This window comes from Anabrus simplex, chromosome 14, assembly GCF_040414725.1.
Source record: "Anabrus simplex isolate iqAnaSimp1 chromosome 14, ASM4041472v1, whole genome shotgun sequence".
Taxonomy (NCBI): Eukaryota; Metazoa; Arthropoda; class Insecta; order Orthoptera; family Tettigoniidae; genus Anabrus; species Anabrus simplex.
Window position 1 is genome coordinate 51,597,933 of NC_090278.1, and position 72,089 is coordinate 51,670,021.

Genomic DNA, 72,089 nt, shown 5'->3' on the forward strand with positions numbered 1-72,089 from the left:
TGAAGGCAGTGCTCTGTTTACCACATTTTTCTGCTGTTACTATAGCGTAAATAAGACCAAATTTAGAAACAAAACTCGTATCCTGTATGTTGACTGGGCACCTTTTAACATAGGATAAACTAAAACATTCATCTGCCCAAAATGATCACATTTCAAAACAGTTTATTGCTTTGGCAATGTTTTTCAAGGTTTAAGAGAAGAGCAAAATGTGAAATGCATGTGAATATATTCTAAAAGACAGCCAACTTTTGGGTATGTATGAAGACAAAATGCACTGTGTGTGTGGTGTGAATGTTGAACAGAAATACGTGAGAATATTCATGGTGTTCATAATTTAAACACAAATAAATGACTATAAACTCGAACTCAGCTTGGAACTGGAAGTGTTACTATGGTGGTGATTGAAACTGCAACATTGCTGCTTCCCATAATAGATATCAATACAAATTTCTCAGTTAAATGTGTATTTTCAATAAGTATACTTCGTTTTCTATACTGCCTTTATGAATAATCCTACTCCATTGCAAAAAAAAAAAAAAAAAAAAAAAAAAAAAAAGATTTAGTACTTTTTCCCCATAATCTAGTACCTTTTTAGAGGGAAATTTAGTACGAAACTTTTTGCCCAGTGGCAACCTTGTGCTTGGTGGGTGGCTGCAAGGTGAAGGGAAAGTAGTTCTTGCAAACATTTGCAGCTAGATGGCAAGAGTTGACTGGTCGGACTAGAATGGTACAGTTTTTCAGTACATAATCTACTTATTCTCTTTGTACATAATCAAATACAGTAGAGGCAGTACGCGACGCTTACGGATTTAGTCTTGTTAAAATGGGACTTGACCTTAAAAGTAGCACTAAATTCAAATCAATGGAAATGCATTTACGAAAATGGGTAAGTAAATTACGTCTAGAAAGAAAGTGTTATTAAGATATTAACTTAGAAGTTGCTACAGCAATTCTAGATGAATGAATTCATGAATGAATGAAGAATTAGACATATAAACAAGATGTGAAATGGACTTCTCTGAAATGGGTTGACCTTTCAGTTATGCATTACTTTTTTTTTTTGCTTTTGCTTTCCTGCCCGAACTTTTACGGTTAGATGTGTCTTTTCTCATTTAAAAAACATTGTATCATCACATTAAGACACTTGTCAATAAAAATATCGGCACATTCCTTACACACATGATGCAATGAATTAACATTTAAAAGCTGGACAGTTTTCTTCTAACATGAAGCCTACTAACAGAAAGAAAATCTATAAAATCCCGGCTTTAATCTGAAAAGAGGGATAAAAGAAAGCAAAGTATGGAAATGTTGTCGATAGTGATGCTTTGAGGAATATTTACGTACAATTGGAGTAAAAATGTAACATACCCTTGGCTGTATAGTCGAGGATGTTAAAAGTCGCTGGCTTGAAATGATCTGAACAGATCTTATAATTCTCATATAAGCGTAACGTCCCTTCTTTCATTTACACCTTATCCAAATCACTTCTGTGACATTTCAAAACCCATAGATCACACCGACAACACCACATCGGTATTGAAGGTTAACTGCTGCACTATACAATAAAATATGCGTGTTATATTTTAAGCCAGTTAAAATATGGGTCGAGCAGGTCAGAAGATTATGATTAGGGCAAGGCATTTGATGATTTTGCATTTTTTTTTATGAACGCCAAAATATAGCTTGAGTATATGTACATGTGTTTCATGAATTGACTGATTAAATAAGGGCAATTTGTTAGGGCTTTTTATTTTTTGCCGTTTACAAGAGATAGGTCATTTTTGGAGCAATTTATGGTAATTTTTAGCATTTTTAATTGTTTTCTGGGAAGTGTTATATTTTGTTATATTTGGATATTTAATTAATATTATTTATGTTTACAACACTTGTCTATTAACTTAGACAAATAACTTGTTCAAGAAAGAACGTAGACTTGCAACATACCCTGCTGCCACTAGTTTTCAAGGAAAGAGTATTTTCAACTCGTTTGCACTTCCAAGAAAACATACTATAAGCAGTACCTGCTTCCCCTATATGTAAGACGCATAATGGACTCGGCCAAGCTGGGCATTGCTCCTTATCTTCAGCTAGATAAGAAGGAAGTCAGGTGCCCGCGTGCTGAGAGTCGAGTGAATTCTTTGTTGACAAGTACTGTAAGATGCCCAAAGTTAAAGGATGTACAATTGTTAAATTAAAACAGTTTGTTACACAATATGGAGAAAATATATTTTCCACTGATGGGAAAATATTATTTTGCAAAGTGTGTGATGTGCGAGTTTCAGCAGAAAAGAAGTTTACAGTTGAACAACATGTGTCGTGAGAAAAACATAAATGTGGTGTGCAGCGACTTGAAGATAAAAGAAACCGTGGCTTACACCAGACACTACTGGGTGAATCTTCAATATTTTCTCTATTTTGTGAGAAACTGTGTACAGCATTTTTATGCGCCGATATTCCACTGAACAAATTGAACCATCCAAAGCTGCGTACATTCTTAGAAGAGGAGACTGAAAAATCTGTACCAGATCCCAGAACATTAAGAAGAACCTACGTTGGAAGATGCTATGACAAAACGTTACAAGAAATAAGGATAAGGGTAGGAGACGGACACATATGGGTATGCATAGATGAAACAACAGACAGTATGGGACGATATATAGCCAACATTATTGTAGGCGTCCTGGAAGCAGGGAATGCTGGAGAACCATTTCTACTACATTGTGAGCAATTGGACAAAGCTAACTGGTCAACAATTAGCAAACTGTTTGACCAGTCTTTGAGGCTATTGTGGCCCGATGGCATTCGGAATGACAATGTGCTGCTTTTAATAACAGCTGCAGCACCCTACATGGTAAAGGCTGCAAATTCGTTACAAGCGCTCTTCTGGAAAATGGTGCATGTCACATGCCTAGCCCATGCGTTACATTGGACCGCGGAAGTGGTACGACATAATTTCCCTGAAGTTGACAAGTTAATTGGGTGCATAAGGAAAGTGTTTTTAAAAGCCCCATCTAGAGTTCTAGCATTCAAAACAGAAGCTCTTGAAATTCCCTTGCCCTTTTCACCTGTTTTGACTAAATGGGGAACGTGGATTGAGGCTTTTTGTTATTACTGCGAGAACTTTGAAGTTGTAAAGAAAGTGGTCGATTCCTTCGACAAAACTGAGGCTGGATCAATAAAAACAGCCCAGGAACTCTTGGCTGACAAAGAAATTGCAGGTAAACTTTCCTACATAAAAACAAATTTCGGATCCCTTCCTAATGCAATAAGTGCTCTAGAAAAATCCCAAGTGCCACTAGTGGAGCAGCTGAAAAATGTGTATAAAGTTGTGAGTGATCTGAATCGTGTGTGTGGTAAAGTGGGTGAAGATGTATCCATGAAATTGAATAAGGTTTTGCAAAAGAACAATGGGTATACAACTTTGTGTTCTATTTGACAAAGCATTGTCGGATGAAAATTTTTCTCTTACCGACTGTGAATTGAATCCGGGAGATATTGCTTGTTTTCAGTATGCACCAATTGTTTCAATTGAGGTAGAGAGAAGCTTTTCCGTCTACAAATTGTTATTTGCAGACAGTAGGCAATCGTTTTCATTTGAGAACCTACGCAAAGTTTTTATTGTGCATTTCAATTCAAATTTATTGTAAACAGCCACTGAAGTTTGTTTTCTTAAATATTCTTTGTTAATTAAATGACACCTATTTGCTAGGAGAGTATTTGAAGAATATGCCAATTCTAAAATATTTCATTTTTATCGCCAGGGGTGCAAAGTGGTATTTACTTTGTTAGTAACAAAAATAATTTAAACTTAATGCATTGTCATCCATTAAAATTCTCTCTCAAATCAGCTAATTGTTTCTTAAAGGATTAATAAATAAGTGACGATTAATTTTTTGGTCATTATTTTCAAATTGTCATTTTTTAACCACTTTAGGTCATAAATGCATTTTTTATTTTGCATTTTCTTGCTATTTTTTGGTCACTAAATACCTTGCCCTAATTATGAAGTACTATAAAAATCTTGCTATCACTGGAAGAATATATATGCAAACACAATATTACTTAAATTTTCTTGTCACTAGTTAAACGGAAGAAAGACCGCGCATTCTTCTCTACTTCATAGTTACTGCAGCCAAACAGCACATACCTTTCCCCTCATGTTGAGAGGAGATATCAAGGAATGGCACACGCTACTATTCAATTATGTCAACTCACTGTAAACGCATTAATAACACCAAAAACTTCACAGCCGGGCTGAGTGGCTCAGACAGTTAAGGCGCTGGCGTTCTAACCCCAACTTGGCAGGTTCGATCCTGACTCAGTCTGGTGGTATTCGAAGGTGCTCAAATACGACAGCCCCGTGTCGGTAGATTTACTCGCACTTAAAAGAACTCCTGCGGGACTAAATTCCGACACCTCGGCGTCTCCGAAGACCTTAAAAAGTAGTTAGTAGGACGTAAAACAAATATTATTATTAATATTGTATAAAAACTTCACACACAAGTACACATGTTCTTATGACAGAATCAGTAGTTCTCAGATCAGTCCACTAGAGAGAGCTCTAATAGCTGTCCCTCAATATCTCGCTGAGTGCCGCGTATTGTCTCTGGTGTATTTGATATAATAGTACTAGAGATGGGGACTATCGACTGAAAATTTTCCCTTGCCTTGCTTTCTTCTTTTCTTCCACAACTTCCTTCACTGCCTCTTTCCACAATGGTTCTTTGCATCTTGCAGACATTCTCTGCACAACTTTTTATACTTGGACCCTTCTACACTTCCAAATTCCATTGCTGGAATCAGTTGTTTCAGCATCACCTGTATATTTTTATCTTTTAATTTCCATACTTTTTTTTCCCTTCCGTTCAATTTTTCTCACTCCTTGTTGCTACCACTACTGGACGGTGTCTGCCAAGTGCTGCTCCCAGTAGAGTCATCCATCATTTGTGACTTGCACTTTTGACAATCATCCTTCTGTTACTTCAACTATTTTGTGTACAGTGTCCTCTCCACAAATTTTTGTCAGCCAGAGGGCAGGAATGAGTAGCTGGATGGGGAATACTAAGTAAAACTTCAGTATGAAAAAATTTCAATTCATTCCCCTCAGGGCATTAACAATAATATCAGACAAGTAAACATTAACTGCAAAATTGAATTATTTTAGTGTTATCATGAGCAAGACATAAGAGTATTTTGAACTTCTGGTGTTTTATTGCTAGTTCCAAATCCATGTAACAGCGGACTTTGGTCTACCACTCAGTTGCTGTGGACATGTGGACTGTCATACAGGTTCGTGATGTCATGCCGAGTAGAGGGCTCATATGCGATTTGAAGCTAACCCAGACCCCACTCGCTAAACTTTTGATCTCCAATGTAATTGATGCAATCGTGCTGACAATAATGATTTATCATTTAAATTAACTGTTTTACAGTATTTACAAGTTAATTTGGAACACACAAAGACTCAAATAGGTATTAATATTGAGTAACTAGCACATATCTAGGTTATGTTAACTAGGTGGTCAGAGAATACAGCAGGGCAGTGTGCCCATTAAAAAGGTCCTAGGGATAACACTTGTGTACTGGATTTGCTATTCTTTTTCCTAAAACACATATTTTGTCATATGGTTGAAAGTATGACTTTTCAATAATAATGAACATGTTTTTGAGTATAAGACTTCTGGATACTGTAATTAACATAGTGACACCCCTACTTTGAAAAGAATTACTAAATAACTAGGCCTATAGGTAGGTAATTTTTTGTGTATCATTGGAAGTGCAATATTTTTGTGTAATTACGCTGCTAAAGTATTATTTAAATACATAAATAAAACTAATTAGAAATAAATAATGCAATGGGGACACTTGTTGAAGTGCAAACAATCAAGTTGAGGGCATTCTTTCTTTCTAATTCATTATTGGCTGTTTAAATTGAACCATGGAATATTATAGGAAATAGTTATGGAAGTCATGGGAAATGATTTGCTCAAATCTGTAGACACCCTGCTGGTCTGTGCCGTCCTTCAACTGACAAAACACAAAGAGGATAATAACTTTTATAAGGTATTCAAGGTATGTATTATGTAAATAATTGAATAAGTAAAAATTGTGTATTTGCTGCGTTCTGATTAATTCGCACGGGATTGCATTATAATCAGCAAATGTCAAGTTTGAAATCTTAAAACCATTCTCTGCATTCGTCAGCTGCAGCTCTCATTAGATTTCCCCATATATCTTAAACAGAACAAAATAAAATTAATATCTTGTAATGTGGCCTGTTCCAGGATATTTGGAGTAAATGAAGCTGGCGAGATCTTCATTACAGACATGGCTTCTCTCAACACAAGTACGGCCCATCTGGTGGCTGTGGCTACAGACAGTGGAGTTCCCCCACGAGTCGTAAGTATTCACCCATCTTTCTGAAATACTGCAAGGGCATCGAATAATATGGAGACCGTAGTTCTAGGATAGGGAAATTCTAAAAAGAAAAAATGTTGAGTCTTGTTTTATTTACAAGAAGATTATAAACAAATCTTCATTATAAACTAATTTTGTGTCGAGGACCAATAATTAAAAAGAAAATACTAGAAATATAACCCTAATTTAATCATGTACAATAGGATTCAAACTGTTAGGATAATAAATAAATAAATAAATAAAAAAATAAGTAAATAAAGGTAAATAAATATTTAAGTAAGTAAATAAATACTGTATACACTTTCTTGCCTCTTCACAATTAAATCTGCAAGACCATGAATTAGCTACACTTGCTCTGTGGTCTCCTTATCACTGAATCATTAAAAACAGTCTAGTACCAAGGAAAACTGAGACAGAGTGAGTTAGCTGTGCTGTGCTTTGAGCTTGCATTCGTGAGATAATGGGTTTGAAGCCCGCTGTCGGCAGCCCCAAAAATGGTTTTCTATGCTTTCCCATTTTTACACCAGGGCTGTACCTTAATTAAGGCCACGACAGTTTCCTTCCCACTCCTAGGTCTTTCCTACCCCATTGTCGCCATAAGACCTATCTGTGTTGGTGCGACGTAAAGCAACTTAAGAAACCTGAGATTTGTAGATTGAGGATACCATCCAAAAACCAAAGGCTTAGTCTTCTCGGTGCCAAACATGGAGTCTCTAGTCACCAGGCCTGAAAAAGGAAAACATTTAACGTAAATATTTTTAAGCCAGGGTATTGGCTTTAAGGTTAAATTCTTCCAACAGAAATATGAATACAATCTATTTTATTATTTATTTTGATCTGGATAGGATGTTGTAGTCTGTAATTACCGCTTCTTGTAAACTCTTTTCCACCTCAGTGAACCAGATTTGTTTGGTCTTGTTACATAGAAAATAAGCAAAGATCCAACAGGACAGAGCTCATTCGTGTCAGATGACCGTAGAACACAATCCTCCTGTTTTAAATGGTGTCTTTTACATTCTCCACATGTGAATATACAGTAAACTATATATCACCACCCTCAGTTATCGCCTGCAACAGGGAACAGCCGGATATTGTTGATAAAAAATAGCATAGTAACTACCCCGATATAATGCCCGTACCAACATCCGCCATTGGTAGCACAGGTAAAGAAGTGTCATATAGTGTTAAGATTACTCAATATATCACCAATTGATGATCTACAGGAACCCGGAAACTTTATCTTCAAATGGAAACATGGCTCTTACTTAATCCTTGTGGAATATGAACAGGCTACTGATGCTTATTAGTAGTGACGTAGTGCAATGGCTTTACTGCACCTGACCTGGATGAATGATAAAGGCAAACAATGGGAATTTCCTCATGGCACATCACTAGGGATTGTAGTTTTGTGTCCGACTCGTTGGCTGAACGGTCAGCGTACTGGCCTTCGGTTCAGAGGGTCCCGGGTTCGATTCTTGGCCGGGTCGGGGATTTTAATCTTAATTGGTTAATTCCAATGGCATGGGGACTGGGTATATGGGTTGTCTTCTTCATCATCACGACGCGCAGGTTGCCTACGGCGTCAAATAGAAAGACCTGCACCTGGCGAGCCGAACCCGTCCTGGGATCTCCCAGCACTAAAAGCCATATGCCATTTCATTTCATTTTTAATGGGGATTGTTTCTGAGAACAGCTTTGGAACCCTGGACAAAGCAATTTGAGGGTAAAGCGCTTGGCAGTAGCTTAACTTGACCTGTTATGAACTTCAGTCGTGTGTGTGTTTATCTGAATGCTCCATTGAAATAATTTTTCAGGGCTGAATAAATGTACGATAACTGTATAAAATTTACATGCAACATCTGTCATGGTATGATATGAATACAGAATACCTACATAAATTAAATGTTGAATTAATACTATTTCAGAAAATCCCTGTACATAGCAGCATCATCATCATCATTGGCACGACAGCCCTTTGTGGGCCTTGGCCTCCATTCTTTCCTGTTAAGTGCAGAGCTCCTCCAGTTATCTTTCCACCTTAACTCAGGTCTGCCAACTTTCCTGATTCCTTCTGGCACTGCATTAAATATCTTCTTTATCATTCTGTTATTAGCATGCAGTACATGTCCTGCCCACTCCAACCTTCTGATCTTTATACAGTTCTAGGCTGGAAATCCTTACAACTTTTATAGAAAGCTCTCGCATCATTCATCAAGCTGATCAAGCAACTTTCTTAGGTTTCCAGCTTGGTAACGAGTTAAAACATTCCACGAACCAATTCTCAAGTCCTTTACACGTTTGTGAGGTCATCATATAAAAGTCAGGCTGGCTATTTCTTCTTCAGATTTCGTAACGAGAGTCTTTTACAGATTGGGTTGTCAGCCTAACGCCAACACCCAGCAGTCCTTGAAGGCCGATATTTTCTTTCGGGGTTGTCTCCCTTAGCTGATGGATCCCCATTTTGAAGTATCGGGAACTCGCATTTTTTTGCCCTTACGTGACTTAGCCGTGTACACGCAGTGTATCCGTTGCCCAGGAGCCACGGCGTGGACGTGCAGGTATCGGACTTGGTAGGAATAAATGGCATTTCCTGTGCATTATTAGCAGTGAACCCACGGGATCACATACTACCTCTTCGGCCCTGTACATAAATCATTCGATCTAATATTTTAAAATGTGACCTCAATTTAACACCGCCCTCTTTATTGCAGCAGCTACACTCTAAACAAGTGATGGCTTTATAATGAGGAATAATTGTAGCTTATGGATGTGCCCTTTCTTGCATCCACAATTTCCTTTGACTGGGACCAATCTTCCTTTCCTTGGCTTCCAATTTCTCTACCAAACCTTTCTTATTCATCACAAGGCATTCTGCTGCATTCAGAGCCTCTGGTTGAATAAGTGTACTATAGAATCTGAGCCTGGCATTGAAGCTTCCTGCTGATGGTAGTGTTTGGTGCTCTTCTGGGGATTCTGGCCCTCGTCATCATCTTACTCATCCTCTACATATATAAACAGTAAGATATATTATTTACTTGAATGAGAAAGAATACCAAGCTAATTCAGTTTGTTCAAACGGTCCCATGAATATCTTCATTTCATGGAAATTAATCAATAATACTGCGGAGGATTGTGTAGCTTATCGCCAAGACAGCCAAACTTTTCTTCTGAAAATGCTGAAAGTAGTGATCCTCAAAACCACTGTTATGTTTGTTGTTTAAAGGGTCCTAACAGCTAGGTCATCGGATTGTGAACTGTTAGTTCAGGATATAATTTTCATAATGCCTACACGAGTGTACACGGTAGAGGAAAGGATATTTATGTGTAATAATTATGTGAAAACAGAGTCTTGCAGGAAAGTAATTAGGCAATTTGTAACACAATTTCCAGGTGTAGAGAGACCATGCAGAAATTCGTAAATAATTTCAGAGGAATTCGTTCTATACTCGATAAGAAGCAAAGTGTCAAAAAACGTGTACTTAATGAGGGAAAGTAAATGAAATCACAGAAAGATAGGGCATATGCTTACAAGATCCCTAAGACAACTTTGACAAGAAACCTGAGTTTTGAAGAGCTCAGCATGGCAGGCTACAAAACTGTAAAAATGTAAGACGATGCCAGAAATTTCCTATCATTGGGTACAAGCTTATTTTCTTAATTCATAATTACTAATTTTCTTAATTCTTATTTTCTTAATTTTAATTGTTATCTCATGTCATGCCACACTCAGAATCAGCACAATCCCTTGCAACACTTGGTCAAATCACTTTCAAAATTTTTGGTCACAGAATGTCTCGCCTATTGAGACACTTCACTCAGACAATCCACGCATCAAACACATTACAATGACAGAACTAGTTGCAGTTCTGAAAACACTAAAGTGCAATAAAGCACCTGGGAAAGATGGCTTAAATTTGGAGTTGTTCAAATATTCATGTGAATCTTTCCAAGAAAGACTCGCCCAGTTCCTAAATAGAATTTGGAAAGGAGAAGACCCACCTGAAAACTGGAATAAAGCAATAGTTATACACATTTTCAAGAAAGATGACAAGAATGACTGTGAAAACTACAGAGGCATATGTTGATTAAATTCTGGTTATAAAATGTATGCCAACATCATTAAAAATAAACTATACAGACACTGAGAACATTCTGGGAGAGGAACAATTCGGCTTCAGAAAGGGAAGGTCTTGCTGCGATGGCTACTTCACAATGAAAATCCATCTAGAAAAACATAGGGAATTTAATGTAGAAACATATATTGCCTTTGCCGACTTCAAAAAAGCTTTTGACAAAGTAAACCCTATACCTTACTTAATATTTTAACCCTTTCGCACTCAGCGCGCCGATCTATCGGCGTGAGAGGTTATGGTGAGAAAGCTCACGGCGTCGATACATCGGCTCTGCCTTATTTACGGATTTTGGTCATTTGCGTAGCTGTTAAATCGTAACAGTTGATCGTGACGGTACCTTAAAGGGTTGAATTTGCGTTTAAGTCAACAGATATATCCACCAGCCCTACAAAATATTTTTATTTTCGACAAATGAAATCTGCTGACCGTGAATGTTTATGTTGTGGTTATTTGAAGTTGTTATTGCGTGGATCTGTTTTGATTGGCTTATGAATACAAGAAGTTGATCTTGCTATGAGTTTTGTTTATAGTTTATTTTGTTCCTTTGGTATATCGTGTGTTCGATGTACTTCGTAAACTACAATTTTACTCCTTTTCATAACTCCGTTCTTGCACGTGCTTGCGTCATCTTTTTATCGTTATGGCTAGGCCATATTCAAGGCCGAATGAAGCCAATATCCTTGAATTTTCAGATGATTTAGACAGTAATAATGACCTTCGTTTGCCGAAAGTGATTCCCGTTATGTGGGAAGTGACACGGTCGTAACGGCTCACTGTGCATTGGACCGCGAGGACCTGACAGCAATGACCATTACATGTACACTGAATAACTTTGTGCAATGCTTCATGAGTGAATTGCAGCACACACATCATATTGATATCAAATTATTCAGAATTAAATGTTCTTTCTTTCATCTAAGAGTAAAGAAGGAAGATGCAATAATGTCTGATTTTTCTGTCATTGAAAATGATAACTTAAAAAAAAAAAAATTATTTTCAAAATTTAATAATTTTTTAGGGCTTAACCAATAACAATACGTCCTAGGTATATTCATTTCTGAAATGCTCATAGTTTCTTGTATTAGTGTGATTTATTTTATTTTAATGTGTGTTAAACTGTTTACGTGTTGAATTTTTGTAACTTGCTTTGGAAAATCATAAAAATTAGTCTGAGTGTCTTCGAGCAAACCCCTGCATATTGGCTGAGTTCCAAAGGGTTAATATCTGATTACACCCCACAACAGATGCTACAGAACATAAGTAACCTTTACAAACATAACATGATTTCTGTATAGTTCAACCATAAATTATCAGAGTGGAAAACAATAAACACTGGAGTAAGACAGGGTTGCAGTCATTCTCCTCTCCTGTTCATAATCTATATAAATGATCTCATATGAGAATTTAGAGAAACGAGACATGGTTCCATCTGGATTAACAGAAATCTACAGCTGGACACAATATTTTTTTGCAAACGACTTAGGCTGGTCGCCACCTCAAAAGATAATTTACAGCGTTCAATGTATAATCTAAACCTAGTCTCAGAAAAATACTCAATGGAAATATCCCCTGAGAAAACTAAGATAATAGCTTTCTGTGGCAAGGAACTAGTAAGAAGCTAGATCTGCTTAAATAACATTTTGGAAAGAGTAAATGATTTTAATACCTCGGCTACAAACTGTATTTCTTTGAAGAACTGGACATGCCTGAAAAAATCTCATAATTCAACGGATCATCAGTAAAGATTTTAGACCATCATTAGTTCAAAACCACACCTGTACAAGAATCTAAAACCTTGACAAGACCTGTACTTTGCTGTGGAAGTGAAGCTTGGACCCTGAGGAAATGCGATGAGAGAAGAATAACTACAGCTGAAATGAAATACATGCAGTGAACAGCAGGAGTCACTAAGTGGGAACACAAAAAAGAAATACAGAAGTGTTGAATGAGGTTAAAAGCAGATCTATATTACAATACATCTATGAATACCAGAGAAATTGTCTAGAACACCTAAACAGGATGGACAGAAGCAGGATCCCCAAAGCAGTCATAAACTACTGCCCTGGTGAGAAGAGATCTCTGGGACGCCCCAGGAAGACAAGGTGTGAAAATGCAAATCTTTTGTACAGAACGTAACATATCTTCTATAGGACTAATACTGTACATGAAAGGATGTGCTGGTGATCTCATGTCATGCACGGATAAAGTGAGTGAGTACTGTGCTGTCATTGTTGCTATGCCAAGGAGTGGGCAGTGATGAGTCAATGGGAGGCAGATAAGCTGGGTGTGCCTGCCAACCAACCGATGAAACTCGGTGTAGATGCTGTGTAGATGAGAGGAGAGGGGTAAACACTCAAGAGAATGGAGGAAAAATCAGAGCGGTTATCTAATGTTAAGGCCGGGTGTTTCCCTGAACCTGAGCACCAGTTGATATCCCACTTCGGAATCTGTAAAGGCGAGAAGGTGGGAAGTAAGGGGTAAATGTTTAAGGACTTTAAGTGTGAAATATTCATGGAACGTGGTTTGATGGTGCATGGTGTGAATGGGGACAGGAAGATCGATGTTGGAGGTTTTTTAGGTACTGCGATGGCCACATATACGTGGGTGCTCAGCTCCAGGGAAGCACCTGGATGCAAATGAACAGTCGAGAGCTTTGACATTCAATTGAACAATCGCCATCGCAGGCTATAGACTACCTATCAAACACAGAACAGATGCTATCGCACGCCTACTAAATAAGGAAAACGGTGGTTATTGGTCAAGAGTTTAAAATAAAGCCCTATATTTTAACTCCTTCTATTCTTATTACAGACTATCCTTGGTAGGCTTAGATATGTAAGATGGACAAAAAATGTCTTCTTTTTCTGGTGCCGTCTCCTCTCAAAAAGATGGCAGCCAATATGGACTAATTTTCCCTAATTTGTGTCATTTCTCTTGTCACAGTCGCTGTATTATGAATTTTGAACCATTAAAACATGTAATGAATTTCATAGTAAAAATCCATATTGACAACTATTTAATAATTCAGTTTTTAAGTGATTTATTTGGTCCACCTTTTCAATACTGGTTCGATATTCACTTGATTTAAATTATTATTATTATTATTATTATTATTATTATTATTATTATTATTATTATTATTACCGTGTTTTGGTGGGTTGGCAGAGGTGAAAGAAGGTGCGGGCTAGAATGGGTCTAACTACAAGTCCGAAAGATGAATTTTAAAATTTAAATAAAGGTTATATTTTCAACTGATAACAAGATTTAACAATTTCCACTAGGTTAAATAACAAAGAAAAATCAGGTACAATGCAACTTTACAAACAAAAGCACAAGTTAAAGGGTTTTTACAATACTGGGCTACGAGCCCCCAAGTTTAACAATTTCTCAGCTCTCGGCTCACAACCACAAATTACCAAAGGGCAGAAAACCCCTAATTACATGGAGCATTTGCTCCCATCTCGTAATGTCAAGCCTCCTAGAGGCACTTTTCAAAATACCAGAAAGAGCTGACCGCTTTCAATCTTTCAGGCCATAAACGGACTTTACTACAAACTGCCCTCAATGCACACTTACAAAGAAGCAGGGGTATCTTGTACCCATTCTACCAGGCCTTAGTGGACAAATACTAGGTTAATAAAAACGGCCCAAAACGCAAAAGGAATGGAGGCGTGAATTAGCACTCCTAAATACACATTTTAAAACATAAGTGGCGCTAGGCCGATACACAGGGGCTATTCCCACACTATATAGGAAAGATTAGAAAATCAGTTACGAAAACATAGTCACTTCAAGTCGAAATGAAGGGGAGCTCGAGAGGGTAAAGCACTCTCTATCCCCGATTTACATTTAAAGTAATAAAAAAATGTTTACATAAGCCGGCACTAAGTTACATTTTAAACAGGTAGGATACTTGAAAAGGTTTTGAACCTTCCCCGGGGGTTAAACTGCTGACCAAGAAAGAAATAAAGATTTTAAGAGGCCATTACCTTTGCTGAAGAGCTGCTGCTCGAAGGAAGAGGCACAACCCGCCCCCAGCTATACTTCCATACACTAAGCTAGATGTTGTTGAAGTGGCGAAGAGCCGAGAAAATCAGCAGTTTTTAAACCCTCGTGGAAGATTCGAGACCTTTCATGAATAATAAAGACACACCCGCTCAACTTTATTGGGTAGCTAAGAGTTACACAATGAAATTCAAAGAAGAAACCTCTGATAGGTGGAAAATTAATTACAGAAATTACTGATTGGCTAAGTTCAAAACAGGCGGAAAGAAAGCTTAATATTGCCAACCCACAAATGAAAGAACAAAATTTAGTAAAGACCAAAACTTATAAATACCAAATTTCTTCAACAAAAGTTCCTTCACTTCGCACCTGGGTGCATAATCAGAGTTTTTGGGTAGAGACATCTGTTAGCGAATGTCCACACTTCTTGATCCATAGAAAACAAAACACGTTGAAATCCACACAGTATAGACAACTTTGTAATCCCGAAATTTATAGTAGAGACCTCTTCTGAGAAAACTCATGAATTAATACAGTTCTAAAAGTTCAGTTTCTCCGGTAGAGGAGGATTTATTGGCAGAAGATTTAACTTTGCAGCGTAGAGGTGTACCGCCCGGTACAGAATTAATTCACTTTTAAAGTTCAGAGTTTCAGCTGTAAAGGAGTAATTTAAGGCGGAAAATTCAAATGTGCGGCGTATAGGTGTACCGACTGGTACAATTGTTGTTATTGTTATTATTATTTGCAGTGCTTCTATGATTTGCCTTTCTGGTCTTCCATACGGCTTTCTTTTTTTTTTTTCTCCGTGGGCGCTCCTCTTTACTTCAGTGCACTTGGTTCCTGGTCTCCTTGGAACTTCATTCTCTGGCTGTACTAGCCATCTGTTAACTATTTTATGGAACAGATAAACCTCAGATGGAACCTCAACAGACGGTTGAGGTGCTGGCCTTTTGACTTCAACTTGGCAGGTTCGATCCTGGCTCATTCCAGTGGTATTTGAAGGTGCTCAAATACGTGAGCCTCATGTCGGTAGACGTACTGGCACGTTAAAGAACTCCTGCGGGACAAAATTCATACGCTCCGGTACTTGTCAAGAACTAGAAATTATAATTTTTGGTGCAATACAGGTGCAGAGTTAAGTGGTGCAATTACTCTGTAACAAACCACTGGAGACCACAGGTTCATTATACCAATTTCCTGGGACGGTATCCCTGAACAAACTCCGAAAGTTTGTCTGAGTTTAGCTTGACCCCTGTATATTTAAAAAAACCAGTCTGGCTGGCTGCTTTTCAGTTTCGATATTCCGTTTCACTCTAGATCTACTAGATGGCAGATGTGAGGCTATTTATGGATTGTAATAAGAATGTAAAGGAGAGGGAATATGTTTCTAGTAAGACCCCAAATAGAGTATGGTTAAAGTTTAAAGCACCCTCTCTAGGAATACCTGAAAAAAAAAAAAAAAAAAAAACACAAAAGAAAGCAGCACGATTTGTTCTGGGTGATTCCTGACAAAAGAGTAGTGTTACGAAAATGTTGCAAACTTTTCCTGGGAAGACTCTGTAATAAGGAGATGAAGTTACTCAACTAAGGCCTGGTTCAACCATCTGCTCATAAACTAGATTCCAGCTACGTGGGAGGTAACCTACCCGGGAGTTTAAATCACCTGGTACTTTGGCTTGCATGCAACCACCTCCCCGTAAGTGATAGGTAGCTACCCGGAGCTAGACACCGATATGTGGGGTTGGCTAGACTGATTTTCAGAGACTTCTCACTTTTGACTGAGGTGCTATCTATCATTACATATGAAGCTAATTTCAATTGTCTTATTTTCCTGTATTTGCATCTGCTGATTGTCACCAACGAGCCTATTTAAAAATATCAAAATAATAAGGGAAGTCTGTAGAGTAATTTATGTCAAGCTTTTGTGAGGTTAATCCATGAGGTTCAAAATCAATACCTAATTGGGCTTTAAATTTAGATTCTAATGTTTCCTTACGCCAGTTATAAGCTGTCATGTAAGGCAGCATTTCGGAATCTATTCCTGTAATAGAGCGGTCAATTTCTACGAAACGCTTTTCCGTCTTCTCGGTACTCGATACAGATGTTGATTCCCATGGGGAATCTAAAATGTTTGTTCCGAATGAGTAAATTTAATACCAATATAAATGGTCCGTTATTGGACATTATACATTTTCCAGCCAACTCATTCCTGGTTGCCAGCGTTTCGCCCCCGTGTACTAGGCTGGGCTCATCAGTTGGTACCTAGCACACCTACCAAGACGCATCGCTAGTGCATACCATGGAGGCCACTGCGTAGGCAACCAGGAATGAGGTAGCAGGAAAATTTATAATGTCCAATAACGGACCATTTATATTTGTATTGTCAGTACTTTGCATTTTATTTAAATGTACATGTTTCGAGAGCTACTGCTCTCTTCTTCAGTTGTGCAAAATCATCAGACAAAATCCTTGGACTCGATACAGTTGTAGAATACAGTCATCAACAAAACTTTTTTTTAAAATGTACTTTTACCCCGATTTGTTGAACTTACTGGACCTATTAACCTTAAGTGAATTGAATAAAATTCTCTTACTATTGTTGTTTGTCTTCAATGCAGTGTCAGTGCCCTTTTTGTTAAAAATCTTTTTTATTCCCTACAAGTTTCTGTTGTGGAATATTATTACTGCCACATTCTTCCTTTCTTTTCATTTCCCAAACTTGATTTGCTCTTTATTTTGTCTACATATTTCTTTGAATATCCATTTGTATTCACGATCTTGTATATTTTATTCATTTCGTTTTTGAAAGCTTGTCTTTTTAAGGATAATTTAAGGGCCCTACTGATCATACTGTAAAGTGTTGCCTTCTTCTGCTGCCCTGGATGATTGGAGTCCTTCCAAATAATAGTACTAGTAGTTGTTTCTTTTCTAAAAAACCTCGCACTCTAATTCCCTACTATTTCTAGTCATCTTGACGTCTAAATAGTTCAGCGATCCTCCTTCCTCTGACTCCATTGTAAATTTCGTTCACCCTTCTCAACACTCCTACTGAACCTATTTCTTGTTCATCTATAATAATGAAACCGTTGTTCACATATCTCACTCATTTGATTAATCTTTTAATTTTCTCGATTATTTTATTTGATTCCAAATAGTCCATGTAAATATTCGCCAAAATACCATACACTGGGGAACCCATAGACAACCTCTTTTCCTGTTTGTATGTTTTGTTATTAAATCCGAGATAGGTGGTCTCTAATATGTATGCTAACAACTTGATAAATTCTTCAATCTCTAGTTTACTTAACCTGCCATGTTCTGATTAATTCCTTCTAACAATATTTATTGTTTTAGAGATGGGGATGTTGGAGTACATGTCTTTAATATCGAAACTATGAATTGTGTAATTTTCCTTCATTTCACTATTTCTTGTTCTGTTACCGAAATTTCTTGTATTACTGACTGTTGCCTCCGTTGTGAAATTAAAATGCTTCCTTAAGAATACCTGTATAAATTTGGCCAAACCATATGTCAGATTGTTTCTATAGTTTATTATCGGCCCTATGGGAATTTCTTGCTTATGGATTTTGTGCAATGCCCTCATAGTGGGCATTCCTGGGTTCATGTTTATTAGACTATTTGCGTCCTTGGAGTCTAAAACAAATCCTACTTCTTTCAACATTTTTAAAAAAATTCTTTTGTACTACATTCATTGGATCTTTCTTAATTAAAGTGAATTTGCCATTCCTTCAAAACTTCTCCTTTTTATCAATCTATTCTTTTTTATTCATTAAAATGACCCTATTATCCTTATCTGCTTTGTTTTCTATAATGTTGTTGCTTTCAATTTTCCATTTCAGTTCATAATTTTCCTTATTATGATTGCCTCTTTAGCTTTTATCTTAATACTTTTCCCACTTCATACCTTGTTGCTTCTTGCTCCTCAAATTCCACCCCCCTGTGGGTGGGGGCGGTAGAATAACACCCACAGTATCCCCTGCCTGTTGTAAGAGGCGACTAATAGGGGCGCCAGGGGCTCTGAACTTTGGAGCATGGGTTGGCGACCACGGTGCCCTTAGCTGAGTCCTGGCATTGCTTCCACTTACTTGTGCCAGGCTCCTAACTTTCATCTATCCTATCCGACCTCCCTTGGTCAACTCTTGTTCTTTTCTGACCCGCCGCTATTAGGTTTGCGAGGGCTATGGAGTCTTTCATTTTCACGCCCTTTGTGGCCCTTGTCTTTCTTTGGCTGATACCTTCATTTCTTGAAGTGTCGGTCGCCTTCTATTTTTTCTCTCTGATTAGTGTTGTATAGAGGACGGTTGCCCAGTTGTACTTCCTCTTAAAACAATCACCACCACCACCACCACCACCACCACCACAACCACCACCTCATATTCCACTTAGGATATGACCCGTTCTACTTCTATTATTTCCACTACTTCCCTTTTTTTTTTTTTTTAGTCATTTTTATCCAATTATGCTTAGGCCCTTTTTCTGATATTGCCATTTCTTCCCTGCTAAATTCTGTATCTGTTAAATTCTTAACTGGAGGATAGAATTTAATTTCCTTCCTCTTTGACCTCTTATTGTCTTCTTTGTCGTTTCTTTTCTCATCTTTCGGCCCCTTCAGTAATTCAAGTTTCCTATCTAATGCATCCTGCTTCATTATTGAGAATAAAATACACTGAATCCTCTAAACTATCTTCTATCTTGTCCTGTAGCAATACCCGGAAAATCTCTCGTGTCTTTGCAAAATGCCCCTCTTCTTTATCAACTTCAAATGTTTTGGAATTAATTTATTTGCTAGAAAGTCCTTAAGTTTAAGTCCCTAGATATTTTGACTATTTTGAATTTTAAATTTTAGTTAATTTTCTAACCTGGCTTGCTTAGAGTGTTCAAGTATTTAGGTTGTGTGTTTTCCCAGGATGGTAATATAGTAAGTGAGATTGAATCAAGGTGTAGTAAAGCTAATGCAGTGAGCTCGCAGTTGCGATCAGCAGTATTCTGTAAGAAGGAAGTTAGCTCCCAGACGAAACTATCTTTACATCGGTCTGTTTTCAGACCAACTTTGCTTTATGGGAGCGAAAGCTGGGTGGACTCAGGATATCTTATTCATAAGTTAGAAGTAACAGACATGAAAGTAGCAAGAATGATTGCTGGTACAAACAAGTGGGAACAATGGCAGGAGGGAACTCGGAATGAGGAGATAAAGGCTAATTTAGGAATGAACTCGATGGATGAAGCTGTACGCATAAACCGGCTTCGGTGGTGGGGTCATGTGAGGCGAATGGAGGAGTATAGGTTACCTAGGAGAATAATGGATTCTGTTATGGAGGGTAAGAGAAGTAGAGGGAGACCAAGACGACGATGGTTAGACTCTGTTTCTAACGATTTAAAGATAAGAGGTATAGAACTAAATGAGGCCACAACACTAGTTGCAAATCGACGTTCGTAAATTCTCAGAGGCTTGCAGACTGAACGCTGAAAGGCATAACAGTCTATAATAATAAATGTATGTATGTTCTAACCTGGCTAGCATGCTCAGAATTGATTATTTTAACCATGTTGATTCAATCTTGTCCGTATTGACTTCAGCTGAAGAAGTCAGCAGTAGCTCTCAAAACGTACAGTAGATAATTATAATAAAATGTAAGGTATTGACAAGGCGGAAAAGTGTTTCATAGGAACTGATCTAAGTCAATACGGACAAGACTGAACCAACTTGGTTAAAATAATCAGTAGAGTGGTCAAGGCTCTCTCTTCGAAATACAAGGTATGCAGATTCTCTTTGTCCTTTTAATTTAAATTCAAATTATTTTTGTTCCCTGGCGTTGTTCTTAACTCTTTTATGTGCTTCTACACTGACTGACAGAGCAAATGCAACACCAAGAAGGAGTGGTCAGAACTTTATGCCAATTGCAGGGTAGACTGACGTCACTGAGGTATGCTCATGATGTGAAATGCGCCGCTGTGCTGCGCACGTAGCGAACGATAAATGGGACACGGCGTTGGCGAATGGCCCACTTCGTACCGTGATTTCTCAGCCGACAGTCATTGTAGAACGTGTTGTCGTGTGCCACAGGACACGTGTATAGCTAAGAATGCCAGGCCGCCGTCAATGGAGGCATTTCCCTCAGACAGACGACTTTACGAGGGGTATGGTGATCGGGCTGAGAAGGGCAGGTTGGTCGCTTCGTCAAATCGCAGCCGATACCCATAGGGATGTGTCCACGGTGCAGCGTCTGTGGCGAAGATGGTTGGCGCAGGGACATGTGGCACGTGCGAGGGGTTCAGGCGCAGCCCGAGTGACGTCAGCACGCGAGGATCGGCGCATCCGCCGCCAAGCGTTGGCAGCCCCGCACGCCACGTCAACCGCCATTCTTCAGCATGTGCAAGACACCCTGGCTGTTCCAATATCGACCAGAACAATTTCCCGTCGATCGGTTGAAGGAGGCCTGCACTCCCGGCGCCCGCTCAGAAGACTACCATTGACTCCACAGCATAGACGTGCACGCCTGGCATGGTGCCGGGCTAGAGCGACTTGGATGAGGGAATGGCGGAACGTCGTGTTCTCCGATGAGTCACGCTTCTGTTCTGTCAGTGATAGTCACCGCAGACGAGTGTGGCGCCGGCGTGGAGAAAGGTCAAATCCGGCAGTAACTGTGGAGCGCCCTACTGCTAGACAACGCGGCATCATGGTTTGGGGCGCTATTGCGTATGATTCCACGTCACCTCTAGTGCGTATTCAAGGCACGTTAAATGCCCACCGCTACATGCAGCATGTGCTGCGGCCGGTGGCACTCCCGTACCTTCAGGGGCTGCCCAAGGCTCTGTTTCAGCAGGATAATGCCCGCCCACACACTGCTCGCATCTCTCAACAGGCTCTACGAGGTGTACAGATGCTTCCGTGGCCAGCGTACTCTCCGGATCTCTCACCAATCGAACACGTGTGGGATCTCATTGGACGCCGTTTGCAAACTGCCCCAGCCTCGTACGGACGACCAACTGTGGCAAATGGTTGACAGAGAATGGAGAACCATCCCTCAGGACACCATCCGCACTCTTACTGACTCTGTTTCTGCGTGCATCGCCGCTCGCGGTGGTCCTACATCCTACTGAGTCGATGCCGTGCGCATTGTGTAACCTGCATATCGGTTTGAAATAAACATCAATTATTCGTCCGTGCCGTCTCTGTTTTTTTCCCCAACTTTCATCCCTTTCGAACCACTCCTTCTTGTTGTTGCATTTGCTCTGTCAGTCAGTGTATATCACATCTTCATTATGGGCATATTGCCTTTGAGAATCCTATCTGCAGGCTTCTGTGAATTAAGTATCTCCACGATCCTTCACGTGCTCCTTTACATAATATTGTGATTATACATTTCGATAAAATATATTATCAAGAAAAGAAGTATGAAAAGATGCATGCAGATAAAAACAACAGCTAATTATGAAAGTAAAAAATCAGCATAATGAGGACTTAAACCTTTATACTTCCTAATGCGAAGCGAGCATCTTAGCCACTACGCTACAAGAATGCTTCAGGCAACTAGAGTATACTAAGTTATACCTCGTGTCTGAAAACTGACAAATAAAAATTGGAAAATTAAAGCTCATTTGAGATGAATTCCAATTAGGTGTTGATTTTGTATTCTTGTAAAGTTTCTTTGCAAAAGCTTGATGTATAACATGTGCCCCCAACATTGTAAATGCGAGAGGAAAGCATTCACATTCAAAATCTTGTTATACAACATCGATCACTGTTATGGTATTGTGCTATTATAAGCATACTAAGCTAATTTAGCTGTATGTCACCAAAAATACAGCTAATAAGGTTAAGCTCCTAAAATTTGTCCAGCAGGAAAAGTCTTGTTGGAACCCTCGAAGTGGCAGATATATTATGCGCCGGGTAACTACAATTTATGCTGCGAAAAGCGCTACCCCAGAGTGGTCGAACGGAAATGTCCCTTTACGCAGGGGGCAAGTTACGTGCTACTTTACCCGTAGGTGGTAGAACCAGCTTTAAGCAGTATGTTCCCAGCTGTCAGTGGAGAGATGGCATGGAATGACATAGATAGACGAATATTCTTGAGAGGAGTTTTTAAAGGTAAGAATGATGGAATTCTAGAGGATAAATTGGGGAAAATATTCATTTTCAGAAAGAAGATTAGGGAATGGATCATTTAAGAGGGCAAGTGTCTGGTAAATTTAATGTGAACTATGTTTTATCACTTTGAGAACTATTAGAGTAACTACATGGGTTGATTTTTTTTTTTAAGTAGTGGCAACTCAATTTTATTTAGATACATAGCATTCTTACAATGTTAGGCATTTTACAGGCCTTCGAAGTAATCACCACCGTTGTGTAGCACTCATTCCCAGTGATGTGGAAGCTGTTCGATGCCGCTAAGAGCGCCTGATCTCTGGAGGTCGCGGTCGGTGGCCTGGAGGATGTCATCCACTGTGCAGAAGCACACCACTAGAATTGGTACTTTCATTTTAGGGATGAGATAATAGTCGTAGGGGCTGAGATCTGGAGAATAAGGGGGATGGTAAAGCACTTCCCAGCCCCAGCAACTGAACAACTCATTCGAAGCTCCTGCTGCATGCGACCTTGCATTGTCAGGCAGAATGATGGGTGGGTTATTCAGGAAGTGTACTACTGTAGTTTTCTTCTTAGAGCTGCTACCAGGTTCTTTTGCAAAAATGCATAGTAATGCTCCGCATTAATGGTACGTCCTCTGGAAACAGTATGTTTTATGGTAACATCATCCCAGTCATAGGCAACGATCAGCATGGCCTTCACATTGGTTCCGGTCGGCCGAACCGTTACTTTTCGCGGTGACCTGTTATGACGCCACACATTTCATTCGTGTTTCAGCTGTGGTTCATAAGCCTTGTCCCAGGTCCCGGCAATAGTGATTATCTGCCGTAAGATGGCCTCACATTTGCATTCATAGCGCTAGCGCTCCAAGTGCGTACAAGCTGCATCATATTGCAGCCATTTTTTTATGTTCGGTCAAATCATGTGGAACCCATTTGCAAGCAATTTTCCACTTTCTCAACCGCTTCTTCAGGATTTGCAACACGGTCAAAGGCACCAGCCCTGTATCGTTGGCCAGTTCAAGAATTGTGGTGTTCCAATCTGCCAGCACCAATGCGTTCACATTGTGCATATAGTCATCGCTTACTGCAGGATGACCAGGCCACAGCATGTCTGTCACATTTTGTCGTCCATCTTTGAAGGCCTTGACCCACCGTGCTACAGTACGGAAAGGTAATGCACTTTCACTGCAAGCCTCTTGCAATCCTTCATCACACTACCTTGCAATGTGACCCCTAACGCATTCAATTTTCAACTAGCTCCTCTGATCTTGCTTCGAAATCATTACAGCTGTAATGCGCTCAAAAATGAGTTTTCATTGTTTGCGCTGCTGCCGCATATGGTGTGCGGAGGGCGAGTTAATTTACGCTGAGGGAGTGTGGGTATCTAAGCTACCTCAGGTATACATTATATTGCCTGGCTACGTTTCACGGCATTGTTACAGCATAGTTGCCACTATTAAAAAGTCAACCCATGTATAATAATGAGAGATTCAGATGTACTGTTATGTCCTTTCCAGCAAAAGGCCGAAGAGGAGTGCAGGAAAGGTGCCTGGCTTCATTCAGCAGGATAAACTGCCAGTTCCTCCAGGAAAAGTGGAGAATCCCATCTTCGGCAACCACCGCCCAGATAGTGTTACAAGCGAATATCACTTAAGTGAGTAGATAGAAGAAACTGAATGCTTTGTCTTCCAAATGTTATTGTAGAAGGGGTTTCGGAATTTTAAATGGAACTAAGATAAAACTTTCAATATTTTTTCCTAAAATGACTTGTTGTGCAGTTAAATTTCTTTTTTACAAATTTCTTTATGTTGCACTGACACAGATACGTTTTATGGTGATGATGGGATAGGGAAGCGTTAGGAGTGGTAGTGGTGATTGTTGTTTTAAGAGGAAGTACAACTGGGTAACCATCCTCTATTAACACTAATCAGAGAGAAGGACTGGAAGGGGTCCGACGCTTCAAAAAATGAAGATATCAGCCAAAACAAAGACAAGGGCCACGAAGGGTGTATAAATGAGTCTCCCTAGGTCTCAAGTGGTCTAACACCATCGGGGTTGGACAAGAACAAGAATTGACCAAGGGAGGTTGAATAGGACAGATGAAAGTGAGGTTCCTAGCACAAGTGGAAGCAATGCCAGGACTCAGCTAATGACCCCGTGGTTGCCAACCCACGCTCCCAAGTTATGAGCCCCTGAGGTCCCATTTAGTCGCCTCATATGACAGGCAGGGGATGCCGTAGGTGTAATTCTACAGCCCTCACCCGCAAGGTGTGAGGAGTGGAAAGAAAGCGGCAATGGTCTTATGTGGTAGAACCCCAGCATTTGCCTGGTGTGAAAATGGGAAACCACACATGTTCAGGGCTGCCATCAGTGCGGTTCAAACCTACTATCTCCCATATGCACGCCGCTAATCGCACGGCCAATCCGGTTTCACCACCCCACCTGCTGTTAATCGCACGGTCCAGTACACACACAACTTCCCATCAGGATCACACTGTACGGTTACAGTGGTTGTAGTTCCTGATAACCATGACAGAGTGCTTCAGAATAAACCCAAGTTTCCTGTTGTATGTTTATCGTGAGCTGTGAAAAAGTTTATTTAGGAAAATATTTTTTTGGGGGTGGTTGAAAAAATTATCTCCCGAGTATTATACTACGAATACATGTGGTTATAACATATAAAAATGTAATTACCATCAGATAAGTAGTTTTCCATGTATATATTTTTTAGGGAGTGGTCCGTAGAGAAGCACCACAAAACCAGACAATATTTACTGAAACTGCAAATTAAAAAATAATAAACTCAAAATTAATTTCTTATGTTCTATTGCAGAATTAAACAAGGAAAATGTTGATATCACTCATTGTGCAATAGGCCAGTTGGTTCATTTATAATTAATGTCTAAACTTCAGTGCCCATAGTAAAAAATCTGACGATAGTTTGGGCATTGACTGTTGGTTACCTATTCATGCACAGTGTCAGTAATTGTTCCTTGTCCTAGCCTATATTACTGCTTGATTATTGTTTATAAGATGGCCTAAATTTTCTAGTAGGCCTATTACATACATGAATGAAGAAAAGGTTCATACACTCCACCTTTACAATACAAATTGCCTGTCTTTATCAAGACAACATTAAAATTCTATACATGTTTTGTCCTTTATAAGGACATCTTCAGTCGAAAACTAAATGTACAGACCTTAAAATTGTAACAAGGTTATTGAACATATTAAGTATAAAAAATCAACAGCGATTGCGTCCAGTGACGTATGAAACATTATCATAATACTAAAATATCAGAATTTGAAATACTTGGTTACTCGTTGACTGCTGTTTTATCCTCCCCCGTCCGAATTGGCCTGGCTCACCTTGAGCTAAATTGCTGGGGCTCAAGGTGAGAGCCAGATAGATTTGGATGGAGGAGGGCGCCAACTTTATTACTGCGATACAACCCTCAAAGCAACATATGCAGTTCAGATCAAATATTCCATCTCCTTGTAAATTTGCTTGCAAAGCAATCAAGGCTTGCAACAGTCTGTGTGCATTGGACAATTACACAACAGTCAACATTGAGTGCATCAAGTATTAATTCATCACAAACAGGCTCACCTAAAATTTTCATCTATGCTATTTTAAACTCGGAAAGTTTTAGTATTGTGCGAACCATGTGACCTTGCCATGGGGGGGGGGGGGAGGCTTACACGTCCCAATAAAGCAGATAGCCGAGCCGTAGGTGCCACCATATTGGATGGTTATCTGTCAAGAGACCAGACTAATGAATGAATCATCGAAAGGGAGGTAGCAGCTTTTCAGAAGTTGCAAGGGTGGCAGTGTAGATGATTGACTGTTATGGCCTTGTAGTAAAACTCAGCGTAGCTTAGCTACGTTGATACTGCTACACGGCTGGAACCAATGGAAAACTACAGCCGTAACTAATTCCCGAGGACATGCAGTTCTTTCTGTATGAACGAGGTACTGATTATGGCTTCCTCCCAGGTAAAATATTCCGAAGGTAAAATAGTCCTCCAATCGGATATCTGCGTGGGGACTACATGAGAGGGGGCAATCATCAGAAAGATGGATAAGAAAATTTCTCACTTCGAGCATTGATATAGGAAATAGAAAGATGTTTGTAGCGTGGCGTTATATGGAAGTGAAACTTGGATTATAACTAGCTCAGTAAGAAAGAGAATAGAAGCTATTGAAATGTGGTATTACAGAAGAATGCTGAAGGTGAGATTGAATCTCAAATGAAGAGATACTGAATCAAATTGGTGTAGGAGATCAATTTGGCTAAATTTGACAAGAAGATAAGCTAGAATGATAGAATACGTCTTACATCACCCAGGACTTGTTCAGTTGGTTTTTGAAGGAAGTGTAGGTGTTAAGAATGGTAGCGGTACACCAAGGTATAAATATGACAAGCAGATTAGAGCAGATGTAAGATGCAGGAGTTGTGTAGAAATTAAGATGTTAGCACAGGATACATTGGCATGGAGAACTGCATCAAACCAGTCTATGGACTGATAACTCGAACAACATGATGTGATGTTTCATAAGTCGCATTTTAGCTAGACGCATTTGTCATTGAATTCTTATACTTAATATGTTCAATATCCTTACTACAGTTTTAAGGTCTGTACAATTATTTTTCGACTGAAGATGTCCTGATAAAGGATGAAACATGTATTGAGTTTTAGTGTTGTTGATGTCTTAATAAAGACCAATAATTTGTATCGTAAATGTGGAGTGTATGATTAAGAATAAATTGCCTCCTTTTTCTCCTTTACTATTTTGTCCATAACAAAAGAGGTGAAAGCACACTCCCCTGTCTTAGTCTGGTTTCATTTCTAAACCATTCCATCTTTCCAACCAGAGTCTATATGCTGCTGATGCAGTTGTTGTACATTGCTTCTACCATTTCTACAGTTTCCTTTTCAGTCACTTATTTAGTTTAAATGTAACCTTCAATCACTGTTACAACTGCTGCTGTCACACCAGGTATAATGGCTCGTAATGCAGCAGGTCGTGCTAGCAGCGGCAGTACGGTGAACCTGCAGCCAAGCACCAAACATAAGGTGGCACCCCTGCCACCTACTTTACCTACAACGGCAGATTCTGCGTCTGGTGGCAGCAGCACAACGCTAGATGGCTCGGGCTCTCGTCGTGCTTATCCTGGCATGTTATACAGGGTGATTAATTTAAAAGTTCAGAGTGGAGTGCCGAGGATTAGGCGCGCTGGGAAGCGGAGAAAGCGAGCGCAGTGCCCGCAATGACAAGCAGGCATATTCGGCTCAAAGAAGCGGCATGATTACGCCTATAGAAACTAAACGAAACTGAACTCACCAGCTACATAGATGCTCTAGACAAATAAGTAAATGAATAAACAAATAAATAAATAAACTAGGAAATTAAACTGAACTCGCCAATATTTACAGATGATGCTGCTGAAAGTGATTTCCTTCAGCTGCAATGCAAGCTTCACATCTTGTAATGAGATTTTGAAACACACTTTGTAGTTCATGGACACCGATAGAATGCACAATGTTCCTAATTTCAATTTTTAATTCTTCTGCAGTTTGAGGATTATTCCTGTAAACTTTTCCTTTAACACTTTCAGCACTATGCCCGTACGGGATACGAGCGCGCTGCTTTCCTGCTTCTGGACGGTGCCCGTATATGATACGGGCGCGATTTTCTCGTGCGTTTATATCCAGCTGCACGTATCACGTACGGTACCCGTCCCTTGGTCGGAGGTAATAGTTCATCTAGTGACCACTAGAATGCAGCAGTTTTTGGGAATTTCGAAATGAAACAATAAACAGGGTATTTCTCCTTGCCGTGACCTCTACCGAAGCACTCGGTGTGCCATGTGCTGCGCGCGCCAAATGTCACGCTGTCAGCTGTGTTACTCTGTGTAAACATGTCTTCACGCCGGCTCAATGATTGTGATATTTTATCGGGAGAAGCGGGTTCAGAGATGGATAAAAGTGATTACGACCCTGCTTACGAGCCGGATAACGTATCAAGCGATAGTTCAGGTAAGATTTGTATTTATTACGTCACTTTGGAACGTAAGTGTTAAGCTGTATTATTTTACTCCGAATACAAACGATAGAAATACTTTGCCTACAGAAATTTGGGTTTATCTTTTTTGTTCAGACGAAGAGACGCAGGCTGATGATTCACCTGTGCCGGGAACATCTGCTAGATCATATGAAACTGATGATGAATGGTCAGAAACAGATGACCAACTACAGCTACCTGTCTTCCAGTCGGCATCTGGTTCTACTCAGTTTTGCGCGGGGAGTGACGAAATGGATTGTCTCAGTAATTTTTTTAGTGACTTTTTGATCAAAAATATATAAACAGAAACTAACAGATATGCAGGTACGACAATTGCAGCAATGAAACGTCAGGGCAAACTGAAGGAAAATTCCATGTGGCACCGGTGGTCTGCAGTAAAACTTCACAAAATTTATTGGTTTTTGCAACATTTTTGCATATGTGTGAAAGCTACTCATTATTGCAAGCTATGCTCAGACAGAGGCAAGAAGGAAAGTGGTAAGCACGTCAGAAAAGAGAGTAGATGGTGGTGCAAGGAGTGCAAAGTAGGACTGTGTATAGTCCAATGTTTTCAGGACTACCATACCAAAACAAACTATTCCTAAATAGGTAAATATTTTATTCCATTGCATTTGTGTTTATTTGTGGCCTAAGTAGTCGCATTAAATGATTATTTTTTATTGTTTGAGCAAGCTTATTGGTATAACCTCAATGTAAAAAAAAAATTCTGTACTATTTTTTCATGTTTTTCATAAGACTAGTATAATTAAATTACTGCAGATATTCACTTGTTGATTAACATCTTCATTTTGGACGGTTGACACCTTCATATGGTACAAAAATCAGGCATGTAATATGTTTCGCTGTTCCATAATAACGCGTTAAAAATTAGCAAAAAGACCCAGTTCACAGCCAGGATCCATGTTAAAATATGGTAGTGTTGAAAGTGTTAAGATTTCCCCATAGATAAAAATCACATGTGCTTAAATCAGGCAAACGAGGGGACCATGAGCTTTTACTGATGATTTGATCATCATCGAACACTTCCCATAACCGTCGCATAGAGCTACGCGCCGTATGGGCCGTTGCACTATCCTGCTGGAAATAGTCGTACCTTTTCTCTTCTTCGGTCAGTTCAGCAAAAAATTGTTCGAGGATGTTGTGAATATAGCGGTCAGAAGTAATCATGTCCTGAAAAAGTATCGGATCAATAATTCGTCGGTCACTGATAGCGCACCACACACCCACCTTCACATCGTGCAGAGGTCTCGGCTGTAAAATGTGCGGGTTGTCTGTATCCCAGATTCTATTGTTCTGTGAATTGACATATCCACTCAAATAAAACCAGGCTTTGTCACTCATAAAAAGAAAGTTCGGATCCACAATACCATCGTGGACACTATTCATTAGCCAATTGCAAAATGATATTCTTGCATTGAAATCTGTAGGCAGTATGTTATGGTTTGAATGAGTCCGATAAGATCATAAATGTAACAATTTTGCTGCATTACGTGCTGAAGAAGGTGAAATACCACTTTCCTGAGCTACTCTCCGAAGCAACTTATGTGAACTGACCTGGAGTCTTGCCTGTATATCTTTTAACCTCTCCCATGAGAGAGCTGTTCTTCTTCGCTTCTTTTTCTTATTGCTTACGGAACCAGTACTACGCCACTTGTAAACGAGCTGATGCACGTAACGTTTTGATGCTATTGTCGCACCAGGAAATTGTCTACAGAATTTTCGAAGACACCTTTCAACTGGTTTCTTCTTGTGCAAATAAGACTCCACCAAAAATATTCTTTGCTCTATAGTGTATTTAACCATCGTGGTAATAACTTCACAACACACCTTAAAAGTCCAATAGTTCCTAGCTAACTGACGGAAAGAGTGCTAAAGAGCTGCACGTTGGCAGTGAACACTTCTTATCTCCCCAATGTTGACACAAGCCATATGGTGCTCGCTCGGGAATTCCCACGGCATGCAAGCAGAAGTCTGAACTTTTAAATTATTCTCCCTGTAGTATCCTTCTCTCCTCTATCTTCATAACATGTCCAAACCATCTTAATTTATTCTTCTCCATCCGATCACTGTTATTCTACCCCTAACTCTTTTCTGACCTAGACATTTGTACATCTGTAAGGGGCAGCCTAAACAATTGCTGGCAGTAGCTCTAAGATGCCTTCGGGAGTGGCGACCCCATCGTAAGAATAGCCTAAAATGAGTGGTGGTAATTGCCAACAATTCCTTACTACAGAGATAAATACCATCTAGAGAAATTGACATAGTGGGTCTAACGATTGGAACAACGGGAACAATTCCTGTTTTTGTCGCCTTTATTTGGAAACTTCTGTCTCTGCCAGTTACAACGTTAGAGGAAATTGCTACTATAGCCTTACAGGGTTCATTAACAATTCTAAATTTTTGTTATTAGGTTACCATCTAAATTTCTTTTCTAAAAATGAATGTAAAGAAATATTGTCACAAGGCAGACATAACATACAAAATATTTTCAATAATCATCCTTAATAGGATAAGTTTACAACTTGTGAAAGAACTAGGAGAATATCAAGGAGGTTTCAGACCCTGGAGGAGCTGTCCTGATCAGATCATGAGTGTTAAGTTGATAATGGACTATAACAGGAGAAGAAACAGAGATATGGTGATGACATTTGTAGATTTCAAGAAAGCTTATGATTGCATCCATAGAGAATCTCTGTTAAAAATTTTAAGACACCTTGGACTACACCCCAAATTAATAAACATGATAAAATTTACTCTCACCAACACCAAATCAAAAGTACAGTTTAGGGGTGAAACATCAGAGACATTTGAAATTAAAACTGGACTATGGCAGGGAGATGGGCTCTCACCACTATTATTTAACTGTGCTCTAGAAATGGTAATGAGGGAATGGTTTAGGAAATTTCCCCCCCAAAATAAAGATTGGCCGAAAAATCAAAACAAATTGCCTGGGTTTTGCTGACGATTTAGCATTACTAGCAGTGGACATGAAAGCAGCAAAAACCCAGATATCAGAACTTCAAAACATTGCAAATAAAATTGGCCTCAAAATATCATTTGAAAAAACAGAAAATATGCCGCAAAAACCAACACAGCTAAAAGAAGTCACCATAAATGGTAATAAAATCAAAATAGTAACTCAATTTAAATATCTTGGAGAAGTAATAAAACATGCCCTAAATGAAAAAAATCTCAATCCAAAAAAAAAAAAACAAATAGATTAGCTAAAGCACAAAAGTTAACATGGGATATCTACAAAAAGAAATGTCTATCAATAAATACAAAAATAAAACAGTACGACAGTTATAAAACCAGAAGCTACATATGCAGCAGAAACACTCTTTTATCTGAATAAACAATCAAAGACTGACAGACTTCAGAAAATTGAAAGGAGGATTGGAAGAACCTGCATCAACAAAAAATACCAGGAAGATGGACAGTGGCGGTTAATACCTAACAAAGTCGTGTACAAAGAGCTAGAACCCATTACAGATACTATGCGTAAGAGGAGACTGGGATTCTTTGGACATATCATGAGGATGCAGGACTCGAGACTTCTGAAACAACTAGTACAACACAATCTCGTCTCAAAAAATACCACAACAGGATGTAAATGGATCAGAGAAGTAAAAGAGGATCTGAAGGAAATAGGCCTTACAACAGAAGACACCACAAATAAGATAAAATTGAATACAAAACTCAAGAATACAAACCTCTGCTTTACCCTTACACAAAACAAACCAACAACACGCACATTTTCAACTGAGGAAAGGGCATGAAGATCGGAGCGTCTGAAGAAGCCCGAACAATCCTTTCAAAGAGATCTGAACGACGAACCGACTAAAGTGATCCTATGTGGTCATAAAAGAAGAGGAAGAAAAGACAATAAAAATATTTGTTAGTACTCGGGCACTTCAACAACCTGACATAAATTTGAATTTGCACCTACTGCAAGTGATAACTTAGTGATAGTTTTTATGGACATCAAGAAGGCCTACAACAGTGTGCTTAGAGTGATAAGGGAATGTGTAAAAGGTATAGGTGTGCCAAACTTCTCGACTGATGAAGATTCTCTATCCAAAGTTCTTAATCAGTGTCCAGATAGGGGTTGGAGGATCAGATCGGTTTGAGATCAAAAGAGGAGTGCAGCAGGGAAGTGACTTGTCACCATACCAGTTCATCGTTGTCATGGATGGATCATAAAATCCATCAAGGCACATTGCGAAGAGCGTAATATTTGCAGATGATGATCTGCCTCTGTGGATCCGTGGTAGTGTCGGCCTCCGAATCCCAAGATAGCGGGTTCAAACCTGCCAGAGGTAGTCGGATTTTTGAAGGGCGGAAAAAAAATCCATTCGACACTCCATGTCGTACGATGTCGGCATGTAAAAGATCTCTGGTGATACATTTGGTATTTACCCGACAAAATTAATTAAATCTCAGCCATAGACGCCCAAGAGAGATCCGGTTTACTCTGTCTGCCATCTAGCGGACCTAGAGTAAAACGGAACGTCGAAATTGACGAGCAGACAGCCAGATGGCGTCAAATCGAAATGTCTGCACACGGTAGCTGAGGCCATACGATTATTATTATTATTATTATTATTATCATCATCATTATTATTATTATTATTATTATTATTATTATTATTATTATTATTATTATCTGATCTGGGGAGAAAATGAAGCAGAAGAACAGGAGAAATTAAATCTTTGGAATGGCAAGTTTAAACATCAGTAAAACAAAAACTGTTGAAATGATTATCAACAGGAGAGGCACAGTTTCAAACATTTTCCTGGAGGGAACTCTGTTATAGTCCGTTTCTAACTTCAAATACCATGGAAGTATCAAATCAAAAGATAACACAGTAAACCAAAAAATGCTTAACACGATTCAGAAACCTTTTCTATTTTACTTTCAAGTAAGAAATCTACTCTGGGATGATAAAATATGTCAACACAAAACTGACCATGTTTTATACCTGTTTCATTCCAGTTCTCACATATGAACATGTACATAACGAGGCTAATATTAAAATCCAGTTAACAGAAATGAAATTCATCAGAACAATGAACCAAAAGACGAGGAAGGACAGGATTAGAAATGAAGTAAACTGGAAGGAGGCTGGCATCAAAACACCTATTACTGAGCTTTTAGGAAGACGTAGGCTACAGTGGTTCAGACACGTTACGAGGATGGACAGAACGAGAACAGTGAGGAGTTACTTTGACAGAGAAGTGAAAGGACAAGGAATCCGTGGAATCAGAGGTCAACAAGAGGAATGTCAAGTGGAAGAATATAGAGGAACAGAAACTATACTTTGACAGGAAGAAGTGGCGAGTGTTTGTACACCACACCCGGGAAATTGGAGCTGAAAAATGATATATTGATAATACCTCCGCCTATCATTGGAGGCCGTCCAGATTAGAAGCAACAGTCTCATCGCACTTTAGGGATGTGGATTTTGAAAGAATATGGATACGAGTGAATCTTTACATGTTTGAATATTATAGTTTATTGAGAACTCTGATAATTATTCAGGATAAAAATGACTACCGAAATGAAAACCAAGAAAGACAAGATCAGGAATGAGAAGATTAGAGAAGAAATAAGAGTAGGTGATTCACTCCTCAATGAGATCCAGGTATCAAGACTGAAGTGGTTTGATCACATGAAGAGGATGCCAGCAAACAGAACTGCAAAGAAGGCACTTGACAGAACAGTATAAGGAAGACGATCCATGGGAAGGCCACAAAAGAAGTGGATAGATCTGAACCTGCAGCCACTGAAATCTGCAGCTGAGGATAACTTCACTGTTGTCAGATATGTGAACAGCGAAGCGACAGATGGCAGAGAATCTCTTAACTCTGAGCATGGATTGGCAACGCTGATAGTGCAGTGCTGTCCATTCGAAGCCGGTCCACTCCAGATCTACGTATTCTTAAAAAATGGCAAAAATGCATCAGAATGTTACTGAGGATTACATGAAGCTTTTGGCGAGAATGTATTACCATACAGGGTGGTTGGGCAATGGGTCAAGGTGATTCATGTGAGTCGGAATGAGACTGGATTTGCATCGCACAGGTCGGCTGTCCATTCCTCAAGATCAGATTGATATCTGACTAAATGGTTAGCGTGCTGGCCTTTCATCACAGGTCCCAGGTTCGATTCCTGGCAGGGTCGGGAGTTTTAACCATCATTGGTTAATTTTTTTTGGCTCGGGGGCTGGGTGTTCATGTCGTCTTCATCCTCATTTCATCCTCATCACGATGTGCCTACGGCTGTCAAATCAAAAGACCTGCATCTGGCGACCTGAACTTGTCCTTGGACACTCCCGCCACTAAAAGCCATACGCCATTTCCATTTCAGATTGATATAGTGAGTGGTCTCGTTTCTGTAGACCATCAATGGACTGTCCGGGAATTATTCATAGAGGTTGGTCTCAGTCATCAAACGGTGTGGCACATAAGGATGAAATGTCTTAACATGAGGAAAATTGCACCCCGTTGAGTTTACCAACTCGCAGACACACAGAAATGGCACCGGTGTGCACTTATGCCAATGATGGGATAGGAAAGGCCTAGGAGTTGGAAGGAATCGGCCATGGCCTTAATTAAGGTATAGCCCCAGCATTTGCCTGGTGTGAAAATGGGTAACCACGGAAAACCACCTTCAGGGCTGTCGACAGTAGGATTTGAACCCACTATCTCCTGGATGCAAGCTCACAGCACGGCCAACTCACACAAGCCTGTATTAAAATGTCAGACGAATGAATGGCGGCACCCAGGTTCGCCACGTCCACAGAAATTTCGACAGGATCCCAGTCAGGTGAAGCTTATGATGATTGTGGCATATGACTACAAGTGTGTCATTTTTGCACATGCTTTGCCTGAGGGACAAACCGTCAATAGTGGCTACTATTGCCGATTTCTGGAGCGACATCTGCATCCGGTTATGCGGTGCAAACATCCATGTTTATTGCGAGACGATCGCCCTATCGTGTTGCACAACAACGCATGTTGTCATGTCGCAAACAGTGTCAAGCTCTTATTGCATCAGTGGCATTGGGAGATCTTGGACCACCCTCTGTACTCACCAGACATGAGACCTTATGACTTTGACCTGTTTCTGAAGGTAAAGGAACCCCTCTCAGGCTGCCGATTTTCCGACTTGGCGTCTGTATTCTGTGCAGAGGGAGTTCCAGATATTTAGCAAAAGATAGTAGTCTGCGGGCAACTACATTGAAGGAATGCAATGCAATCGCACTTCTTAGTTCATTAAATATTGCCACTATTTTATTAACAGCCTTTGTTAAAATACACTCTGTAATGAGGGGCCACAATCAGCATTTAGATAAGGGTTAGAAACGTGCGTAATGCACAGGTAAATGATGACATATAAAAATCCGGGACTTGCTCATCATAATCACTTTTGTTACTGAAGTGCAATCTTGACCTCCCTGTGCTCCTCTCCCCCTCCAAAACATTATCAATGAACAAAGGTAAGGGCATCCTCATTAGTAATTTTTAGCATCAGATGTTTCTTTCTGTTAGTTTCCCACACTTATTTCTCATTGCAGACTGAGTTGGACCCGGATGTGAGTGTGACACCACTCTCCGCTCAAGATGACCAAATGAACCTCACCGTCTACTTCTGATAAAGACTTGTAGGTGAATTGTAATATATATATATATATATATATATAAAAAATAGCACAATTCCATGTTCCTGGTTGTGATTTGTAAATAAGATTTATATATAAATATATTTTGTAATAAGTTGTATACCAAATGTTATTTTAACATTCAAAATGTATAAATGATAAATGTCTTCTACAAAATTATAAATAAAACTCTATATAATATGTTTGTAAGGCTCATTTTGAGTCCTCATAAAATGCAGTGCTGTATCCTAATTTATTCCATACTGTGTTGAATTTGACTTTTTTCCACACTCAAAATTATAGAGAAAAAACTCGCTTTACGCTTCGGTACCTATTTTCCTTCCATTCTTATTTAGCACATTCACTCTCAGATCCCTCCACAGGACATCATTTTTAGATGCCTCCCTGACTTGGTAGGTAATATGTAACAGTCCTGTATTATAAATCCTAAAAATCTGATAATTTGTGCATACCTTCACAAGATATGGTACGATGGCTTTACTTGCCTTGACTATTCATTATATAACTTGGCACCACCTGAATTCAAAGCACACACTTCACAGACCTTGGGATAGGCACATTTTTATTTAGATCACATTCCAAAATGCAGGAAATTACTGCAAGCTGTAGTAAAATATTTATCTCCCACTATCTACAGGCATACTGATAAACTGTGTCATCAAACATATAAGGCGTGAGCAAAAAGTCTCAGAGGGTATTGCAACATAGCACAACTCTGATGCGGGTATATAAGCACGGACATGTAGGACAAGGTATTAGTGTGGCAGTCGTGTTGTGCCAGGATGTGTGTGTTAAATGCGGCCACGTGAACTATGGCAAAGTTATTATCAAATGCGTCCAACAGGAATAACGTGCTGTTATTCTGTTCTTGGCTGCCGAAGGACAAACACCGGTGGGCATCATTCGGAGAATGAAGACTGTATAGGGCAGTACGTCTGTTGAAAACCACCGCTGTGGAATGGTGCACAAAGTTCCGTGACGGTCGCGTTTCGTCAAAAGATGGTGGTCGATCTGCAAGGGCAGCCTCATCCATTACGGACGACAACAATGAGCGGGCAGTGGATGAGGCAATTAGGGTGGAGCTTTGGTCCACTCAAGAAGGCCTTGATATGTAGACGCTTCCTGTTGGACAAGGATGTGCAGCAGGACACTGTGTTTTATCACATAGAGATCTTCAACCTGGTGCATCGCTAGGATGTATGCCTTATTGCTCATGGCGATTTTGCCTGATCGGCATCCTGATTCAGGACTGTACAGCCTTCGAATGGAAACTTTTTGATCGCCTCTCATACCATTATGAATAAAACTACTCTAATTTATTTCGGGATGTCCCAATAAATGCGCGCGCACACACGCACGCACATGTCTGTTCAGCTATGAATGGCCACACTTACTAACTAGTGGCTATTTACAAGTCCCTCTTCGTTACGGAACAGCAGGCGGTCCAGCCCATTGCTATACCTGTGGACAGTTAATCCTTACTTTCACTTCCCCAAGTTCAGTCGCCTCATACAGCAGCTGTGTGTGGACCGCTGGGTCTGAACACAGGACTACAGGCCACACAACACACGATGGCTGTTCGTTGGTTAGACTCCAGAGACAGTCCAGTAATTCACTATTCATATGCAATGAACAACTAAACAGCAACAGGTCAACAGTATTCGACAGCAGGACGATACTCTCAACAGCTAATATTAACACAGATCCATTTACCCTCACACTCAGGATAGCGGCTTCCCTCGCTGACTCGCGTTGCTCCCCAGTCCACAGAAATACACGAGCAGATAGTACAAGTACACCTGCACACTGGATTCTCTGACACCACAACAACAGATAGCCAACACCTCAGTTGTCCTCCGCCCAGTCACCGAACCTCAACACACTGGGCTCGCATTGACTTCACCACGGAGAAAAACACTGACCCCGAATCCTGCACAACTCTGACTCCACCACGGAGCCCAACTCTGACTGACTGTCCGCAGCAAGCCTCCCTTTTTATAGCTCGGGTAATTTCAGCCAGAATTTTTGCAAGGTGACTAGAGGCAGAACATTCCCATTGAATTTCCAAGAAACTGACGAGAACATGATATGGAAAGGCCGGCCCCACCCCACAAGCCGGCTAGGAGATTCCCGGTCGTCTCAGTCAGTAGCACTTTCCTGGAAGTACCGAATGGGGCTACCATGGGGCTGGTAGGTAACACTACCTTAGAATGTAAAAAGCAGCCACGAATTCAAAAGGCGGATACAGTATTTTACACAATTGAAACCTAATCAGACCCTGGTCAGATATGAGAGCAAATGTGTTAAAAAGCATCTGTAATTGCTTGCACTCCAGTTTGCTTACCAACAGCTTATCTGATTGGATCAAATTTCCTCTATAGTACCGATTTTCTGAAATTGGCTCCATATTTATCGTGTTGGTCACGGATGCTTTGATCATGGTTAATTTGACGTGTGAAAATTATTTATGACAAGATTTAATTTCAAATAAATAAACTCACCGAAAGCTGTCGCACAAGTATGAAGGATTGATTTGCCACCTAATCAATACTTTATTTTACCTAGTGTCAAATATTACTTACATTAATTTAATTAAATACATTATTTTACATAGTGTCAAGTATTATGTACATTATTTACATTAAATTAAATTGATTAGGTGGAAAACTCATCCTTCATACTTGTGTGCTTGAACTACCGTATTTACTCGTGTATTAGACCCCCCTGGCTTTTTGAGACGAAGAAAATGAAAAAAATAAATCTCACATATAAGACCCCCCAACGTAATTCATCAGAGAAGAACAACGATTCCGCTTTGAAGTGGGTACAAGTCTTATTGCAGCTCTGATGACATTGCAGATATTTGTGAATAGTTTCGTCCGTACGACCTACGCAATGAAAACACGTCAAATCCATGTGGTACATCTGTGTTTCGTAGTTAAGAAATGTCCGCCTCTGTAGCGTAGGTCTACTGCAGCTCTGATGAAAAAATGAAATGTCGTATGGCTTTTAGTGCCGGGATATCCCAGGACGGGTTCAGCTCGCCAGGTGCAGATCTTTATATTTGACCCCCGTAGGCGACCTGCGCATCGTGATGAGGATGAAATGATGACGACAACACATGATGTTGCACAAATAGGTGAATAGGCCTGGCTTCGTGTCTGATCCGCGCATTGCAAGCATGCATCAGTCATGCTATATGTCTGTGTTTTTTAGTTAATAATGTCCGCCAGTGTAATGGTTAGCACAATTAATTGGTTTTCTCGGCAGTCTGACTTCGATTCCCGGTACCGTACTGCCAAAGATTTACAAATGGCAGGAAGGTTGATATGGGGTAAAAGCAGTACGTGTAACTCCCCTCCACTGGGGGTGTGTCTAAAAAGAGATGTATCACCTCGGGATGAGGAAACGAGTTTACTTTAGTTGATAAATATTCGCGATTGTTGCTATTTATACAGCAGGTAAGATCATTAACAAAGTGGTCGTTTAATATCTCTTAACTCGGGCCAATATAGGTATATATTTGGAGAGAAGTAAGTTTAAAACCTGATAAAAGCTATCGAATTAAAACGATTGTTTCACTTGCCAATGTACCAAACAAATAATAATAATAATAATAATACTAATAATAATAATTTACTGTCCCCACATACTAAAAACGATTTTCGGAGACGCCAAACAAAACATACTAGGGAATGCGTTAATAAAAAAAGACAATGAACATACGAAATTAAACATTATGATTATGATAATAAAATGCATTACCGCCACACCTGTAGATGTCCATAAATGTGGTATATTTTCCTGTTATTTTTATTCTTTCCATTGAGGAACTTTTGGCACCATCAGCAAAAACATTAGAGACATTACGCAACACTTCCGGATTTAGCCTTGTTAAAATGGGAGACAAGTGGCGCTCCTAGTGGTGTGACCTGAAAATTCGTGCTAAATTCAAATATCAATGGAAATGTATATATGGAAATGGATAAATAAATTATGCCTAGAAAGAAAGTGTTGTTAAGATATTAATTTCAATGTTGCTAAACCAATTCTGGATAAATGAATTATTTTTCGTACTTCATGTTTGATACAATCTATCACACTAGTGTGTGTGTAGTTGGTCACCCGAAAATGACGAGTTGTTGACTATCAAGTTTGTAAGCCTTTAAGCCCCCAGCACTGATCAGTTCACTGACCCAGTTTCCCACTGGGATTGGTTACCCAACCTTCCACTGGGTTGCTCAGCTTAAGAGGGACACCTCTTGTAGGTTACGTGCTGGAGTTGGAGTGAAAGAGGCTAGTTGGATTCTCTTGCTGAATGCAATATTTTATGTTGCAGATACCTGTCAACGACGCATTTCACTCCCATTTGCCCGGAGCCACAAGGACTCCTACCAGATGATTGGACATCAGCCGTTATCCATCCAATCCACAAGAAGGGAAGCAAAACAGATCCCAGCAACTATAGAGGAATATCACTCCTTTCAGTATCATAGAAAGTCTTTTCCAAGATTCTGGAACAGCGCATAACAAGACAACTGGATAAAGAATTAGGAGAATATCAAGCAGGGTTCAGAACTGCAAGGTCTTGTGCTGAACAGATACAAAATCTGAAGACCATCCTTCAATATAGCAAGAAAAGATGCCGACAGTGGGTAGCTATCTTTGTTGACTTCCAGAGGCATATGACTCTGTGGATAGGATCACACTCTTCAACACCTTAAGAGAACTGAGACTAAATGAAAAAATTAATAGGTTGGTGCAAGCCACCCTGCACACCACCACTTCCAAAGTTAAGTTCAGAGGTCAATTATCAGAGAGCTTCACAATCAAAACAGGGGTGAGGCAAGGAGATGGTATCTCATGCAAATTATTTAACTGTGTCCTGGAAAAGATCATAAGGGAATCGACCAGGTCATTACCTGAGAACACCGGATTAAGGATGGGGTTTAAATCAGACAACCTGAGGATTCCATGCCTGGCCTTTGCTGATGACCTAACTTTATTAGCAAACGACATGCATGAGGCCACTATGCAGCTTCAAACACTGCAATCTATAGCAGCTAAAGCGGGCCTCATGATCAACATTGGAAAGACAGAGTTTATCACCAACATCAAAGAGGCCCCTACAACAATGGGAGTCAGTGATACGACATATCAAGAGAGCTAAAAATGTGAAGTACCTCGGAAAGTGGATATCGGAGGACCTAAGTGAAACGATGGCTCTTGAACAAAGGAAAATCAAATTAGGTAAGGCCTACCATGCCTGCAGAAAACTGTATGCCTCAAAGCATTTATCAATGAATGTAAAACTGAGACACTATGATGCAGCAGTCAGACCATCAGTCCTCTACGCAGCAGAATGCTTATCCCTAACTAAAAAGAACCCACTGAGAGCCCTGGAAGTGCAAGAACGGAAATTTCAGAGAATAATAATAGGGCCAAGGATCCTACCAGATGGAAGGTGATGGTACAAACCCAACAATGAGCTCTACCAGCATCAAGAAAACCTCATAGATGCCATCAGAAGAAAACGTTTGACTTTCTATGGACATCTATACAGAATGGATCCTAATAGATTAACCCATAAGAACTTCAAGGTTGCTAACAAAGGCAAAGCTACTGGATTCCCCTGGAACAAACAAGTGGACAAAGATCTTGCAGAGCTTAATGTTAATCAAGCCGCTATTACTGACAGAAATGCATACCGTTTAATGGTCAAAACCAAACCTTTCCTAACATCCCTTACATCAGCTAGCCACAAAGGAGCCGGGAATTGGTCAGAGGAGCGCAGGAAAGAATTCAGCGATAAAATGAAGGAATACTGGTCCAACAGGAAGGCTCAAGAGGCCACTATGAACACAATCCAGTACGCTAAAAGGGGCAGACGATGACAAAAACACAGCTAGAACACAAGCACCATGGTCCACCGATGGCCTAAACACAAAGAAGAAGAAGAATTATTTAACAAGTTATTATTAAGACTGAAATTAGACATATAATCAAGACGTGAAATGGACTGCTGTGAAAGGGCTTGATCTTTCATTTATGCATTACTTTTTCAGCTTCAGCATTCCTGCCTGAATGTTCACGGCTAGATTTATCTTTTTTCTCATTTAAAAGCATTGTATCATCACATTAAAATACTTGTCAACAAAAATATTGGCATATTCCTTACACACATGATTCAATTAATTTACATTTAAGAGCTGGACAATTTTCCTTTTAACTTGAAGCCTACTAAGAGAAAGAAAATCTATAAATTTAGCCTCAAAAACATTCAAACTTTCCGTATAAGCAATACTTGCCATAATGCCATTAGGCCTACATTAGGGTAAAGCAAATTTGCATCATATTATTTCAACAAAATATGTACCGTACATTTTTTAAATCACCCATATTTTCTTCAGTGCTTGACAACGCATTATGGCATTCCAAATGTGGTAACTTGGAACACAACCAGACACACACATATGCATGTGCATTTTCTTGAATTAAATCAAAACCCACAGATCACACAACACCACATCAGAATTGAAGGTTAACTGCTACACTATACAATAAAATAAGATTATATTTTAAACCAGTTAAAATATGGATCGCGCAGGTTAGAAATGTTGGAAGTACTATACAAATCTCTTTGTAACTGGAAGAATATCCATGCAAACACACTATTTACTTACATTTTCTTGTCACGAGGGAAACTGAAGAAAGACTGCGAATCCTTCTGCACTTCATAGTCATTGCAGCCAAACACAGCATATATCTTTCCACTCATATTGAGAGGAGATATAAAGGAATAACACATGCTACTATTTACTTATGTCAACTTAATGAAAACGTATAAATAACGCCAAAAACTTCACAAACAAATACATGTGCTCTTATGACAGAAACAGTAACTCTCAGGTCAATCCGCTATATAGAGCTCTAATCGCTGTCCCTCGATATCTCGCAGAATGTCGCGTATTGTCTCTACTGTATTTGCTATCAGGGCGATAATATACTTTACCTAAACAATGTGGTCTGTCTTAGCCCATGGACAGCTGTTTATAAAATCCTGATGTGATAAATGTAGAGAACAAGCATGAAATGTACTTAAAAATAAGGGTCTGTGTTTCAACAGCCACAGTCATCAAAAGAATGTTTCCAGTTACTATGTATTACATTCGGAAGTACAACTCGTAACATACGCTAGTTATCAGCTGATGGTTTGGCATGCCTTCTACAGCATGGCTTTATTCGAAAGGAGTGGCTTCTGTTACATATACACCAACTGGGAATATCAGAGACCATCTCCAGAAACTATTTGGGAATAGATTCACACTGTTTAGACTCTATAGTCAGGAATGAAATAATCTTTAAAAGGTTCAAAAAGACGGGACCTTGTATGCTCTTGATTGCAGTGCATGGCTCAAAAAGAATGAAGCATGGCTGATGCGACTGACGAGATGGCAGTGAAGATGACGTTACTTGGAATGGCGACACACCACTAGCAGGGCAGGGAAGTTGGCGGCGCAAGGCGATAATTCAAATGAAAGTAGTGATCAGGTTTACTGTGTGGTAGGCCTACTGCTGAACTGACAGAGACAAATGACTGTTCATTAAGTTCTTTTGTATCAATATTTAATTATATGATAACATGATACCCTTATCCCTTTCTTCTACGGGATTGAGTATGAGTGAGACGAATCTTCGTAGCGAGTTTTTACGGCCGTATGCTCTTCTTGACATCAACCTGATCAGAGGAATTGATGAGATGTAAGGAATGACGTTATATGAGTAACTAAAACGGACTTTCATATGTACCGTAGGTCTAAAAGTCGTGTTCACCATTTGTCTTTTTACCTTTGGAAATACTGCCTTCCGATGAAAATAGCCAGTATAAGTTAAATACATTCTAAGTTTGTTAAATAATAGTATAGAATGTTGACACGTACAATTTATAGCTCTTTATAGCCTAGAAGTCATGTGTTCGCTGCACAAAATTTTGAGGTTATTGAATATTGGACCCCCCTTTATTATTTTTGGCTGTAAAAGTGGGGAAAAAAGGGGTCTAATATGCGAGTAAATATGGACTATGAAGCTAACAGATTATAGTAATCTGTCAGTCAACAGAGGAGGCATGGAACCAAATTGCCCAACTTCAGGAAGAAGCAAGTAAGGCAGGCCTGTGGATCTCCTTCGAGAAGACACAGTAAATGACCAGCATCCAGATGGATGACAGTTGAGAGAGAAATGATTCAGAAAGTGGAGAAATTCAAACAACTGGGGGAGTAGATTGACAATAACCTGTCAGGAAGAGGCGCATTGCTATCGAGAATCAACCACATGAACTTGGCATATAAACTATGAACACTTGCAACAAGAGGAATATCTCGATCGATACAAAACTCCGACACTACCAGACAGTGATCTGTCCGGAGGCTTTATTTGCAGCTGAAAGTTTGAACCTGATAAAAATAGGAACGGTCAAGCAGTTGGAACTAGTGGAGAAGATACTGGGACCCCAAAGAACAGAACTAGAGGAGAGATCTGCACTTGTACCATGTATAAGTAGGGTAGCATCCTGATTCATGAATTTACCAAGCTAGGAACATTTTAAGCAAGCCTCGGACCTATGGGAGTGACGGAGTCCCACTCCCATTTGACAGGTGAGGGACTTCTTGGAAACAACTTGGCGAACGAAATGGAATTCGATGGGGAGCTATCAATATTAATGGGGCTTATGGAAGAAAGAAAGAAAGAAAGAAAGAAAGTAGAACTGGCTGAGTCAGCAAAGATGTGCTAGGATTAAATGCTATTTGTGTACAGGAAAATAACGAGGAAGAGATAGGAGATTATAAAATGTACTTCATGGGTTTTAAAAAGGGAAGAGCAGAGTGGGGGTAGGGCTGTTCATCAGGAATATTATTGTACAAAACATTGTGGGTAGATTTGGCAGTTGGAGGAATTAGGACGAGAATTGTCTCAAGTGTATCAACCATGTGAGGGCGCAGGTGAGGATGAAATTGACAAGTTTTATGAAGCATTGAGTGACATTGTAGTCAGGGTCAACAGCAAGGATAGAATAGTGCTAATGGGAGATTTCAATGCGAGAGTTGGAAATAGAACTGAAGGATACGAAAGGGTGATTGATAAATGTGGGGAAGATATGGAAGCTAATGAGAATGGAAAGCATTTGCTGGACCTTTGTGCTAGTATGCTAACTGCTAACAGTTACGAATACATTCTTCAAGCATAAGGCTATTCACTGCTACACATGGGAGGCTAGGGGTACCAGATCCATAACAGACCATATCTTAACGGACTTTGAATTCAGGAAATCTGTTAGGAATGTACGGGTTTTTTTGTGTGGATTTTTTGATGAAAAGGACCACTATCTGTAGTGAATGAAGTATCTCTAGGCCTAGGATAGGGAAACTGAAATCTGTCTGCAAACGAATAAGGGTAGAAAATCTCCAGGACGAGGAAATCAGAAGTACATGGATATAATTAGTGAGAAGTTCCGAACAGTGGACAGTAAGCAGGTTCAGGATATGAAGGAGAATGGGTGGCATACAGGGATGCTGTAGTAGCAACAGCAAGGGAATACCTAGGAACAACTGTGTGCAAAGTTGGGAAAAAGCAAACATCTTGGTGGAATTATGAAGTGAGGGCAGCTATACTTTTCTCTACCAACTAACAAACTAACTAACTTACATTTTATATATATAGTGTGTGTGTGTTTCTCTGGTGCATTATTTGTATAAAATGTTACTTCTTTACAGCTTATCACATGACCATTACTACAATAAAATTATCGTATTTATTCTAGACCAGAATACTGCATCATTACTCAGACAATTTATTCTTGCATTCATTTCACTTGTATTCGGAATATATGAAATGCTGCAGTTATGTTGGGAAGGGAATGATAGATGAAGGCAGGGGCATATTCAGAGGTGGGGAGCGGGGGGGAGTGTCCAAAGCGTCCAGACACCCCAGTGGTTTTAACAAATGTACTTTTACTAAGCATGTACATTATTAGCACTCCAGTGGTCACGCGGACTACAATTTTGATCCAGTTTTCTTTGTGATATACGGCGATTCTGTACCATTTATTCAATGAATATGATTATGCATTGTGAAAAGAACTTTATTTTCTGCACAATATAATATAATTATGCATGCATTTATAAAAAATACCTTACATTGTGATTTGTCTCACTTACTCCCTCCATAATGTTTTTGAGGTACCTCACTGTCTGGTTCATTCAACCATCGATTTATATTCTCTTAGTCATCCATTTTGTACTTATATACCAATAATTAATATAAACTCAAAAAGCGGAGTAGATATATGCACATGAACTGAGATTAGACACCGTAATAAGAAAACAAAGGAAGTGAAAATAAGTGACGCTAGTGGTCGCACTGATCACAGTTGTGATCCACAAGAATAAACTGTTCTATAACGCAATAACCATCAGTCAAGGTTAGCAGATTACTGCATTATCAGAGAGGGGATGGGACACGAGGAAGGTACACAGATGCTCAAGGTCAACAATCATACCAAAAAACAGGAGCAAAAAAAAACTAAACGGCTGGATCACCATTGTGATCCGCGCAACCACTGGAGTGTTAACAGTTTACATAATCTGCACGAATCCACTACTCTTACTAGGAACCAAGGACACTCATTTCCTTATAAGATATTCCATACCACCTAAATTCTCAGGAAGTTTGGACACACACCAAAATAAAATTCTGGATGAAAACCTATCGTAATGCCCCCACCCCCTACAAACTGAAATCCTGGCTACGCTACTGCCACACACAACCATATGCAAGACTCCCAAATATCCTCCCTGACTGACAAAATTACCTCTTTGTAACAAATATCTAACTAGTTTTTCTTTAATGTAGATGTTGAAGGTAAAAATGAATGGTTGGTGTATTTCTGTAAACAAATCTCTGAAAACAGGACTATGCACAGCATTCCAGAGGATATTTTCAGCAACTAGGACTCTACACATATCAGCATAGAAACCTCTATGGGTTGTGGGAGGTATACTTCGTGTGAGCAGAGTCTGTCTAATGTTAATTTCCATGGCTGATATTGCTTTGTGACCGGCACTATCTGCATGCTGCCGAGGGTGGCATTTTTTCTCTAACTCTAAATCAATAATGTGATGAAAATTACAGACTAAGATGAGGAATAGCTAATAAATACAATTTGTAATTTTGGATTATTTAATTTAAACCACTATTACTCTAAAGTTAATCAAGAACAAGAACATTCCAGGCCTCAAAAGGCCTTGGCTTTCAATAACAGCTGCTGCCCAGTTCTTGGCTTGCAGATATTGGATAGCCCAAATACAGTAGAGACAATACGCGACACTTACGGATTTCGCCTTGATAAAATGGGAGACAATTCGATGGTGGCGCTCCTAGTGACTTGACCTGAACAAATCGCGCTAAATTCAAATATCAATGGAAATGGATAAATAAATTACGTCTAGAAAGAAAGTGGTACTGAGATATTAACTTCGAAGTTGCTAAAGCAATTCTGGATAAATGAATGAAGAATTATTTAAAAGGTTATTATTCAAAGACTGAAATTAGACACATAAGCAAGATATGAAATGGGCTGCTGTGAAATGGCTTGATCTTTCATTTATGCATTACTTTTTTAGCTTTAGCATTCCTGTCTGTACTTTTACGGTTGGATTTGTCTTTTCTCTCATTTGAAAAGCATTGTATGATCACATTAAGACACTTGTCAATAAAAATAACGGCATATTCCTTACACACATGATGCAATGAATTAACATTTAAACGCTGGACAATTTACCTCTTAACATGAAGCCTACTAACAGAAAGAAAATCTATAAAATTCCGCCTTTAATCTGATAAGAGGGATAAAAGAAAGGAAAGTATGAAAATGTTGCCGATAATGATGCTTTGAGGAATATTTACGTACAATTAGAGTAAAAATGTAACATACCCTTGGCTGTATAGTCGAGGATTTTTAAAGTCGCTGGCCTGGAAATGATCTGAACAGATCTTATAATTCTTGTATAAGCGTAACGTCCCTTCTTTCTTGTACACCTTATCGAAATCACTTCTGTGATTTTTCAAAACCCACAGATTACACCTACAACAACACATCGGTATTGAAGGTTAACTGCTGCACTATACAATAAAATATGGATCGAGCAGGTCAGAAGATTATGAAGTACGGTACTATAAAAATCTCTGTCACTCGAAGAATATATATGCAAACACTATATTACTTACCGTACCGGTACATGTTCTTGTCACGAAGGAACCTGAAGAACGACCGCGCATTTATCTCTACTTCGTAATTACTGCAGCCAAACACAGCACATACCTTTCCCCTCATGTTGAGAGGAGATATCAAGGAATGACACGCGCTACTATTTAATTATGTCAACTCACTGAAAACGCATAAATAACACCAAAAACTTCACACAAAAATACACGTGCTCTTATGAGAGAATCAGTACCGTTCAGGTCTATCCGCTAGAGTGAGCTCCAATAGGTGTCCCTTGATATCTCGCTCAGTGTCGCGTATTGTCTCTACTGTATTTGGGTAGCCTTCCCTCTGTGACCACTGCTCACCGTAGCTTCCCAATTGCCGTCACGCCGCTGGGTCAACACCTTTCCAGACCTCACATCTTTCTAAATTACTGCTGGTTCTGGTATCTAGGGAAAGGTGCAGTGGCATCCCTAACCTTACATAATAATAATAAGATATTTTTTCTTGACATGTTGGTTGAACTTCACCATGTCCATGCAAATGGAAAAATGATTGTTTGTACGCCTAGAAGTAAATTGGCAACGGTCGTGTCTGTAATGCAATCAAAATATAGGCTGTTTCTTAAACACAAAACCTTAGGTAGCTGATTTTCGCATCACTGTTTACACAGAGATAGCCTAGTCACAATACTAAGGCATTGTCTTGATCACAAGCTGCAAAGAAGCAAGCAAGCAAGCAGTAAGGACGACGCGGTGATTGTGATCACGTCACGACTAAAAAAAACACTGATGTCAGAAAATCATGATATCAAATCACGGTATCGCTCATCACTAATTGTGATTACGTTCGGTTTATCTGATTCCTAATTTGGATTATTTAATATTATGCCCTTAACCCTCCTTTAGTCGCTCTCGGAGATTTCCTCCGGGCCGATTACATTTTGCACGGTACTGAACTTCTCAGTTGAACTGTTGGTCTCCCCACCCCTCTACCTTTCTCCTTGTTCATTCGGACTAGTCCTGTCAGCATTTCGGCGCGATCGTGCATCCTGTGAGCGAGTGTGGGATCATTGTTGTGACAAGTGACATCACCTGGACGTTTCCTCCGTGTGCAAATAAGCAAAAAACCTTATATTTTAGTGCATATTATTTATTTTCTGGGTTTATGACTTTGCTGTTCTGTTCTTCTAAACGTATTTTAGAAAAATATTATTTCATATAATGTGATCGTCGTAGGTAATATCATAAGACCATTCGTCACAGTTAAGGTCTACAGTATTCTGATTTTAGATCAAACAAACTGTGTAAGAATAACCTACTAATACTTAAAAGGGTTTCTTTTAATTATACCGAAGAATACTGCAAACGAACATACCAAAACAACATCTCAAAGGACGAAAATTACGCGCATTTTTAGCCCCGGAGGTGTACAATGAGATCCACGCCGAAAAGGAAATAGGCTGCTGGTTGCAAGATCAAGCGGACTTATTTTCATAAGCAGCGTTGGACTCCCTGTGCATATATTTAACCCACAACCATATGTCAAGTCATGGCTACGAAAGGGGAAACGTTCTGCTGACGAAACAACTAGTCGGAAACATAAGGCCGCTGATTTTGACACCTAATACGAGTCCATTTGGAAACTGCTGAATTAATAAAGTGAGTTCCTGTAAATATTTTGTTCCAACTACATCACTGAGTGTAAGACCGTAACATATTTGTTTCGAAATGCCATTCGTTTAGTTTATCACACAATGACATTCTTCCTTTTCTCCTTCGTCTATATTTAGTTGGGCGCGTTCATTACAGCGCCTCTGTAGCGTAACGGGTAGTGTTATTAACTCCCATCGTTGGAAGCCTGAGTTCGACTCCTGATTCCGCCAGAAATTTTAGAATGTCAGGAAGGCTGGTATGTGATTGAAATGGTACATGCAGCTCACCTGCAATGGGGGTTTTCCCGAAAGGAGCTGCACCACCTCGGGATGAGGATATGAGTTTGCAAATTTGCATTATATCGCCCAGTCGGTTAGCCTTTGGTAACTTGAGATACGGAGTGAAGATTAGGAACATAATTTAACTATTCATTGTAGGCTTCCTTCTCTCTTCCTTGTCAATCCCTTCCAATCTTCCCATCCCTCACCAAGGCCCCTGTTCAGCATAGGAGGTGAGGCTGCCTGGGCAAGGTACTAGTCATTCTCCCCAGTTGTATCCCCCGACCCAATGTCTTACGCTCCAGGACACTGCCCTTGAGGCGGTAGAGGTGGGATCCCTGGCTGAGTCCGAGGGAAAAACCAACCCTGGAGGGTAAGCAGAAAGATAACAATCTAGCTGTATCCCTATTTCACATTAAAAATATCTTAACACAGTCGCTAGTTACGTAGATTCATCTGAACACACTGCAGACAATTGACAGTGCGAGACGCAAGGTTCGGTAAGGGGCGCAGTGTTCACACAAATGTAGAGATCAGATATACCACACACAGCTTTAAAAGCTTTGCGGCCAGGTATTCTTTGTATAGTCACGAGCGTACAATAATGTACTTTATAATATAAATAAATTAGTCGAAAATGTACTTTTGTCCTGCCTGATCTCTACCATTTCACACTGTGCGTCGGTAAAATGAAATGGCGTATGGCTTTTGGTGCCGGGAGTGTCCGATTTTCGTCATTCTTAAACTGATTGACTTCATGTATCTTTCCGTGAGTAGGCCTATCTGCGGTAGAGTGATATTTACATAAAAGGGAATTATGCCTCTGAACTTATGCCCCGTACGTCAACCTTGAGGTTGGTACACATAATATATTTCCCTAATGCTTTCTGCTTCAAAGGGCATTTGGCCTACTACGCGACCGCTCCTCACCCCGCATGTCTGCAGATTATGAGATGACGCGTGGTCAGCGGAACGAATCCTCCCGGTCGTTATTCTCGGCTTTCTTGACCGAGGCTCGAGGCCGTCATCACCGTCAGATAACTTCTCAAGTGTATAAACACGTGGACCTCTCGAAGCAGCCCTCAGATGCAGTTGAAAATCGCTGAGCAGGCCGCCACGCTACCCCGAGACTACAGGGCTGGCACCATATTTCCTTTGTGCAGCGAGTATTAGGTACCCCTCTTGTACTAGAGATAATAATAATAATAATAATAATAATAATAATAATAATAATAATAATAATAATAACACAAACTGGCAAGCTGAAAACCCTCACCAAAGCTCTTCACGAAAATCAGATATCCATAATAGCCCTACAGGAAACAAGGTACCCAGATGAAGAGATTTTTGAATCCGAAGGCTACCGATTTTTCAAGAGCAAAGCGCAAAGAGGAATCCTCAATGGAGCTGTGATGCTTGGAACCGCGTTTGCTGTTAGAACCAAGATCCTTAAATCGGTTGCAAATTTCGAACCTGTGAATGACAGATTGTCTATACTCACAATTAAATGCGCGAACAAAACCTACGCCCTAGTTAACGCACATGCTCCTACGAACGATAAGAACAAGTCTGATCCAGACGAAGTTGATAATTTCTGGGACGTACCGGATGAAAAATTAAACAAAATCCCCAAACACCATGTCAAGCTTCTTTTGGGTGACTTAAATACCCAACTAGGTCGTGAACAGAAGTACAAGAAAGTTATAGGAGATTACCCTGCTCACAAAAGAACCAATCCCAACGGCAAAAGACTGGTGTCCATTTGCGAAAATCACAACCTGCAGGTCATGTCGACCCACTTTCGCCATCTATCCAGAAAGCAAATGACTTGGCGTTCTCCCGTCCAAGCTCTCGGAGAGTTCCAAATTGATCATGTTGCAATCTCCAGGAGAAACAGCCCTGAGATTATGAATGTCAAGGTAAAGAAAGGCATCAATGTGGCCTCAGATCATTATATGTCTCTTATCAAATTCAAACCAATTCCCGCAAACACAAGGAAGACAACCAAACAGATCACACGCTTCAACAATGATAAACTTCGGCAAAGGGTCGAGGAGTTTCAGGAGAAGGCTAGACCAAATGACTGTGACTTTAACAACGCCAAAAGTCTCCTTGTTGAGGCCGCCAAAGACGTTGCAGAAATCAAGAGAAGCAAAAAGCATGTCTGGTAGAATAGTACCTGCGAATCAGTCCTCCAAGAAAGACTCAATGCGTGGAAACAGTACTACTCTACGAAATCAGAAAATGATTGGGAAACCTACAAAACCCAACGTGCCCAAGCAGCTAGGGTGTTCAGAACTGAGAAACGTAAATACGAAAAATCTCTCATTGAAAAGATAGAACAAAGCTTTAGGAAGAATGAAAGCAGAGAGTACTACAGAGCCTTCAAACGCAAACTCACTGGCTATAAACCACCATCTCTATGCTTTGAGCGAAAGGACGGCACACTGGCGACGTCAAGTGAAGAAAATTGCAGCATTCTGGCAGATTACTTCAAGAATTTACTAAATTGCTCTAAACCGCAAAGCGCCATTGAGACCAAGGAACCCTTACTCAGGTACCCAGATTCCAGACCACCCGACAGAGATGAAATCAAGCGCCACATTGCCCGTCTCAAAAATAAAGCGCCGGGGGAAGACTCAGTAGTAGCAGCTCCAGAGGAATCACTTGATATCTTGCAAAAGCAAATAGAAGAAATTTGGAACAAGGAGACCCTACCCGAAGATTGGAAAATAGCTTTGATCCATCCATTACACAAAAAAGGCAGCATGAAGAACATCAACAACTACAGAGGAATATCTTTGCTACCCGTGACTTACAAAATTCTATCACTTGCCATCCTGGAGCGTTTGGAAGGACAAGTCGAACATCAAATAGGTGAATACCAAGGAAGGTTCAGAAAAGGTCGCTCAACAGCTGAACAGATCCAAAATCTCAAAACGATCATCAGATATTGTACACTAAGGTCCAAGCAGTATGTGTCTGTCTATGTGGACTTTAAGAAAGCGTACGACTCCATTGACCGGGAAGTCCTGCTAAACATCTTAAATGAATTTGGAGTTGATTTGAAACTGCTGGCATTAATTAGAGCCACCCTGACCGATACAAAATTCAAGGTGAAGTTCCACGGATGTCTCTCGCATTCCTTTGACATCAAACCAGGAGTCCGACAAGGTGATGGGCTATCCCCGATACTCTTCAACTGTGTGCTTGAAAAGATCATCAGAACCTGGCGGGTGAGATTACAGGAAACCAACTACAGTCCATTGAGAATAGGAACCAAATCCAAGGGGATCGCAACAGACTGCTTAGCATTTGCCGATGATATTGCTGTTCTCTCAAACGACATAGCAACCGCTAGAGCTCAAGTTGAAATTTTAAAGGAAATTGCCGAACAGACTGGTTTGCAGATATCGTTTGAGAAAACAGAAGTAATGACTAACATCAAAGAGGCTCCACCAAAACTCCATACAAAATACGGGGACATCACCCGAGTAGACAAATTCAAATACCTGGGCGAGATCATCATGAAAAATGGACTGGACAAAGAAGCACTTCAGGAGCGAGTACGCAAACTGGAAATAGCCTACCGAACATCCCACACAATCTACAACAAAAAATGCCTTTCCCAAAACACCAAGATACGTCACTATGAAACAGTTCTGAAGCCAGTAGTTCTATATGCAGCCGAAACCCTGTCTCTAAATGCCAACAAAGGACTCCTTGAAGAACTGGAGAAAAGAGAACGCAAAATTGTGAGAGGAATCTTGGGATCAAAGTACAGAAATGGAATCCATCAAAAGAGATCCAACAAGGAAGTCTACAGCAAAATAGAGAAAATTACCGACACAATCAGAAAAAGACGGGCACGATTTTACGGTCATCTGAAAAGAATGGACGGGAGAAAGTTAACTAAAGAAATCTTTCACTTTTTTGATTCAAACCCCCAAACCACAATTCCCTGGCTTAGAAATACCAAAGAAGACCTGCAAATGCTACATATCTCAGCTGAAGACGCCCTTAACAGAGATCTCTTCCGCAAGAAAATATTGACGAACGGGCTAAACCGAGACGAGCAACCGAAGAGAAGACACGGTGCCCCTTGGACAGAGGAGCGTAAGCAGGCCCACTCACAAAGAATGAGGGAAATTTAGGCTCTAAAGAAGGCCAAGTTCAGTGTCAAATGCAAAAAGACTTAACGTGGTCCTTGATGGCCCCAGCGAATTATATATATAATAAACACCGGGCGAGTTGGCCATGCGCGTAGAGGCGCGCGGCTGTGAGCTTGCATCCGGGAGATAGTAGGTTCGAATCCCACTATCGGCAGCCCTGAAGATGGTTTTTCGTAGTTTCCCGTTTTCACACCAGGCAAATGCTGGGGCTGTACCTTAATTAAGGCCACGGCCCATTCCTTCCAACTCCTAGGCCTTTCCTCCTATCCCATCGTCGCCATAAGACCTATCTGTGTCGGTGCGACGTAAAGCCCTTAGCAAATAATAATAATTTTATTGACTTTACGTCCCACTAACTACTTTAACGGTTTTCGTAGAAGACGAAGCGTCGGAATTTAGTCCCGCAGGAGTTATTTTACGTGCTAGTAAATCTATCGACACGAGGCTGACGTATTCAAATACCACCGGACTAAACCAGGATCGAACCTGCCAAGTTGGGGTCAGAAGGCCAGCACCTCACTGTCCCAGTCACTTATTTCGTTAACGTTAACAAGTATTTTTGTGTAACCGCTCCAGTTATAACCGTTAATCAAAAATAACTGCTAAGCCCATCCCTATCACTAGTTGTGACCACGTCGAGTATATTTAAAATTTTGTTTTTTATGCCTGTAGTTAATTATACTACAGCATCCAAAAATTGAAAATGACCTAAAACCAAGGTATGGATGTAACAATTACTACAACTTCAAGATATAAATTTAGAACGGAATGCTTACCATCTGAGAGTACTTTCAACAAATTAAATATAATCAGTTTTCTCGAGAAATATATTTTAACTAGATGTACACCATGAGAATGAAAATATTAATGTTCACCAAATACATGGAATGATTTTAAAATAAATCAGTAAATGATCCAGCACTGAAGAGTAGAATTTGCAACATATACAGATCCAATCGCACTGTGTAATAGAATTCGAAGTGTAAATTTCTCCTGTTACATTGTTTTCTTTCAGAATTTGTCTCAGGTTTGGAAGATACGGCAGTTTTAAGATACGGCTCAATGTTGGAGGAATATCTGCTTCTATAAAATCAACATTATTTTAATCACGGCCGACTTGATGCGTCGCTCTAGCTAGCTCCTTATAAGGAGCGCAGCGAGGGATCCAGTCGGCCGTGTTTTAATACAGAAAACTTCAACAAGAATGATCGCACTTGACGTATGATTGTGCTGGTATCTAGCGGTGAACGTTCCAATTGGCTGCAACGGTGTGCAGCGTAGTGGCTGCAAGGTGAAGCGAAAGTAGTTCTTCACGGCCGTTGCCTACGAGATATACAAGGCCGGGAAGTGTGCGCTAGTTCTGAGCATAAAAACCGTCCCCAACCAGGTTCGCAGTACCGCCGCCAGATGTCTCGACATCGTGCTATAGTTTGCATGTGCTGTAGTGTGTTAACATATGGAGAAAGGTATTTTTAATACGTTTACTTGTAGATTTCACTTACTGTTAGTGTTCAAATGAACTCCAAGTAAATTTCATATACTCTATAAAATATGCACTCTCAGTTCTTGGCTAATGATCGGCCCAGCTACTATGAGCAACGACGAATCCACACCATCTTCCAGACCAGACGGAAGCTACAACATGAGTGAATTATCTTCTTCAACCTTGGCAGATCGACCTCCATCGCCAGAAATGGACATCACGCAGACCAAGCAGCCTCGACGACGGGCGGACTCCGACGCTTCGGATACAACCGGGGGCCGTAAGAAGATCCGTAACGCTCCGGGTACACAGCCTGCTGTTTCTCCTGGTTCCAGCCGCTCATCATCTTGTGATCGCGGTTCTGATCAAGGGGCCATTTCTGACCCTTTAGCGGGAATCGCTCCACTTTCACAACTGTCACCAACCACTTCTCGACAACAGCAGCCTCCGCCGTTTATGCCTGGCAGAATGAAATCTTACCCCCAGGCTGCAATGAATCCTGCCTTACCACCGAACATTCGCAACCGCAGTGCCATTGACCAGTCTTTCAGGGCCACGCTACAGCCGGCATTTTACCTTATAAAGCTTCGAGACCTGGACGAAGCACATTCAAACATCAGGAAGCTTTACACAGTCTTGTGCGCCCATACGCCGAATCCTTCAGAATATAACATTGAAATACAACGCGCCCGAGATGGGGGCTTCAACATTAAAACCAGCAAGTCATTCTACTCCCATTTTATGACTAAAATTGGTATTACTCGACTGGGACCCAACGCCAAGGTCACCAACATGCCTATGCGCAGCCCTGCTCATCGTCCTGAACCCCCCGCCCGCACATCTTCCATCATGTCAGTGGTGGCATATTGAGTCGACAAGGACTACACTGATAGTGACATTCTAGATCAACTTCAACGAGACGGCCTCGACATCTACCGCGTCCACCGCATCAGGAATGCCAATGGTCCTACGACCTTGGTGCGCATCCTCACCAGGACTGCCCCGCCGCTGGACGCGCTGTTGCGAGACGGCGCGCTGATCTACGGCCGGCGTCACAGGGTGGAGCCATCCAGATCTGCGCCTCCACAACGGATTCGCTGTCCAAAATGTCAACGTTATGACCACGCTCCTGGAGCTCCTTGCAATCACCCTGAGGTATGTGCCATTTGCTCGAGTCGGGAACATTCTACACAAGTGTGTCCCAATAAATCAACTCCCAAGTGTGTTAACTGTAACCTTGAACACCCTTCCTTCAGTTACAAATGTAAAAATAAACCTCTCCCTGAACCTAATAAGCCTGAAACCGCCGTACCAGTCCAATCCCATGATCTACCTACTACCCAATCCAATACTGCCCTCCTTCCTCCTACTTCTGAAAACATCATTCGTTTTTTCACGATGGTGTTGCAGAATATCCTTCCTACCCACCGTCCCCACATCCTTACCCAAATCCAGTTAGCGGCCCGGTTGGTGCTCAATACACATGTGGATGTGTCATACTCGGGGAGTCGAATGCATTTTTCATTCTTTCCCCTGAGTACGGTACATTTTATGCGATAAATTCAAGGTTTATTATGCTAATGTAAGATCAGTTCGCACCAACCTTCCGCTTCTGGATATGTCCTTTTCCACGTCTTTGTACTAAATGAAACCTTTTTGACTCCCGCTTTTCACCCTAAATTCGCTCCATTTGTACTTTACCGCGCTGACCGTCCTGGTCAAGGTCGCGGTGGAGTCGCCATTGGCGTCCGTAGAACATACACCGTAATTCAACATTATTTTAACTTCCCTAACAACTTCTCAGAATACCTCATATTAGAAATACTTACTCCTCACAAATCGATCACTATTGCTACTCTTTATCTTTCACCTGGTCTCTCAGCTCCCACAGATTTTATACAACACATTGATTCGACTTTTACCGATTATATCATTTTAGCCGATATTAATATAACTTCATATACTCCAACACAACATCGTGACTTTACAGACTTATGTAATAATATCCGGGGTGTACATTATCCTTTCCCTTTTCATACCTTACCTGCTAACCAATCCACTCCTGATGTCCTTTTCCTTTCCCCCTCTTTGGCTTCTTCTCCCACTATTCAACAACTAGTCCCGTTAAAAAGCGATCATGCTCCGGCCCTCATTACTCTTTCTGGTGTTTATTCGGGTTCTCATATCTCATCTTCCCGTCCTCCTCCTACCCGTCGTTTTTCACATGCTAACTGGCAGGAATATCGCACTACTATAGCAAACTTACTCCACGGTACCTCACCCCCTACCTCCATCCCCGCCCTTCACTCCCTCATTGATACTATTGAACGTGCCATTATTATTTCTGATAACCTCCATATTCCTCGCCACTCTTACCACCCTTCTAAACCACCCATCCCACCTAAGGCTTTACGTCTCCTTCACCTTGTTCATGACTACTATAATTCCTATCTACGTACCAAAGACCCGACTACGTTACAGCTTCACAGACGCACATTACGACATGCTCGATCATACATAAAGGCTATTAAACGTAAATTTTGGACTGATAAATGTACTGACTTAGCTGATTATCACGAACCATGAAAATTCTGGACGACTTTTCGACAACTCACTAAAACGCACAAATCCCTCCCCACTTACCCCATTTTACATGCTCCGAACCATCCCCGTACTGATAAAGACAAAGCGAATATCTTTGCGGATTATTTTCGGACAGTCTTTTCCCCTTCTTCGAACCCTGATTTTCTCCATCCTGAAGAACATCTCATTAATCACTTTTTTCACCCTGACCACTCTGACCTCCAACCTTCTTTTCTACATTTTCCCCAAGTCGATTATACCCATCCCTTAAATGCTCCTATCACACCTTCCGATATCCGTCATTATTTGAAACATAGGAAAAATACCTCTCCTGGCTTTGATCGTATCTCATACCGGCATATCCAAGAAGCGCCTTCCATTCTCATCGACCTTCTCAGTACGATTTACACCTTTATTTTGTATACCATGGCCTACCCCGCTTCTTCTCTTTCTCAAACCCAATAAACTCCCCTCTGACATACATTCCTACCGCCCGATTTCTTTACTTCCGGTTCTTAGTAAAATTCTTGAAGGAATCATAAGTCGAAGGATTACTTCCTACCTCGATTCCTTAGGTCTCCTCCCTTCTTCTCAGGCTGGTTTTCGCCCTCATCATTCTACTCATGAACATTTCTACAACCTCGCAAAACAGCAGCATTAGTTTGCCTCGATGTCAGCCGCGCCTTTGACTCGGTCTGGCATCCAGGACTACTTTATAAACTCCGTCATCTCCCGCTTCCATTTACTATCATCCGTTTTGTGTACAATTATCTGAAAAGCCGCACGGCACAGATCACCATCCATGGCACACTTTCCTATCCTTTCCCTTTAACAGCTGGCGTTGCCCAAGGCTCCCCTCTTTCTCCTCTTCTTTATATCCTATACACCCACGATATCTCTCACCCTGCTCCTCCCCTCCGCCTTTATCAATATGCCGATGATCTCGCCATTTTAGCTTTAACACCCACTACTAAAACATTAACAAAACATCTCCAAAATTATTTAACCGTTCTTGAAACTTGGTTCAATTCTTGGCACATTTCTATCAACCCAACTAAAACTCAACTCATTGTTTTTCGGAAAAAGTCTCGAATTACTCAACCTCGGAACCGTGTCCATCTAACCATGTATAATACTATTCTCTCCGAGACTAACTTATTAACGTACCTGGGCATAAAATTTCAAAATAACCTTAAATGGAACCATCACATTAACCATGACTACAAACGCTCCCTTCACCGTTTTTATGCTCTCCGTTTTCTCACTGGTCGTACTTGGGGCCTTCGACCGCCCCAAGTACTCCGCGTCTATCACACATTCATCCGTCCCATCGTCACTTACGGCTCCTTGACCTGGCTTCCGGCTGACAGCCGTCTTTATCTACAGTTGCTTAAACTGGATAGGCATGCTTTACGTATCACCTACCGACTCCCATTTGATACTCCTTCTGCCAATTTTATTCCCCTTTATACTTTTCCCACTATCTTATCCCACCTCCATAATCTTCGACTCAAATATCTTCAAACTGGTCACTCCAACCACAATTCTTCGATCATTGAAGCACTTACATTATCCCCTTTAGCTACCCATATTTTTAATAATAATAGGATACCTGGAACTTATCATCTCATTCCCCCACCAATCACGTAGCTTCCCTATCCGTTCACCACTGCTATCCATTACATATGCTATTTATATATGATTACTTGTGTACAATGTTCTTGCCTGCAGTGGTACTTACTCTCATGATGCCTAACTGAGTGTTTTATGGCACTAACGTGCTATCTCTTGCAATTCTGTTCTTCATACTGTTGCTTGTACTCCTTAGTCATTTTCTCGTGGACTGATCTCAACATTACTATTGCTTGTTGATATTCCTCACCTATCACATGCTGCCGTTTCTTTTCACTTTCCTTAAGTGTATTATAATTGTCCCTCTTCTAATTTTTGACAGTACTGTGTTAAATCTCTTTCTTGTTCGTATATATCTGCCTGATGGATTATACCACCACCAGGCCATTGGTGTTCCGGTTCCCTAGTGCACAAGGCCCTGCCACGAAAACATGGCATCACCGCTGCATTCTCGAGGAGCACTGGTTTCAAAAATCTCTGAAGACTCTCCTTATTTTTTGTTGCCGGCCGGGTGGCTCTACATCTTTAACTCAGCTCCCCGCCGGACTCTAAAGAATATAGGCCTGACACCGAGTTGGAAGTCGGCCGTTCCCACACCATGCGCACCTGTGTCATCCCCGATGTTAATCCTGCCATATCCGAAGAAGAGATTTGCTACGCCCTTCGCACCGCTGGCTACCCAGTCCACGATGCCCACCGGATGTTGGATGCCTCAACTTCATCACCATCATCGCAGGTTCTTCTTTATCTACCTACGTTGGACGACTGGAAACGCCTCCTTGACACGGGAGTGTCTATTCACGACCGATACTACCTAGTGGAGCCTACCAGCCAGCCTATATTAGCCCAGCTTACAGCAGATCCCACCACATTGCCTGTCGTCAATGCGCCTCACCACAAGCCTCTGCTACAACAAACATCGCCCTCCTTTCCCCCTCATCACACACCACCTACTACTACCACCGCGACCACTACGATGTCAGCCACTACTCGCCACCATATTCCTGTTACTACCGTTACGTCATGCCATCCTTCCCCTGTAATGATATCCTCCCTCTCTTCTACCCTGACTTCTGTACAACCTCGTCCCCAGCAAATTCCCGACAACATCCTAGACTCCCCTGCCGTGTCACCACCAGACGACACCACAACAGCCGCCGCAACATCGTCGCAACGGTCGCAACCACCACCTCTGGACACTATGTCAAGCTGTGTCATCCGCGGCGTAGAACCTACCATCTCAGAACGGGAAATTCTCCAAGAACTCCAGGAAGCAGACATCCCCGCTCGTCGTGCGTTCAGGATTTACAACGCTTCCGGCCCTACTTTTATGGTCCGAATTCACCTTCCCACCGCCAATGATGTGGAACAACTTATCAACACTGGTGCCTACATCTTTCAACGTCGCTTCAAAGTGGAGCCCTCACGTTCCCCACCCCAACCTTTTCGTCACACTTCCAACACTCCCTTTCGTCGCCCCCGGCCAGCCAGTCCTTCATTTCAACCTTGTCAACCCGTCCGTCCACCCCTACCTCCACCTAACTTCTTCTATCAACCTCCTCTGCAACTTGAACTCCTCAGACTCCTCACCACCTCCTTATGCAATATAACCGCAACATTACACCTTCTAACTCTTCAATTCCATCCTAGCCCTCTCATCTAAAACTTGTCAATCCTTGCACTCTCCTCTAAATATTTAATCCTTACACACATCTCCGATCATTCAATACTATCCGCACACACCTCCTAATTCCATACATCAAATTACCCACCTCCCTCTTTTCTCACATCTTCTCAACCCCGTCATCTCTCCTGGCCAGAGAGAGGGCGACACCCTCTAGGTGGCCCGCCCCACCCCTTCAGGGTGGGGAATGAAAGCATTTGAACGAACAAACGAAAACATTGATCCTCCTGTCCACATATTTTTTCGGTTGGGTGGTGCTCCTCTCATCGCCGCTTTTTGCTCTCTCAACCGGCCCAAACAACACGAACTGGGCAGACGCCTCGTTGGCTGTCGCCTCCCCTCATCATGGCTGCTTCCTCTTGTCTGATCAAGAATGTGGACAATGCCTACTCTCCGGACAATATCCGCACCTGGTTGTGTCAAGATGGTGTCTACACCCGCCTGGTTCTTCGTCTTCAAGATGCCCTATCCGGTCAACCCTCTCCGGACGTTGTGATCTTCTTCCGTTCTGCTGCCACTGCTGAAGCCGTCATTGCTGACGGCGCGATCAACCTCTTTCGTCGCTACCATGTAGTCCTCCCTACTCCTGACCATATTTTACGCACGCTGGCCGCTGATCCTGATTTCCCTATTCGCCTTAATGACTTACACTCTTGCTCCATTCCCTCTCCCGTAACTACAACCACCGTCACTACTGCCACTACCACCACATCCACTACTGTCGCTCTTAGTTCTCCCTCCCTTTCTACGACTCTTTTGACGCCCAGTCATCCTTCTCCGTTACCTTCCACTCCTCCCACCTCTCTCATTACCACGGTCCCGAGTTCCCCGCTCCCCCCTGCCGACTCTCTCAATACTACTCCGCCAGTCTCCATCCAGGCGTCTGGTGCTTCCACGGCTTCTCCTCTGCCTACAACCTTCAGTTGTGTACTTCGTGGTGTTGATCCTGTCATCACAGAACAAGACCTACTGCACGATCTTCGAGAGGCGGGAGTTCCAGTTCGGCGAGCTTTTCGCATCTTTAACGCCAACGGACCGACGTTCATGGTTCGTCTTCAGTTTTTGACCTTCGACGAAGTTAACCGTTTGCTCACCACTGGCGTTCGACTCCATCGGCGAACCTATCGCGTGGAACCTTCCCGTTCCCCACCTCGTGACGTAAGCTCTCCTCCTCGTCCTCGCTCGCGTCCCACGCCGCCACCCACCCCACCGCTACACACCATTCATACCCCCGTACCCCAGCCTCCATTCAGTCTACCGCCACTCTCTATCCTAGAAATTCTCCGTCTCCTGGCCACTTCCATTACCAATGTCACAACTAATCTGTACTATCTACTTCTTCACTACTACCCAAATCCTTCCCCTTATGACTACTTTTCCAACCCCCTCCCTCTTCCTCAACAGCATCTGTAACTATTTTGTATCTTCTCTGTCCTACTTTCCACTTCTGTAATGCGCGCCCGAGATGCCTAGCAGTGTCAATAAAGTTTTCGTTTCTGGTATTGCTGGGGATCGTTTGGGCGGGGGCCGTGCGGGTCCTCCCTGGGTTCCGTCTTGTTGGTTGTGGTGTCCCCGCGCCTCTTCCGTACCTTCTCTTTATATTGTATGTACGGTACATACTCCACTGTGATCTACTTTCTCATATTTTTTCCTTACCGAAGGCCGAAGAGCTGCTCAGTTCAGCTGGTGGCCCGCCTTCCCATCTGGGAAGGAGTGAACCAACCTTGTGATGATGATGTTTTTACGAAAACATTTTCTTTTGGCCCACAGTTTTCCAAGAGTGTTTCAAATTATGTACTGTGTGTTCACATCCCTTCTTTTACTGCCTTTATATATGTCATTTTCAACGCAATGAACTATACTAAAGCACATATCCATTTTATCAGTTGTATTCTATGTTGTTAACTGTATATATATCTATTTCTGTCTTGATCAATAAATGGGGGATAACGGGGGTTAATATGGGCGGGTGTGGTGTGGCCTCTCCCTGGGGTCCGCCATGGGTGGTCCCGGTTGCCTCTGCGCCAACCCCTTTTCCTTCTCTCTCCTCTATGTATGTACAACACATACCACCAGCAAGATGCTCATTTTCGCTATACAATTCAATTTACACGGCCTAAGAGCTACTAGATTAGCTGTGGCCCACCCACCTCAATAAGAGGTGGGAATGAAAGAACTTCTTGTTGTTGTTGTTGATAAAATATGGCCTGTCGTAACATACAGTTCATTGACCTGGCTCACAGCTGACAGACAACAATACGTGACCTTGCTTAAACTTGACAGACATGCTATGCGTATTGCATACCATCTCCCCTTTGACACTCCTTCTGCTGACTTCCAAACTCTTTATTCTTTCCCCACCATCCTTACTCATGTCCATGATCCTCGTCTCAAATACTTACAATCTGCCCTAGCCATCAATCATTCTGCGATTAAAGAAGCCCTCAACCTTTCTCCTCTTGCCACCGCTATCCTTAATAATGACCGCTCTCCTGCAATCTCTTACCTTTTCCCCACCCCTATCACGTAACTTCCCCCTCTGTCCCACTGCCTTTTTATTCGAACTTTTCTTTTACTGGATATTACGATGCTCCTCGCGGCAGTGGTACCGGCCTCCAATATCTGTGTCTGAGTGCTTTACGACACTACCAGTGTCATCTCTATCCGTGTTCATTTTCAATCATTCTGTGTTTTTCGCGTCCTCATTGTTCCACTAGTGTTCGTCCATTTCTTTCTGCTTCCACCATAGTGTTTTTCGTATCGTACGTCAAGATGAACTGAAGACATTTCTCTCTCAGTACGATGTGTTGTGCGTTTATACTTTGTGTGCCAACCGAAATCAATGAAAAATAGACTGACATGGAAGAAATCACATAATATTTCCTTGTTATATACTTGTTTATGTTTTACATTTTCTCTGTTTCAATCTGTATTTGATTATGTTTTGTTTTCAGTATGTACGAGACATACTTCTATGTATGTGTTCCAAAATTCTACTTTTATGTACTCACTCACCGGCCAAAGAACTACATGTTTAGCTGGTGGCCCGCCTGCCCCTTACCGGGCAGGAATGAAATAACTATTTGAATAGAATAGAGAATAATAAAATATGGTATTCGTACTGTAAGTCCAATTCGTCAAAAAAAAAAAAAAAAAAAGGAGAACAATTGGAGTTTTCAATCATTTCCAGCCGATCCAGTTTTAAAGGAGAAGTGGATAATTGCTACATCCGGACGGGGGGGGGGGGGGATGGCAAATTAGGTTCGCATTGGTTGCCTAGGACGTCATCCAGAGTCTGCAATTTACATTTTAAATATTGAGACTTCAGTTTATGGGCTACAGATTAATTAGATCACTTCACTGCTTCCGACTACTGCATCAAAAGACACGAATTAGGCCTATGTTGGCTTTTTGAATCGAAAAAACTAGAATAACACCCCTCATTAAAGATCCCCCTGTGGGTGGGGGTGGTAGAAGAACACCTACGGTATCCCCAGCCTGTCGTAAGAGGTGACTAAAAGGGGCCCCAGGGGCTCTGAAGTTTGGAGCGTGGGTTAGCGATCACGGGACCCTTAGCTGAGTCATGGCATTGCTTCCACTTACTTGTTCTAGGCTCCTCACTTTCATCTATCCTATCCGACTCCTCTTGGTCAACTCTTGTTTTTTCGACCCCGAGGGTATTAGATTCCCCAGGCCTAGGGAATCTTTCATTTTCACATGGCCCTTGTCTTCCTTTGGCCGATATCTTCATTTTTCAAAGTGTCGGATCTGTTCATTTTTCCCCTCAGATTAGTGTTATATAGAGGACGGTTGCCTAGTTGTATTTCCCCTTAAAACAATAATCACCACCACCACCACATTAAAGAAAACCTCCATTACGGAGCCATAAATTTGACATGCGTGGAAGAAACGTTAGGATCCCTTATCATAGATGAAATGGATATCAAGCCCAGAGTACACTATAATCGTAATCCTGTTCAGCAACAGTTCTGGAAATAGGCCTACTTGATAAGATGCTCGAAGGTAAGATAGCTAATCAATTCGCGATTATTTTATTTTCTTTCAGATGTACTATTTTTAATAGGCCTAAAATATCTGGAAGGGTTTTTTTGCTATTGGTTTTACGTCGCACCGACACAGATAAGTCTTATGGCGGCGATGGGATAGGAAAGGGCTAGGAGTGGGAAGGAATCGGCCGTGGCCTTAAGTAAGGTACAGCCCCAGCATTTGCCTGGTATGAAAATTGAAAACCACAGAAAACCATATTCAAGGCTACCGACAGTAGGATTCGAACCCACTATCTCCCGGATGCAAGCTCACAGCTGCGCGCTCCTAACCGCACGACCAACTCGCCCGGTAGTTTTATATTATCTTAGATGCTATTGATATTAAGCATGACACCACGCCTTTTCAGAAAAACCTGTCACTCTCGAGTTGTCTTCCTTGGCCATGATATGCTCGAGTCGCGGAAGAAAATTCCAACTGTGAATCATGCTTGGGACAGATATCCTCGGCCACTACTGACCGAGTAGTGCCTCATTAGGAAGAAAGCATTACGCTACCCCTCAAAAGAATTTGTTTACTTCCCGCAAAATGTGTTGAATTTTACGCGTCACTCATTACGTTATCTGGGAAATACGAATTTAGTTTAAAAACTTCATTTTGTTGTTGTTCCAAATTTCATTGAGGCATTCAAATGTGACGAGTGTGATCAGAGAGTACTGACTGCAACTCTCATTACAAAACTTTTAAAACCAATACTCGACAATGTAGTTCATACAATTACAGATGCTCATGACTTGGAAAAGGACTTCAGGACAAAGCCTTTAATTTGGAAGATCTTAAAAATGTGAGGGATACGAGCAGTGAGCATGGTAAGTCATTTTTAATGTATTACTTTTATTAATTATCGCACTTGACTTCGCCTAAAATAATTCCAAATACCACTTAAATGTGCTTTACTTTACATTCAATCACTCGAAATCACATTTAGGTGGTCCTAACTTCACTATTTGTAGATTTTTACGTCTTTGGAAACCAACATGTACTATTAATTGAGTATATTTCGCGCGAGCAGCATAGCACGATGTCGAGACCTCTAGTGGACATTCGTAAAAACTACTTGCGACCCGCATTTCTATCAGTCCACTTCCGGGCCTTGTATATCTCGTAGGCAACGTCACGGCCGACTTGATGCGTCGCTCTAGCAAATACAGTAGAGACAATACACGACACTGAGCGGGATATCGAGGGACAGCTATTGGAGCTCACTCTAGCGGATAGACCTGAACGGTACTGATTCTGTCATAAGAGCACGTGTATTTTTGTGTGAAGGTTTTGGTGTTATTTATGCGTTTTCAGTGAGTTGACATAATTATATAGTAGCATGTGTCATTCCTTGATATCTCCTCTCAACATGAGGGGAAAGGTATGTGCTGTGTTTAGCTGCAGTAATTACGAAGTAGAGAAGAATGCGCGGTCGTTCTTCAGGTTCCCTCGTGACAAGAACATGTACGTAATATTGTGTTTGCATATATATTCTTCCAGTGACAGAGATTTTTATAGTACTTCATAATCCTCTAACCTGCTCGACCCATGTTTTAACGGGCTTAAAATATAATACGCATATTTTATTGTATAGTGCAGCAGTTAACCTTCAATACCGATGTGTTGTTGTAGGTGTGATCTGTGGGTTCTGAAATGTCACAAAAGCGATTTGGATAAAGTGTACAAGAAAGAAGGGACGTTACTCTTGTGTAAGAATTATAAGATCTGTTCAGATCATTTCCAGGCCAGCGACTTTAAAAATCCTCGACTATACAGCCAAGGGTATGTTACATTTTTGCTCTAATTGTACGTAAATATTCCTCAAAGCATCACTATCGACAACATTTTCAAACTTTTCTTTCTTTTATCCCTTTTCTCAGATTAAAGCCGGGATTTTATAGATTTTCTTTCTGTTAGTAGGCTTCATGTTAAGAGGAAAATTGTCCAGCTATTAAATGTTAATTCATTGCATCATGTGTGTAAGGAATGTGCCGATATTTTTATTGACAAATGTCTTAATGTGATGATACATTGTTTTTAAATGAGGAAAAAAGACAAATCCAACCGTAAGATTTCAGGCAGGTATGCTAAAGCTAAAAAAGTAATGCATAAATAAAAGATCAAGCCATTTCACAGCAGTCCATTTCACACCTTGTTTATATGTCTAATTTCAGTCTTAACCTTTTAAATAATTCTTCATTCATTTGTCCAGAATTGCTTTAGCAACTTCGAAGTTAATATCTCAATACCACTGTCTTTCTAGACGTAATTTATTTATCCATTTCCGTATATACATTTCCATTGATATTTGAATTTAGCGCGGTTTGTTCAGGTCAAGTCACTAGGAGCGCCACCGTCGAATTGTCTCCCATTTTAGCAAGGCGAAATCCGTAAGTTTCGTGTATTGTCTCTACTGTATTTGGCTCTAGCTACTGAAAGCAATGTTGCCAACTTCAGCGACAAGTCGCTAAATCTAGGGAATTCGGGAACCTTGTTAGCGGCAAATTTTATTTTTCCGATTAGCGACTTTTCTGGGGATTAGTCAAGCACTTTATAGGGAAAACTGGTGAATTTCATTATCAATTTAACGGTATAAACTGCAGTTCAGTACGTGAATGTTTATGACCGGTTATTTTTAATCTGGAGTTCCTTGTATATCATTTCATGTGATTTTATAATCACATTATGACATCATTCGGCAATTTCTCTTCTTATCTGCTGGATGACATCATGTGTAGCCGCTGGGAGTTGCACAGACAGCGTTAATACTGTATTAACGCAGTAGATTAGTCAGTCATTCGATTTTTTTTATTTTTTACTTCTTAGTTACGCGTAACATTACACAGCGAATGGAGGTAATTCAGGACCGCGCGCTAAGAAAATGAATCGATCTCTTCGCAGCTATCAGTGTAATAATAAGTTCTGTTGTGATCTGTGTTTTTTCTTGAAGTCATTCATGGTTTGTTAGGTGTTTTTACGCAAATATACACGTGCGATTTCAAATATTCATTTTCGTATTTTCTTGTTTGTGAACTGTATTTTTGTTTTTCGTTCAACACCATGGGTAAGCCAAGATATCAGCAAAACTACCGTAAAGACTGGGAACATCAGTTTAAATGGTTAAGACCGGTAGATTCTGATAAGTCCAAAGCCTACTGCATCTACTGTAAAACAGAACTGTATGCTAAATATAATGATTTAAAGAAACATTCTGAAACTCAGAAACATAAAATGCGATCAGGGCCGTTTACCTCACCACTGCAGAAAAAAATACCGTTTACAAAAGTAAACGTAAGTACTGCTAGGACTGAAGGAAGTTTGGCATTGTTTATTGCAGAGAACTGCTCATTGTTGACTGTAGATCACTTGTCAGAACTGTGTGTTAAACATTTTGGCGATAGTTCTAAAGCAGCAGATCTCCATTTACACAGAACAGAATGTACTGAAGTAATAAAACATGTACTACCACCACATCTTGTTGAGGACATGGTTTCTGATATTGGCAATCAGGGTTACAGTTTAATAATAGATGAGGAGACAGATATATCCGTTACTAAGTTGTTGGTTGACATAATTCGTTACTTCAGCGTTAGTATGAAAAGGATAGTATCAAGATTTTTAGGTTTGGTAGACTTACCAAATGGCACAGCACCAGCTATTGTTAACGCAGTAGGAATACTCTTACAGCAACTGCAAATGAAGCCTGCTAGTTTATTAGGTATAGGTGTAGACAACGCTTCCGTGAACATTAGGCTGAACAATGGGGTATATGGACGTATGAAAAAAGAGTTTAATATTCCTTATTTGAAAATGATTAGGTGCGTGTGTCATTCCATACAGCTAGTTGTTTCTCATGCTACGGAAGGCACTTTGCCGCGTAATGTTGACTGCATTGTCCGTAAAAGTTACCTTTGGTTTGCTCATCCAGAAAAAGACAGGACATTTACAAGCAAATTTACAATGCAATAAATAATGAAGAGCCTCTCAAACTTCTAAAAGTTTGTGAAATAAGATAGTTATCCATTGAACCTGCTGTTCGGCGAATTGTTGAACAGTGGGATGAACTCAAATTACACTTCGATATAGTAAGGACACAAGAAAAGTGTTATACTTGAGATGTTATTCCAAATGTACTCTGATTTATCAAACAGATTGTTCATGACTTATCTAAAAAGTATTCTGCATGAGGTCCAAAAAGTAATTAAAATATTTGAATCTGAAAATGCAGACCCCACTCGTTTACTTGATGATCTCATGAATCTTATACAGTTTCTAGGAAGGAAAATCCTAAACCCAACTGTTCGATTTGATCTGTTTTCTCCACCAACTGAGATTGATAGTTACGTGGACCTTAAACCCTATCTGGGGGAAACTCTATCAGTAGAAAAGGTAGAAGTGGTTAGGGGCCGCTGTATTAACTCCACGAAAAAGCTATTTACAGAACTAAAAAAATAGGCTACCGAACAATTTTCAAAAACTAAGAAAAATTGCTCTCCTTTCTATTAAAAACTGTCTGAATGTTGTCAAAAACCCAATATTTGAGTTAGCGGAAGATATGGGTTGTAGTGTCTCAGATATATACATCACATTGAGAATCAGTGGTGTAATTTAAAGGCAATAAAATGGAATCAAATACCACAGATTTCTGGGTAGAGGTGTTACAGTATAGTGATTCGCAGGAAAAAATCCCCTCAGGGAACTAGCTGGTTTTGCTATGAAAAGTTTGGGTCTCCCGCATTCAAATGCCAAAGTAGAAAGGCTCTTTAGTTTTTTGTTGTTTTCTTTGCTAGTTGCTTTACGTCGCACCGACACAGATAGGTCTTATGGCGACGATGGAACAGGGAAGGGCTAGGAGTGGGAAGGAAGTGGCCGTGGCCTTAATTAAGGTACAGCCCCAGCATCTGCCTGGTGTGAAAATGGGAAACCACGAAAAACCATCTTCAGGGCTGCCGACTGTGGGGCTCGAACCTACTATCTCCCGAATACTGGATACTGGCCGCACTTAAACGACTGCAGCTATCGAGCTCGGTAGGCTCTTTAGTAAACTTGGTATTGTGAAATCTAAAGTAAGAAACAGAATGAAAGTCGAAACAGCAGCATCCATCTTGCTCATCAGGAATGCGCTTAAGTGCCTGGGAAAAACCTGCCATTACCACGAAATTCCAAAGAAGGCCGTCAAAAAGATAGGAACTAAAAATTCTTATTCAACAACGGCTGAACTATTACCTGCTCCATCAACAGCTCAGCAACCTTCCAATTCACAGGCTACATCGTTTGCTGAGGAGGAAATGGAAGACGATGAAGATGGAATATTTTTTTCTGCATAGGTATGTCCATTTTATTCATGTTTACTGGTAATTTTATGTTAGCGACTTTTCTTGGCGACTTTGACAAAAATTTTACTATTTTTAGAGACTTTCATCAACGAATTTAGCGATATTTTAGGACGTACAGTTGGCAACACTGACTGAAAGGCAAGTCAAGAGCTTATACTAATGGCGGCCAGATGAACATTCGTGCGTCGGACGGTCCCGAAAACACGGTAAATGAATGTGTTCAAAGTGATAAAAGACTAGCGTACATACTTAGTAAGTGCCTGTTAACAAGAGAGAAGAAAAGTAACGGAAGAAAACAACCGAAAAATCCCGTAAGTGTGGGGAAAATCGGGAAGATCAGTACTGGCAAGACCGGCGGAATTCTAACCTCAAGAAGGTAAGTGGCACGTTGGAGCTACATGCCGGCATGTTGAACAGCGCAACAACTAGATCGCAACGCTGTCAACGCAGGTTGCAGAGAAGAGAAGAGAAGAGAAATTCTCATCTCATACTACGAGTGTGACAAGACTTTCTAGCA

At 40.7% G+C, this 72,089-nt stretch overlaps 1 long non-coding RNA gene across 1 annotated transcript; it reads left to right on the top strand.

Moving 5' to 3' along the window:
* The first annotated feature begins 769 nt into the window (after positions 1-769).
* On the top strand, positions 770-24,286 carry LOC136885804 (uncharacterized). The gene is made up of 3 exons (XR_011018972.1): positions 770-886; positions 6,288-6,402; positions 24,185-24,286. It is a non-coding gene; the product is annotated as an uncharacterized lncRNA (long non-coding RNA).
* Positions 24,287-72,089: the final 47,803 nt, after the last annotated feature.